Below are 64,684 nucleotides of genomic sequence, written 5' to 3'. Positions count from 1 at the left end.
CTGTGTGGAACATCAGCATCTGTTCTCTGGGAATTCAATTCAGTTTTATTTATACAGCACCAAATCACAACAACAGGTGCCTCAGGGAGCGTGTTATTGTAAGGTAGACCCTACAATAATACATACAGAATCGCTTTTTTAATATAATTTTTTTTGCCCAAAACGCCAGAATCTCAGGTTAAACCTCACAAATTTCCAACAACCACCAAACAGCTAAAACAGTAAACGAGAGCAGGAACACGGATTCTGCACAAAGACGTAAACACAAAGCGCCGACGGATCAGAATCAGTGAGATGTCGCCCTTCTCACCCGACGGCACGGACACGGTCGGGGCTGAAAGGCGACAGCTCGCTGATTCCGGTGTTTCGGCGGGTCGAGCTTTGTGTTTACACCCTTTTTGCGCTGATTCAGAAGCTGCAGGTTTTATTTCTCTCCAAACGGTATTGACTGAACCAGCAGCAAAAGAAGATCCAAACTACAGATAAACATCGTCATGAATTCACTCTGACTGTTGCTGTTTTGTTTCCACCAGGATAAAATCACACTTTGTGAACAGCTCTCTCTCTCTCTCTGTACTTCAAGAACAGTTTCTTAAAAATCTGTTTTCTGCATTATTCGCTTGCTTGTTACGCACAAGTCTACCGTTGTTTACAGGCTGTCGGACGCTGTTTTTTTTTCCTTTTACTTATGTCCGAAAAGAAAGCCTCATTTCTGCTGTTCAATACTGAACAAATTTAAAGTTTTTAAAATTATGCAAAATTGCAAAACTCTCAGCTGTGTCTCTAAAACCTCTGTAACTCTGCTCTTCTTCACCTCAGCAACATCAGGTAATGTTCAGATGTTGATTAATGGTTTTCTTTCGTTTCTTTCCAGGCCAGGAAAGTCACCTTCATGTTTTTCTGTGTTTTATCCTCAGTTACTTTGACACAAAGGCCTCTGCTGTGATGCTCACACCTTTGATAAAGTCTGGAAAGTGTCAGCTTCCTTTTTATAGATATATAAATATGGAAATGTACTGATGCATGATCTGAATTATAATATTTCTGACTGTCTGAGGCAAAATTTCCCCGAATCGAATCGAATCGTGGATCAAATCGATTCGGGACCTTGTGAATCGGAATCGAATCGATTCTAGAAGTCAGTGACGATACCCAGCCCTACTAGAAAAACCATCAAATATTTACAAGAAGCCTACGTGTCAAGATCAGGAAATACTGAACAAAACACGCAAAACAAAACTAGAATTAAATGAAATCATTAATAAAAAAAACAGTTCTTAGTACAAAGACTTCACTTGCAGAATTTTGAACATGGTAATAAATCCGGTTGATTTCTGGCTAACCAGCTAAAAATAAAGAAAGAAAAAACAAGTATATGTGCTGTTAAAGATTTATCTGGGAACACAATATATGACCCTGAAAGAATAAGCAACACACTGTATATCCCTCAAGCTATCGTCCAATATCCCTTATTAATGTAGACCTCAAAATAATCTGCAAAGTTCTCTCAAAGAGATTAAAGAAGATACCTCCTGATGAAACTGGTTTCATAAAAGGCAGACACTCATCAAAAAACAGACGTAGATTACTTAATTTAATAGACTACTCATGCAGTAAAAACCACAATATTGTCTCTAGATGCAGAAAAAGCGTTTGACAGAGTTAACTGAAAATTTGTATTTGCAACTTTACACAAATTTGGTTTTGGATCCTCTTTCATTAATTGGTTAAAAATATAACAACAGCTCGTGTCAGAACAAACGACCAAACATCCTCCAGCTTCTGTCTCCTGAGGGGCTCCAGGCAGGGATGCCCACTCTCCCCTTCACTGTTTGCAGTTTTTATCCAACCACTAGCAGCAGCAGTTAGACAGGCTGCAGTAATGAAAGGCATCAGATGCAAGAATGTAGAACATAAAGTCAGTCTCTGTGCAGATAATGTGTTGCTTTTTCTCCAAAACTCACAAACCAATCTCTCTGAGGTAATTGTATTAATAAATTGTTTTTCAAGAGTTTCAGATTATTCAATAAACTGGTTAAAATCTGCAGTTCTTCTGATTAATTTCTCCTTCCATAATTCTTCTTCTACCCCACTGCAATCTGGAAATATTAAATATTAATTATTTAATGTCTCTCCTAAGCTTGCAGATTTAACTAAATTAAACCACATCCCACTTTTAGAGAAAGAAAAAGACGATCTGGCCACATGGAAATCTCTACCCAAAGGACCAAGGACAAAGGACTAGATCTGCCTAACTTTCAACAACACTTCTTAGCCCGCAGGCTTCATCTCAGGATGGTTTAAACACACCCTCTTAGATGAGCCCTGGGCAGATGTAAAACTTTGCACTAATCCAGAGATTTCAGACCATTTATCAGCTCAAACATCAAACGACATGATGCTTTAAAAGCATCAACATCAGCTCTTCTCTGACAGCATGGTGGGAGTTTGTAACAATGACGGAGTCTTCATGCAAACGCCTATCTGGAACAACCCTGACATACTACAGAACAATGATATGGTTACAGCAGGGCCTTGGGGTGCAGGGGAGGCACCATGCCCTGCTGTGTTTTAAACACACTTTAAAACAGCACACAGCAACAACACATATGAGTGGGCTGAGAGGTCTTCACACCTTACTTATCACACTTTATTAGTTACTGATACTTATACTTATCTCGGTTGTTGCTGTGGTCTCCCTGCTGTGTTGTTCTCTTTTTGTGTGTTTCTTCTTTTTTCTTCCAGCAGCTGATCCAGTGGATAAACTGTTTATGCTGAGTCTGAGTCTGCAGGGGGTCCCAATGACATCATGCCTCGTCCCTGTACCGAAGACGCCACGTCCCGGTGGCCCCCAGGATTACAGACCTGTGCCCCTGACCTCCCACATCATGAAGACCCTGGAAAGACTCATCCTGGACCAGCTCTGACCCATTGGCAGACCACATCAGGATCCCCTTCAATTCGCTTACCCGCCCCACCTCAGAGCTGAGGACGCCATCATCTATTGCTCAATCGTGCCTACACCCACCTGGACCAGCCGACGAGCACTGTGAGGGTCGTGTTTTTTGACTTTTCCAGTGCTTTTAACACCATCAGGCCGATCCTCCTGGGTGATGAGTTAACAGCGATGCAGGTGGATGCTTCTCCCATGTCCTGGATTGTTAATTACCTGACAGGAAGACCACATGTACACATCCTGGACAGGGAGGAATGCTGGTTTGAGCGCGGAGTCAAGGAGGCCATTTACGTGAAAAGGGAAAGACCATCTCTGAATGGAGGAGGGGCCTAAGGGTCCATCTGTCACCATCTTACAATGCTGTGATTGCAGCCATTCCCCAACTCTCTGTGATTGGGACTCATGACCATTGATCAGTGGTTGTTGATCAGTGGTCATGAGAATTTGCGTAATTATGATGAAGGAACTGCCCTCCCAGCCCATTGTTCCTTCACGGCTGGTTTCAGTCAAATGCAAATGTGCTGTTTATAAGATTGAAACCTGCAGTCAGCTGAGACTGAAGACGTCACCTGATGATGACGAAACGTTTCTCCCACAAAACACTACGTCCAGGTGAACCGAATCAACTTTTGGCGACACAGGAAGTTATTTCATCGAAATGCCATTCTTATATATCTCTGTAATATTCTTGATATTTATAATTGAACTATTTGTATGTATTAGAGCTATTTCTTATATTTTGTAACTATGTAATATATTGTATTATTTAATGTTCAGTCTGTTACAGTTACTGTCTGGAGCAACTGTAACCACGTACTTTCCCAGGGATTAATAAAGCATGCTGATTCAGATACAGGCTGCGTCCACACTAATACATTTTTGTTTGAAAACGCATCGTTTTCTCTCCGTTTTGGCCTCCCGTCCACACTGAGACGGTGTTTTCCCCGAAAACGCAGCGTTTGGAAAACGCTCTCGAAAACAAATACATTTGAAGACGGTGCTTTCGCGTTGCAGTGTGGACGGTGAAAACAGAGACTTTCGGAGACGCATGTTAGTCATGTGATGCAGTCATGTGACCAATTAAACAAAGATAGCGGAGGGCATTATACAGCAGTTGTTTTGTCTGACAGCCCTATTAAAGATTAATATCAGTCTGCTCCAGAGAGCTTTTCTTCAAATTCTTTAACTCTCACTCGCTTTTGCAACTTTGTACTTTTGTGTTACTCGCAGCAACAACTCCACCTCATTGTGAGTCCATTTAAAAAACTCAGGAAAGTAAATAAGCGGCAGACAGAAATGAGGCCGGTCGAATCTTCTTGCGTTTCACGCATGCGTAAGACTGGAACTGAAGGAAACTGTTTCCAGGGCCTACTCCGTGGATCGGCTTCCTCCGAGGCGTGGACGTCTATCAGCAGAGAATGTCCCTTAGTCTGTAACACAGTCAAATATATTCTCAAGTAATATTCAAGCATGCCATTCAGCGTGTTAGTACGAGCAGCTCGGGAGCAGCTTGGGAGAACAAGAAAACAGAGACTGCTTCAGGTTGTCTTCCCAAAGTGACTCAACTTTATTCACAAGTACAACAGTTTATATAGAGGGTAAAATTCATGAGACAGCAGATTATCAGTTTAAACCAGTACAGACCAAGATAAGGGAGCGTCTTCCTGCCCTTGGGTGAAGAAGCATCCTTTGTGTAGTTTATTAGTTCAGCTACAATTGTGATTATCTCAGCGACATATTTTCAAGGCACAAAACAAAGAGTTCTTACATTAGTGAAATCTGAAACAAACCATTTGGCCTTCAACAGGCGTCTAAAAGATTAAGAAACTAATGTAGCTGAGGGAGTGATCTCTGTGGTATTTCAACCTTGTACCAGCCTGTGATTCTCACACATCAATTCTTGGGTCAAAGAGAAAAATAACTAAAACAAAGGGGCCTTATTGAATGACAGAGTTTTCCTGCATAATGTCACTATAAAACAATATCCAGTAAATGCTACCATGGTACTAAAATACCTAACAGGAACATAAGCGTTTTCTGGCCGTTTCAATGTGGACGCACAACTCTGTGAAAACAACTGAAAACACTAGTGTGGACGCGGAGCGCTTTCAGACGAAAATGCCGTTTTCGTATGTATCCAGGCCAGTGTGGACGTAGCCACTGTGATGGTACTATTTCCCCCTGTAGGTGTATATCCCAGCAGTTTGGTCTCAGAGCACAGGCTGAGGCTCAGGCTGTGGGAGACTTCCCATGATGCACTGAGCATTTTTCCCCCACTAACCTCATTTCAGTACCATTGCCTTTATATGCCAGTGCTGCACGTCGTGTCTACTTTTGTCTACTCTCTCCCAGTTAAAAAGGAATTCCTCCAACCCGTCATTGTGAAGTGGGATTGTCTGATCCTTGGAGTTCTCTCTCTGCCAAAGTACACCCACCACCAATGCAGGCACATCGAGTACATATGAAACTCCACACAGAAAAACCAACTGGCTTGAACTAAAGGCCTTCTGTGAGGCAACAGTGTGAAGCAGTGCATCTCTGAACACTGAATTTAAATGTTACAGTAAATCACTTCTTTTTAAATTGGCTGCATTTTCAGTGTCCAGGTGTAAGACCAGCAGAGGGGAGTAAAATCACACACTTCTGTGTGTGAGATACTGTTGCTTCAGTACATCAGTGCTATGACAGCATGTGAAAAACACGGGAAAGCAAGCTTTAGTTGTTTTAATCTATTTATCTTAAAGACATTTATGGCCAGACTAATGAAGCAGACCGCTGAGGTCAGGCTGTGTAACTGTGCAATGGATCACTGGCAAAATGTCATCTATATACTGTATTTTGATGCCTTTAACTAATAGTAAATATAACATAAAACATATAAAACAATTAGAATGTGTATCACATGAAATCATTTCAGGAACATCACGTGAGCAATTAGGACTTGGCCACAACTGATTTTCATGTTCATCCTGAAGGTGTTGGATATTCTTGAATCAGTGCTCTGAGTCAGTGCAGTCATGCTTATCAACGCACAGCCGTGGAAATCTAATTGGCCGTTTTCTTGCACAATGCACACAGCACTCAGTACTGCATCTGTATATTTCTGATGTCAGAAATGATCAACAACAAAAAGAGCAGAGGCACAGCTGAGCCTGCAGGTTCAGCAGGATGTCTGCTCAGACTGCCTTCTCAAAATAAACATGAATCCAGACGTAAAAGATGAGATTGCATGTGTGCTGAGCTGAGCCTAATGACCATAATTTCATAATTTTTCTAGGCAGTGGTCTAATTGGTATAATTTGTACAATAAATAAAGATGTGCAGAATTATTCTTTACATTCTGTATAATGCTTTTCACATCATTTTCCATGTAATGATTTTAAATGTTGCAAAATCTGTGGAAAGCATCAGCACTAACGTCAGCAGACTGCAGTCTGAATGCCAGCAAACAAAAGGTGTCTTTAGACAGGGTCAGCGGGCGGGTCATTAGTGACACGTTAATGAGCCATGATAAGTGCAGAGGTTATAAGCTGAAGCTTTTTGGTTTGCTTTGTTTATTCATTCACAGGAGTCGCTCACTCTGTTCGCTTGGATCTCTCTGCTGTTACTACAGGCCGTGAACTCCATCACTGTGCACACACTTGTTCTACCTGTCTACTATTTTATTTACAATTTATCTGTTTCATACGGCTTCACCACTACAATGGAAAATGGCAAATCATTGTGGGGATGGCTGCAGTCATTCTTCAACACAGACTGAACTCTCTCTGGCAGCTTTCTTGTAATTTCTCCAAGTCGTCTCCAGGAATAGTTTTCGAGGCTTCTTGAAGGACGTTCAAAGCTTTTCTGTCAAGATGATCGCACACTGATTCAATGATTTTGAGATCTGGACCAGGCCAGTCTATTACTGATAATGTTCTGTTGTGTGTTTTCTACCTTGATATGCTGTTACTGCATTGATAGCATCTTTGGGATCACTGTCCAATCAGAGGCTTTGAAACCCAGCCCCAAACCACGACTGAGCCTCCACTGTTTTCCACAGATGACTGTAGACCCTCACTGTGGTAGCTCCATCCTGAGCTCCTCTGAACATACTGATGGCGATTTGGATCCAAAAAGGCTAATCTGGATTCACCACTCCATGCGGCCTTCCAGTGATTTTTTAAAATGTGTTTTTATTTGATTAGCATTCAAATAGATCAATGAATACAGAATTAAGATCTACCACAAAGCAAGAAAGCACGAGGCAAGGCTAATCAAAAGATGCTTATTACGCCAAGCCTTTTAACAAAAGCTCATTTAGCGTGCAGCTCATATACACAGGGCTCGAAGCAAAAGAGTAAAACAAACAAAAATCAAAACAAAAACCTTCCACCTTAGATAATAAATCACATTTCATAACAATAATCAAAGCAAAACAAAAAAGAGTTTCAGTATTATTATGGCTCTATTTTTAAACATGTTTTTAAACAAGGAAAATGAACTAGATCTTTTGAAATCACTGTCATAACTCTTCCACACATTAACCCCTCTGACAGAAACACATCTCTGCTTTATGTTTGTCCTTATCTTGTTTTTTCTTGCTCTGGAGTAATTTGGCACACCTCAGCCTTTCCTCCCTGTATCATTAAGAATGGCTTCTTGACAACCACACTTTGACTGGGACCATTTCTGATGAGGCCTCGGTGACGTTAGATGGATCCACTGGAGGGTCGGATGCATCTCTCAGATCTTTGCTGGGTTTCTTCCTGTTTCTCACAGACATGACTTGTAATATGTCGTTTATACTGTTGTTTACGGTGTTTTTGCCAGAGGCTTGTCGGCAGTGTCAGCATGCACTGCTGAGATTAAAATGATTTCTTTGCCAGTTCACTCCCAAGGTTTAAAAAAATAAAGAACTTAGGGCTTCATTTAAATCGTTTGTATACCATCAACATCACAATTTTAATTTTTGGTCACATTTTTCCACCAGTCTTTCGACTTATTTGCTACTAATGCTGAAAATGTCTATACAGAGATCTTGGTTACTGCAGAGTCCATGCACACCTGCAGTTTGATGGCTTGTGTTGTTGTTAATTAAACCCTGTCTAAATAAATGATCTATAGCTGTGTTACAGATGGTTAGAGCTCGATCAACAAAAAGTAAAGAGCGTCATCTGCATTAACTGGAGCGCATTAAGTCACGCTACGTTGAAGTGGCTCATTGTGCGCTCGGGAGCGGTGTAGCTTTAAGAAGGAGGTGGGCAGCGCTCCGATGACGCATGAATAATCCTGAAAAGACGCTTCTAAACTCCAGGCCGGAGCCAGCGTGTATGATGGCTGTTGACTGAGCTGGAAGAATTTCCGAGCCTGGCACGATCAACTGTTGAGAAAATAGTTTGAACAGGTTCAGGAGCTTGGGAAGCGACTCTAAATGCAGAATAAAACACACCCATTCTGGTAGATTGGCTTCTCCAAAAGACAAATACAGTTATTTACTATTAAGGCATTTACTAACGACAGAGGGCTTTCTGTTTGCAGCTCTATGTGCGCTGCCGAGAGCCAACTTGAGGGAAGGAACATTGGAAGAATATTTCTCTAAAAGTCTTTGGCTGTCTGTCTTGAAGAGGAAGTGCTACCATGCCACATTTGAGAACACTATGTGTCTATTTCTTGGTAGCCCTGAGCCCAGTTATGACAAACACCATGACCGAGGACTTAGATGTTTTGGTATTTTTGCCACAAAATAATTCTTATCTTTTTTCATATGAACGAGTCGCACCGGCGATCCGTTACGCACAAAAGAGGCTGAAGGCAGACGGGGGTCAGTACTCCGGGTTCAACTTCAACATCCAGTTTGAAAACTCCGACTGCCTCTATGATGCTTTCTTCACATTGGCGGACAGGTCTTGCGGACAGAAGCCCGACCTGATCCTGGGTCCTGTGTGCGAGTACGAGGCTGCGGCAGTGGTAAGGCTGGCGTCCCACTGGAACATCCCGGTGATCTCGGCAGGTGCCCTGGCCACAGGTTTCGCGAACAAGAACAAAGAATACTCCCACCTGACTCGCATCGCCCCGCCATACGTGAAAATGGCAGAGACTTTCACGGCGATGTTTGAACACTTCTCCTGGAGGAGCGCTCTGCTGGTCTTCGAGGACGACCGGGAGCAGCGGAACTGCTACTTCACGTTAGAAGGAGTATACCATCTGATGAGTAACTATAACATTGAAAGCTATGTGTTAACTGATGACAAACCCCTGGACACTGACGAGCTGCTGCGAAGCATCAGTGACATGGAAGGTAAAGCAGCTTTCCTTACTCTTTAATTAGACGGTGTCTACAGTGTGCTTAATGACAGCTGAAATAAGTCTTGACTTTAGCTCATCGTCACTGGATTTGGCTGACAGCTAACCATCATTCATAGCTCGGTGTAGACTATATATGGTTTGTGTTCTGTATGAAAGCCAGCGAGTTTCAGTTGATGAAACCAATGAGCCCTACACTGACGTGCCCTTCACAAGCCTGCATTTATCTGACATATCAGTTTGTACATGCACTCATAGTCCTCCTCTACAGCAGATTTCAGTGAATGCAACAATCGTAATGGGCTAAATTAGCCACTGCCAGCAAATGTAAGTACAAGTATATACCTGCACTGTCACACTAGTATTCACAGTCTGTACATTAACAACTATCCAAGTTTCACGTTTCAGCCCATTTCAGCTTCAGCAGTCTGAACTCGGTCAGTGTTGTGGCTCTTTTAATCTCCTCCTCCACAGCAGCCTCTCAGTACACGCAATAAATGGCATTATTACCAAAAGCAGCACGATCTGCTCATGCACAGGGATTAACTGACAGCTCACTGAATCAACTAAATGTTTTATCAGACACAATAAGCAACCTGAAGCTGTGAGAGATGTTTTCTCTTATTCACTGTTCTGTCCTGTTCTCTTACTACACTATTCACATAACAAAAGGCAGTGCTTCAGAAATGATACTAGACAATACAATGAAAAGCATTTTCACTTTTTTGCACATTTCTCAAACTTCCATGTTTCAGATCATCAAACAAATTTAATATTAGACAAATTTAAAATGCAGTTTTTAAATGATAATTTAAAAAACCCACCTGGTCCTGTGTATTAAAAAAAGTAATTGCCCCAATAGGGCTGTGCGATATGACCAAAATCTCATATCCCGCTGTAAAACATCTATCGTCCGATAACGATATAAATCACAAAAATGTAACATTTTCTGTAAATTCTGTGAATCTCGGGCAGCTGAAGTGTTTCCAGCTGGGCGTCGTGTATCTGGATCTCGAGTATCTATCATACCGATGCATGAAACGACACATTTTAGACATAAGTTGTAACTGCTGCGTGAGTATTTCTTACACGGCGTGCTGCGGGGAGAAGCCTGTTCTAACGTTTGAGTCTAAGGTTTAGTTTTTAGCACCTGGCGGCTCTTTTTTGCTTCTCATCCGTAAACTCTCTGCATATTCTTTCACGTGATTCAGTTTATTTTGAAAAGTCTCAACAGGATCTTGAGCTTTATTGCGAAAGGTTTATGTGGAAAACAAGCGGACAGGCGATGGTGTTACTGTCGTTGTTGCTAACGACAACGCATAAAAACAGGCGCTTGTCCATCGTAGTGTGGTTATATTAAATATAAGAGAAAGAGAGAACTTTAAGAAACTAATAATAACTACAGCGACATCAGAACCATGAACAAATATTGCCGTAAACAGTTTATTTTGCGACACTACGAAACAAACGATAGGGTAAAATGAAACGATAGACGTTTTTATATCGTCATCCGATATATATCGTTATATCGAACAGCCCTAAGCCCCAATTTGATAAATCATGAGTCATGTGATCAACCACATCATTTTTTAAGACCTGGGTTTAATTTGGGGCGACCGTGGCTCAGGGGGTTGGGAAGCGCATCTGTAACCGGAAGGTCGCAGGTTCGATTTTCGGGCTCTCTGTCCTGGTCGTTGTGTCCGTGGGCAAGACAATTTACCCTACCGCCTACTGGTGTTGGCCAGAGGGGCCGATGGTGCGATATGGCAGCCTCGCTTCTGTCAGTCTGCCCCAGGGCAGCTGTGGCTACAACTGTAGCTGCCTCCACCAGTGTGTGAATGTGAGAGTGAATGAATAGTGGAATTGTAAAGCGCTTTGGGTGCCTTGAAAAGCGCTATATAAATCCAATCCATTATCATTATTAATTTCCTTAGCCACACCCCTTTAATGTCAAAGCCTGTGATTCAACAATAAGAAAGAGACAGCGAAACGGCATCGACGGGCGATTTCCAGGAGAAACGCCGGCTCATCTCACGATGATGTTTGATTATTTTTGGAGGAAATAGTCTGTGGACATCACTGCTGATGTAAAACTAAGACAGCATTTCATAACAGGAACATCACACCAACAGTCCAACATGGTGGTGGTGGTGTGATGGTCGGGGGTTGCTTTCATGCTTCAGGATCTGGATGTAATTAGTGGAACCATGAATTCTAGGACAATGTCAGTTTGCTCACTCATGTCCTGCAGCAGCACACACAGAGTGTCTTCCTCTGAATAGTTTTTAAGAAACAGGGTTTTTAGTGGCCTATTCAAAGTCCATCTGATATGTTTAATCTTACAGTGAAATCATTATTAAAAACCAACAATGTTATCTTATTAAAATTTGTTTCATCTGAATCATGTGTGATAAATATGCAACAAACTAAGGAATCAGAAAGAGGTCGAATACTTTTGCATGGCACTATCTACAGTAAATAATGTAACATCTATAATAATGTATCCAATCATAATCCCAGATTTTTAAAGATCTCTGGTGTTTTTAGAAAATTAAGATGAATACAGAAGGAAGCTGTCCTGTAACTGAGAGAAACCCTGTCAGATATAGCTCTGCTGCTTCTGCAGTGATTCCTCACAGCTCTGAAAACATGTGCGATTTTTCAGCCTGTTCCTTTTCAGATCCAAGCAAACATCCCTCGTGTAGCACAAGCTATCGGTGGTGATAGGCATGTGTGTGTTTGTTTGTCCTCACCCCGCCCACTGCCTCCACTGCTTAGACAGACTTACATAACATCCTGCATGCTGTCTGCATGGTCCATCATCTCGTGTCTAATGGTTTTGTTGCTTCTCACTTGACAATCTGGACTCCTTCTTCTCTCCAGGAACATTTCCAACTCACCTTGAACCACACCAGCCAACTAGCATCGTGTATGCTGTCATTTCTACACGATTGCTCTGTTTGCTGCTGTATCACTGTGTTTCACTGCTCATCACTGTGTCACACAGCTTCTTCTCTGCGAGTGTGTCCAGAGGTGTTTTTGCATGGAGCCATTAAAAACTGCCAATGGAAAGTAAAGTAAGCCAAAACCATTTAAACCAGTGGGATTACTGTTGGTAAATAAAGCATGGTAATGAAGCGCAGCAAATCATAGGGCCACCCAGTAATCAATCCAGGGACTCACTCAACACATTTGAACCCATGTGATATGTGCTTAAAGCGCGAGGCTAAAATACTGATAAGCAGGTTGTTGGCACCGCTGCTGTGGTCATGACAGCCCTGAGGAAGTGGAACCATATCAGAGTAGCTGCGCCGGTGTCATACAGAGTTGCCTGTGATAAACTTTAAATGGTGACGAGAGGCTAAGGGTACTTGATAGCAAGACATGAGTTTGAGATATTTTATGGGATTCAACAGCCGAGCAGTGGGCAGAGCTGAACGCTCCTCCATGTTTCATGTGTGGCTACACAAAAACATCAATAACCAATGTGAACAGCAGGCTTTTCTAAGAAATGTAAATCTTTCCTAACTAGCTTCCAGTGAGAGGCATCGTGTCTGATGATGCTGTGACAGCTCTCAGCTTTTTCCCGTGCTGGCACTCAGTTGCTACTCTCATCTGTTATGATGTCATAGTCATGTTTGTAGGAAATGATCAGTTTTTACACAAAACTCTGTATGGAGAGTTCAGAAGAACAGAAATGCCCACAAACATGGACTGTTGCATATTATACAACTTGTTCAAGATGAACAACTACTTCAGTGTAAAACAACTGCCAACATGATCTTATAAATGGTGTTGTTGGCCTGTCACAGTGCAGCGTTACAGCCTGCAAAGCAACTATTGTACTGCGAAATATCACCAGGGCTCAGGATGGGCCCAAACAAACCAGAGTGGTGTCCTGGCACCAACAGGAATAGGTCAACTTGATAATAATTACATATTATTCGTTATTTTTTGCTGTATGGTGTTGCTTTCACCTGACAGCACAGAGGTGCTTGATCAGCAATAAGAAAATGATGACGTCTGTGGTAAATAGTGAGTTATTACTGCTAAAACACTAATAATGTCCAAATATCTTGTATAAACAGTAGGGATGAGACTCAGTTTTGCAGAGCTGAGTCGCAGTAGTTCAGTTCGGGTTAACAGTTAGTCTGCTTATCAGTGTGACATGCACTCGAGCTACAATCAGCTGGTTTCAGTCTGTTGCAGTCTACAGCATGGATATGGACGTTATTTTACTACATAAAAGGACGAGAACGCGACGGTAAAGTGCAAGCTGCATCTATCTGCACAGACGCCATGCTAATGCTAAGCTAGCCAAGTGATGTTAGAGTGGGCGAATGCTGACCCTACCCCAGCAGCCAGAGCCTGAACTTCAACAGGTGACAAACAGGTGAGCAGTTGGACTGCAGCCTCTGTTTCGACCTGTTCTTCTTTCTAAGTTAGAGTCACTGTGGTGATAAAGTTTGTTCTGATTTTCATCTTTGCTTTGTGTTTGTTCATACCTAAATACTGAGAGAAAAATCATGTGTGTGTCCTCATTAGGGCAGGGCTTGTAACAGCCACTATGGTGTGGTGTCCCTCCGGGATTATGAGGACACGTGCCTTCACGCTTGTGCTTAACGAGGGACAGATTTATGTTTTCTTCTCCAGACCTTTTTTTGTTTTATTTGCAACGCTTGGGTTGTATGAACGCTGGGCGTTATGTTGTTGAGCCGCAGCCGTTCAGCCGGGCTTTTATATGGTTGTTGAAGAAGGCGTATTAAAGAACCACCGTGGATTATCGATACCAGCGTGAGTGTGTGTTCTTCCGATTAGCCTGCTAGGTGTTTTGCCGCCTCCGCTCCACCACGCAACACAACTCAACGTTACAGGCTGTTGTGTAGGACTGTAGCCTTGGATTTAAATGTGTTTCAGGTCATCTTATGGAGAAATGCAACACTATTATAACAAGTAGCATAATGAATTATTTTCTCCTGGTAGTAATTAAGTAACACACTGCGTTACTTTGAAGAACAGTGTTGTGTAATGTGTGTAACACATGACGACCCCAGCACTGATCACAACAGACAGGGGAGATACAACAAACACAGACATTTGACCACATTGTATCCAATTAATGTGCACAAATGTAGCATCATTAATATGCTGCTTAGTAGTGACTCTCAGAGTGAAGCCAATGACAATCGTTAATAGGATCATTCAGTAATAGAAACTCCTTAATAATAATAATGTTGTCATGGTCCGTGGTCCTGTGTCTGTGGAATGCGTGATGCTCGGGTAGCCACACCCCCGGGCTGGGCCATCACTGGCGCACCTGCTCTCCATCACGGTGACTACACGAAGATCTACTTAACCCGGCGCTGACGGATGTTCCACGCCAGTCCGTTAGTCACCCCCACAGTGGTTTCTACTCGGCGTCTGCCACCTGCCTGTCCTCCGGCTCAACTGGATCACTCGGTGCATCATCTGGCCTATTCGCTATCCCCACGGACTTCCTGCTCACGGACTGCCACACTTCCCTCCCACGGTCCCGTTCTATCCCTCCCATGGTCCCGATCCCGGCTTCCTCGTGTCATTGTTTCCCTGGGTTTTTAGTTTCTTGTTTTGCTCCCTAGTTTTCCCGGGTCGCCTTTCATTATTACAATAAAGTGTCTTTTCTGTTAGCGCGGTGTCTGCGTCTGGATCCTTTTTGTGCACGCGCGCCGCGGCGCATGACAAATGTAGTATTGGTTGCCATTTTCTAATAGCAGAGCAGGCAGAATATTAACAGGAACTAAAAAGAGAGCTCATATTTCTCCCATATGAGCTTCTCTTTACTGACTTACTCTCAAATTAAATTTAAAATCCTTCTCCATCCAGTATCAAGTCCTGAATGATCAGGTCAGTTATGTCTTAAAGACCTCATACTGTCCTGCATTTCTCGCAGTTTCCAAAAATAAAATGGGATTCAAAGCCTTTAGGTGTCCAGGAGATAGTCATCTACTTTAAAAATCGAGCTTCAGTCTTTCCTTTTGAGTGATGGTGACTTTGAGCTTAGTTATTCTGATATAAGCTCCGGCTGCTGGGGGACTTCCCATCATTACTGAAAAGCATTTTGTGAAAACACCACGTCCAGTTTTGGGATATCCTTACCTGGATGATCGATGCATTAAGACCTCAGCTAGTACAGACTTTTGTGTGTGCTTTATGCTGTTAGTGGTTAGACTCTCTGTGCTTATCTCTCTGCTTTCTCGTTTGATGCTGCAACTTTTCAAATGTCAAATACCTGCCCTCACTGAGGCTTGTTTTGACAGAGAGCTCCGGTTAAAAGGTGCTCTTTCTCCCAGTGCAAAGTTCTTACTCAAAGGGATTTGCCGAGTCATTAGCTTCTTATCTGTAGTACTGGTAAATGGTAAATGGCTGGTTCTGAGCACTCAAAACACTTTATACAACATATCTCTTTCACACATTCATGAGGTTTTTCTATGGTTAAGGGTTTACTTTCCAACATCCCTCTCTGGATGGACTGGAGAGAAACTTGGGGATAGGATCTTGCTCAAAGACATTGGGTATGCTGACTGTAGCAGCCAGGGATTAAATCACCAATGTTCTAATTCAGCGGTCCCCAACCTTTTTTGCGCCACGGACCAGTTTATGCCCAACAATATTTTCACGGACACGTGAGGTGTCGCGGATAAATATAACAAAATAAAACTAGTACCGGTACTGAAAAAAAGAAGATTTATTCATAGCACACGTGAAAAGACCCAGGAAACCAGAGTAAACGATAAAAACGATAACAAAATAACGCCGAAAACCGATAAAAACCCTGAAAACCAGACATTTCACACCTGAGCCTCAACTCTCACGGCCCGGTACCAAACGACTCACGGACCGGTACCAGTCCGAGGCCCGGGGGTTGGGGACCGCTGTTCTAATTTATAGATGATCTGTTCTACCTCCTAAGCTACAACCACCTCACATCCATGTCTCTACTTGGAAAAGCCACAGAATCAGATTCTTGTGTTGTGGTATTTTGAGTTTTGTGTTCTTTTACTATATTTATAAAGACCCATATTTATAAAGGTCGGTTTATCCTTTAATAACCTTTAATCTGCTTTTGTTGTGAATTTACCTTAACTTTTAATGGAGAACAGCATAAACATACCAACGCTTGATGTGCTTTTCAGAACAGACCGTTCTTATTTTGATAGCATCAGAATACAGTCTGCATATATTCCAACAGTACGGCTCAGCAGTAAGAGTCAAGGTGTAAAGCTGTCTCACAGGTAATCCCATTTTATTATTCATGAAAGCCAATTAGTACATTTTGATGAAATCACTCAAAATAGAGTTAGTGTTATTTTCAGATGTTACCTGTCCCCCATATCAGGTAATAAGATGACAGGTGCTTCCATTAGCTAGAAGACTTCCGTTAGATGACCGAAGAAATATTGTCTGGTCTCAAATTCTGTTGCAACATATGAAAGCATGCATCCATGCTGCCTTGGCTCAGCTGGTGGAGGTAGCTCATGACCTCAGCCCGTTCTCACTCACGACACGTAATATACCGACAATTTGTCACGTCCCGAGGCATTCAATGGGAACGCGAAAGGTGACCTTCCACGTTCCTATGCTACCTGCCGGATTGTGGATGAAATGGATTAGGATGACACTCCCGCGGTAACAAATGTTCCAGCCGTATATTCCACACCTAACCATAACCTCAGGCTCTTGTAGAATGTATGAGATTCAGGCTGTAGATATTGATATTTCACAATATCTTGTGATGTGCTTGCACTAAGGTTGGGTGATTGGGCGAATATATCGACGATAGGCCGCCCTATCGTTGATAGTTTTTACAAGAGCCATTTATTTATTTATTTGTCCATGAGTAAGTTTGTGGTTGAAGCTAACAGAAGCAGTCAACAGAAGTAAATAAACGCACTGTTTTAACAGCCTCCTCCTCAGAGTGTGCCCAAATGCAGAGATTCATTTACTCAGACTCATAACAGAAAGAAAGAACAGCAGCAGCCTATGTTCAGAAAAAAAGCATTATATATAAATAAAAACCACAATAATGGAAACAAAGAGAAACTGTCAGGGTCCCTGTGTCTACCCTGGGGTCGGCACCCCTGGGCACACGTGCCACAGTCGGCACACGAAGGGTTAACAAATGGCACGACCACAGCTGGACTGGCCATCGGGATACCGGGCATTTGCTCGGTGGGCCGATGGTGATTTTTCGATTTTATGGGCTGATGATTTTTTTTTGTAATGGAATAAACAATGAGAGGTGGTGGATTGGCCAGATGCTGGCCGGTGTGTAAAAAAAACTCTTCCACAGAGGCCAGCTGGTGGATGAGAGAAAGGGGAGGCAGGAGGAGGAGAGACGCGAGGCGGCCGCCGGTCCGAGTGTCAGGTGAACTGAACTTCAGGTAAGAAGTTATGACCTGCAGTCTATCTGGGTCAGATATGAACCAAGTTTAGGTGGAGTTTATTTTCGTTGTGCTGACTTTTTCGTACTGCGTGCTAGCTAGCATGATGGAGTTTCTACAGCTGGGTGGTGCTATGAAGTTACTGATAGTGAACTTTATTCATAATGTTAGTTAGTAGAGTTGGTTTACCTTTTAGGTGACATGAAAGAGTTGAAGTTATAAACTGTTTCTGAGAGACAAATAACACCAGGATCCTTTTCTGTGTAGCTGACAGCTGGTAACTGTGCAGGGGCGGATCAAGCAAAGTTTTGCCAGGGGGGCAGGTAGGGCATTAACAGGGAGAGGGGGGCACAAAGATATACTTTCTTATTCTCATTTAAAATGTCTCGCTGTTATTAAATATTTATGTGATGTTTTGTCCCAGTCCAGCCCTGCGCACGACACGCAGTGAGTTAATCTGAGAAGGAGCATTAGAAAATAAATGGCCACGCCAGCGGTGCACATCGCAAATCAGCTCGCATAGACACATTAGTTGTGCTGCTTCTTAATGACGGTATCTTAGCTAACAACCCCAACTACCAGATTCAACTTGTAATTGGGTTAAAATAACTTAGCTACTGGTGAGAGGGACGTTGTTAGCTTTCTACATTCCGACACTTCAAAAGCTTCAGGAGCTTTCCGCTCAGCGCAGCATCAGCACCGCGGAGATACACGGATACAGCCGTAGACTCGAGACAGAATTCACTATGTGTTTTTGGGACTTTCAGGTGTTTGGACCAATGTTTTCTTTTCTGATCAAACCAGAAGCTTTAATGAGCAGCTGGATTTGTCTCGCATTAACTGTCTGAGTTAATATGACATCAAAATGCAGCTGATTGAAATAAAAACCTCGACTCTGTGGTGTCAAAGTTTGCAGAACTACAGATGCAGCTGGAATCCACAGCTGTGCGTGTTCATGGAGCTGCATGTTCACCTGCTGGACGTCACTATCTGACAAGTTTAACTGTCTTCAGAACATTGCAGAGGCCTTATTGACAGTATTTGGCTCTACATGTCTGTGTGAGCAGATTGTCTCTCACACGACTCCTCAGGTAGCCTCTGAATGCTGGACACTGGGAGACCTGTGTCTCTGAGTGGGAGAGGAGAGATCACATGGTCTCCCACTCAGAGATAACAAACATGCCATATTGGCCCAGTTTATTTTTCTTATCATTGTTGTGAGGAGACCATAAATAGCATTTGTATTTTCTGTTGTACAGTTCATTTGTTGTTATGGTTAAAAAGTCTTTTTTGTTTCCAAATAGCTGATAACTATTCGCTGACAGCTGCCAACATCTGCGGACAAATATGATTCTATAAAGTGGTTCTATATAGTGTGTAACTGTTAATATAGAGCATTATTAAATGTATTGCTAATGCAACCATATGGCACACTGACCTCTGAGGAGATTTTAGATGCGCTCGTCATCAGAAAGGTTGCCGACCCCTGGTCTACCTGGTTGGCTCATCGTGGCTACATGTGTGTTTGTTTAGATTTTGTTCCTGCTCTCTCTCTCCCTCCCTCTCTTTCCCTCCGCCTGGGTGGAGCTCACCTGTGGGCTCCTGCCTTTGGCTCACGCACCTGGTCGCAATCACACACCTGTGGCTCATCACCCGACAGTGTTCCAGTCCCTTTATAAGATGGCAGCACCGTGCTTCTCGTCGCTGGACCGTTGCCGACTCTCGTCAGTGTAAACCCAGCTCAGCTTACTCTCGTGTTTTCTTAGCGATCTACCCGTAGTGATCCTTCCGTGTCTCTGTGAATAGACTTCCCTGGACCAACCCCTGTGTTACCTGAGCGAAGTTCAGGTAACACAGTGAAGTGAGTGAAGTTTGGAGTGAGCTTTTGTGTTTTCTGTGGAGTGTGAAGAGGAGCGTGAGGCGTGGAGCGTGGACGGAGTGTGGAGTTAGGAGTGTGTGTGGACTTCCAGCGTCTTGTCCCCCGTTCGTGTGCGGATCCCCGGAGCCCGTCTTTCCCCAGTTTGTAAATAGATCACCTGGTGTTGCTGTAAATAAAGACTCTTGTGTTCTCTATTCAGAGCCTGCGCGTGAGTCTGTTCAGTCCCGCTGTGACAGAAACTGGCTTCTTTTTTCCACTAACGTGTTTACAGGTCGTTCCAGTGTTTGTATGACACACTCGACCAAACAACAAATAAATAAAAAATCAAAATGTCTCTTGCAGCGATCATAAAAAGAAATCTCTGACGTAAAGCTACGTTTTTTGTGCGATTCGGCGTGTCTCAAATAAATAAATAAATACATACATACATAATCCAAAAAGTATCTATATTAATACTGAAACAAACAAGAAAAGAAGGTCAAATATTCCCCCTAAACAAAATTCTGTGACAGGCAAACGAGCATGTTTACTTCATCAGGTTTCAGCAGCGTGCACAGGTGGTTAACAATATTAGCAGCGGTGATGAAGACGTGTTCTGAAGGTGTGTTTGTGGCTGGTGTACACAGCCTGTGCCATGTGTGACATCAACGTTTTTCATGTACTTTCCATCAAACAAGTGGATCGTCTTCTCCGTCTACAACCTCCTCGCTGAGGTAACAGTCCATTTCTATCTGCGCCTTCTCCTCCAGTGTGCAATTTGGCAATTAGTTCGTCCATGTTTGGACTTTTTCTATGTTCTAAACGCAACTGATGATTTTCTGTTGGAACATGTTTACGTATCGCCCAAAGTTAGCTTGCACTTCATGCAACATGAAGTGCAAGCTAACTTTTTTAAACATTTTTAAACTGCAACAGTTTAAAAATGATCCATCCATCCAGGAAGCAATACCTGCTCTACAGGTGTTGCTTCCTATAGCCTTACGTTTGCCTTACCCTATACCTGATGAAGCCTCAATAGACTGAAAATTTGTAAACCAATAAATGTGGCAAGCAAACCTGTCTGCAGGAGTTTCATTTATGTGAAACTGGTTAGGAGAGCACATATTACAGTTTTTTTCAATCGCTAACAAGCGCCTACCCATACTTCAGATACTTTTCTAAACTCTTAACACAGGCTCACACCTACAAAACACAATTGGCCAAATGGATAATTTCCTTCTCAAAAATACATTTTGTTAAATATATACTAACTCTTCATTTCAAAACAGAACACATCTTTCTCTGCACACACTAACTGTACAAAAACACTATGAATCTGACTCAAAATGAAATTAGTCTGTCAAAGAATAACACTTGTTTTCACTTCACAAGGTACATGCAGTCAATCAAAGTACACCAGGTTTCAAAATACTGGCTATTATTGACATTACAAAAACTGCATAGACTTTTATGTTTCAGTTTTACAGGTATTTGCATGCGAAACATGCAATCCACCATTTTGACACCAGAAATGTCTTGGTTGGTAACTGTATGTCCACATGTACAGTAATGTTCACATTCAAAAGCATTCCAGTAAAAAGCAAACAAGTTTTTGTTTCTTTACTGTTTACTACAGGAGGTACAGTAGAAACACGGTATGATAGGACAGAGAAAGTTTTACAGTATTGCTTACAGTGAACAAAATATCCATGAAACACACAAGAGCATTCTGAACAAAAAAAACAACAGCAAAAAGCCAAGATAAAAAGGGGGGGAGGGGGGCTAAAAAAAAGGCAAAAAATTTGCATCTAATCTCTGCGATCTTCAGGGTTAGGCCACATGTTTTCATCAACATCACATCTGATGTTATCCAAGTCGATGCACCTGGGATAAAACCGCCTGGTATGTCGGATCCACCCTTGGCAATCGTCAACTGTGATGTCCCTGGAGCCAGCATCCATGGCTTCGAGGAGGGACATCTGGTCATGTGGCTGATGGTCATAAACCTTCCACCTCCATGCAGAAAAGAACTCCTCTGGGGTTGAGGAAAGGTGAATAGGGTGGAAGGAAGAGACTTACCAGTCTTGGGTGGACTTCAAACCATGTTGTTATTGCTTGCGAGTGATGGAAAGCCACATTGTCCCAGGTAATTACAAAGGTCCTCATGTTTTCACCCTCCTGACCCTGCTCTGGAACCAGGCGCTGGTGGAGATCATTGAGAAAGGCAAGCAAGCGCTCTGTATTATAGGGTCCAACCTGACATTTGTGAAGGAGTAATCCTGCATTTGCAATTGCTGCACACATGGTAATGTTTGCCCCTCTCTGTCCCGGCACATCAACTGTGGCCCTTTTTCCAATTACATTTCGTCCACGTCGACGCCTTTTGGCCAGATTGAATCCTGCCTCATCGATGTCTATGAATTCATGAGGGGCCTGGTTGGCCTCCAATTCCATAACTCTCTGAAACAAAGTTTATGTAAGTCATGTTATTACTGTATACCATACTGTACTGTAACCTAGTATTGTGTAGGTTACCTACTTGCAAAGTGCAAAGCTTATAGAACTGGACATTGGATTGAATATACACTATACCTGGACATATTGTCGTCGTAGCTCCTTGACCCTCTCACTGTTCCTCTCAAAGGGAACAGTGTAGAGCTGCTTCATCCGCACTCTATGTTTGGACAATGTCCGCGAAATGGTTGTGAGGCTGATTCTATCGATATTGTCGAATATCTCATGGTCCGCCACAATTCTAGTTTGAATTTCACGCAGTTTTATTGCATTATTTGCAGTAACCATTTCTACAATGGCAAGCTCCTGATCATTACTGAGGAGCTTTCCTCTTCCCCCAGAGGGTGGAAGACGTTGCATTCTTTAGAAAGACAAAAAATTCAACATATGCATTACTGTATGACCATATTGACATGTCAAGTGAGAATAGAAACAATCCATGTAAAATGCAATACTTACCTGTTGGTTTGTTGAAAGGTGCGTATAATGGAGGCAACCGTTGACCGCCTCAAATTGGGCTGCACTCTTTCACCAGCCTCTCTTAGTGAAAGACCATGGTTGATTACATGGTCAATGATAGTGGCACGGATTTCATCACTGACTACTGTTCTTGCAGCCCTTGGAATGCCACCACCACGCATTCTTACACCTCTACCTTGCCCTCTCCTTGGGCCTGCTCTTCTCTCTGGGCCCCTTGCTCTTACTCCTCCTCGACCAGACATTACAGTGTTTGTCTTTTTTTTGTTTCCAAAAACATCACTCCTCAAGGTCTTGCCTTATAAACCCCACTGAGTCTAAGCCAGAATGGAAGAAGCTGTGGTTGGCCCAATTTACCCAACATAAATCAGCTGTGTGTCAATTATTTAATTGTTTGTTTATTATCAGCTGAGATATGTTTTTGATATTGATATTGTTTTTGTACTGATATCATTGCAGAGGCAGAGGTTTTTATACTGTATCTACGGTTTGGAATATTGTTTTTGCGATTGTGGGATGTTGTGTGTTAACATTCGTAGATACTACAAAAACAGTCCATAATTTTGTTGGGAGGTATAGCTTGTCTGTTAAGAAAATGTAAGCATTGTGGAAATGTGTTCACTGACTGCATATTGGGTGAACACGACATGAAATGTGTGAATGGTATGGCCACAACAGACCGATGCTGTGCTAATTGTGTTTAGAGTTTTGCAAATGTGACAACTGTTTGGACAAACGCTTGTTAGCGACTGAAAAAAACTGTAACCAATAACATTAATTATCAGTGTTAAATTATGTGATTAACATATGCTAATATTATCCTAAATGCTAAACGCTGCCTCCTCTCTGGGTGTCTCCTGTTGTTCTTGTTGCTAATAGGAATTACGCCATGGTTAGATATTTTATCACGTGAGACTGAACAGGTGTTTTCTAAAACAAAGCTTGCAAACGTGGTTCTACATTGTTTCTTGTGTTTTTCTAAAAATGTTAACTATGTATTTTTATCCATCTACACAGTAAGGAAATAATGTTTCTTTACTGTTAGAGTAAAAAGGTTTATACACTGTTACAGCTTAACTACAGTCTCAGCTCATCAGTCCAAGCTCATCAGTTCCTCTAGGAATGGTGGTGAGAAGTACAAAAACTGAAACACTACCATGACATTAATACTCCTCCTGGGCACCATCTGCTCCTCTTTACATGTTCAGGTTACCGTAGGCAACTAATAATATGTCATCAGCCATCAGTTTCTCTCCACCAGGTCTGGAAAAAGCAGTGCCTGTGTGTTTGTAATTGCATTATGGATAGAGCTGTGGCTGTGGTATACAACACTAGATTCAGACCCACTTCAGGTAAACGTTGACATATGCAGTTTCCTTCATACTCTTCCAGCTTTCTCAGATGTGTTGCCATTGAAAAATAAGACAGATGAGATTTTCATCAAATGTAAAAGTTTAAAGATTTGATATGTTTCCTCTGTTTGACTGAGAGCCACATGTTGGGTTATTACTTTAGACCGTGTCCCAAATTCCCAGAGCTGATATTGTACAATAAAACCTTAAGTCAAGCTGGGTGTCATGTTTCTATGTTGAATGAAGCGTGAAGCACAGATTTGAAGAGTAATATTATTTTTCTAAAGGCTTCATTTATGCTTTTAAACCATGAATATTAAAGGCAGTGAATCACATGTTTATCAGCTTCAGTTTCAGGCTGTCGTCAGCTTTGCCCGTTATAATCTGACGATCCAGCTTCTCAGATTTGATTGGTTTTTTGAGGTGATGTCATTTGGAATTTGATCCTTTAGTTTGATTTTCCTGATAACTGAAAAAATTTATTGTTTCATACTCAGTTTGAAATGCAAATAAAATTACAATGTAAGATGTAGGGTTAGGGTTAGGGGTTAGTTTTAGCTTAGTTTTAGTATATAAAGGCAAATGGCTTAGCCCTCTCATGCTCAAATTAAACCTTTTGTTGCTAATGCACAACCAAGTCCTCCAGTGGTACTTCTGAGTAAAAAAAACTCATAAAATATGTATGTGGGGTAATCAGGTTGTTAGTTTTTAACTGTTGTAAATTGGCAACACCTGCCTTGAGAGGGTTAATCAAGAATTGAGCTGCGGTTGTTCGAAGTCCTCGATAGGGACTGGCGGCAGCTCCCGGGCCTGGCAGATCCCCCCGTGTACTAATGAGAGAACACGGGGGGATCAACGCGAACGAACAGCTTGTAGAACTGGGCCGGGGGTGCGGGTCATATATAGAAAATACACGGAAGGGCCGTGTTTGGAGGCGTGATCCGCCCCTGAAATTTTCATAATTTATCTCCAATAATTCAAAACTATGTGCTTCTCCCAACATATGCAAACAAAAAACCCAAACTATTTGTTATAGATGATTTTGTAACATCACATCATAAAGATTCTAACACAAACTGAAAATAAAGCACCTTTCTTGTGATTGGTTCATTTCCACTGTTAGTCCATGTGAGACCTGCACTCTGATCCTGAATCTGTATGAAGGACAGAACTCCTCCAGGGCTCCGGTAGGACTCGAGATCCACTTTGACTCTGCGACCACAAGTGACTTGATAATCAGGCTGCAAGGTTCAGACAGTGATATGTACCCCAGGACTATAATAATAAGGAGAAACAGTTAGTCAGGAAATAAATATTGATTTCTGTATCTTAAGGACTCTGTTTAACTGACCTACATATACATATTTAATTTCCACCCTCCTTTCTTTTCCTTATCCCGTTCACCTGTCTGACAAGCACATCCAACATCACTGCTTGTTGTTTTATGGAAATGGCATTGCAATTTGCCTCTGCCCATTTTCACTATGTTATATTTCGAAAGCTAACAGGCGAAACAGGGCATCTGAAATACAGTGTGGGCACTCAGTAAGTGCTCCATGTGCTGGCCCATTCCTGAGTTCATTTGTAACGAGCATCAGCGCTCCAGCAAAAAGGAAAATCCAGAAGTTTTGAAATATTGCTGGCTGCAAGCGCTGCCCCGTGGAATGGCTTGCAGAGCATATACAGGGCCAGTAGTGTGTAGAGCCCAGTGTAATTAAAGGGTGCTACAGTGCTGGCAGTACTGAGGTGAAGTTTGTCCCACTGACTCAAGGGATATTTCAGGAGGTGTGTTTAAGTGACAGAGTTGTGAGGAATGTTCCAGCGAGACTCTGAATCTTCCTTATTAGACGGGGCGCTGGGGTTACTGTTTTTCAATTGCAAGCCTTGTTTGTGCAGCCATGTGTTTGTTGGTTTATTTATTTTTAATCACTGGGACACCAGAGGGGAAAAAAACCCTTTTATACAACCCAGCAAAATCCTTCGTTACATTTGACTTTTTCCTCCTCGGCTCACTTCACTCATTTTGATCATTAAATATTTAAAGTAAACAGAAAAGGCTCTGCGGTCTACAGAGCAGTGAGGAGTCTCTTTACTAACATGGATTTCTTAAATTCTTCAGATGATTATCTTTAAATTCCTGCAATTAATATGCAAATCAGGGTGCTTTATATGAACTCTATTAATTTGATTAATTTTTTTTCCTAGTTTTCGAGGACTTTGCATTGTTGAATTGAATAATAATAATAAAAATTTTACAATTACAATTTGAAAAGTGGTCAGTTTTTACTTCAAAGGCATTCGAGAAACACCGACTCCCAGCGTGTTGGAGTGTGAAGACCAGTCAAATGTAAAATAATTTAATTTTATATTAAATCAGTATTCCACAAGTGTGAATAAAGTGTGCACACTTGCTCACAAAGTGCTGTTGCTGTTTCACTCATAGTTTAGTGACTTTTTCTGCACTTTAACTTTAACTCCAGAGTTCTTTTTGGAGCTTGAACAAATGCACTGGACAGCGTGGACAGATGAGAAGAAGCTGCATCTGTATTTGTTCATCTATTCGCTGAGATTAAGTTACACATGAAAGTGCATCCAAAGAGAACCAGCATCTCCTGAGCATGTCTCAGTTCAGTTTGTACAGCACCAAATCACAACAGGATCAAGACGTTTTATATTTGAAGTTAAAGATGCTACAATAATGTCTCCACACTGTATGTGTGTAAAGCTTTCTTCTTTTGAGAAAAATACAAATCCAGCACTGATCCTGACTTGCAGTGAATCAAACTGTAAAAAACGTAGCGTGGTCCATTTCTAGCACTGACATATACGACTCCTCCTGGTGGATAATACAATGCATAATACCAATATCAGTTCTGGGTTTATTTTAGTCATTTTATCTTGGCTCTGCATCAAATCTCCAACAATTTTTCCTGTCACATTTGGACAGCCATCAGTAGGAACACCTGCCGTTTGACCCATTTCAGCACCAGTCTACCAAAGCATGTGCTTACCCGTGCCACGGACATCACAGCTTTTCCAAAGAGCAAAAGGGAAAAAGACACAGTTGTGTTGTGTTTAAACTTAAACGTCCTCTAATCAGCTTGTTATGGTTTACTGCTTACACACATGTCTCTTTTTTCTCAGGGCATATTAGTGTGTCAGGCCACCAAGCAGCTGGTACTTCTTATAACAAGTGAAACAATGTAGGACTCATATAAACTCTGCATTGTAATGGTCTGCACAATGCAACTACTTTGGTTGTGAAAGAAGGATCGCTGGCTCCTCCGAGACAAGATGCTGAAGTTGCCTTCAAGAGATAAGTTGCCTCCAGTGCAGCTGTTTTAGTTTTAGACTAAAGTCCTGGTATGAAAGCATGTGAGACTGGACGAATAAGACTTTTACTAGAAAGTGCTTTGGAGAAAAGCACCAGTACCAGTTTCAATTTTATAGAAGTCCACTACTCAACAGAACTTGAAACATCCAATAATAATTATAATAATAATCCAATAATGTTGATCAAATGACAATGAGTGGCAGTGGATACAGTTACATACAGTAAAAGCAAGTGAGGTGTGTCCCTAAGTGCAGGAGTCTTGGAGTGTTGTTCCTGAGAAAGACACAGTGAACAGTGAACCTGCACCTAGCTTTGACTGTGTTTCATCGGTACACAGCTTCTTAATGCTCCGAGTGCTCAGCAAGAGTAGAAAAGCACTATTTAAATGTGTAGTTGATGTGTTGCGTGTTTTCCTGGTTGTTCTACAGTCCAAGCCCCTGGCAGTGATTGAGGTGGTAAACCAACACATTATATTAAGTATATAAAGGTTACGAAATATAGGTTTCATCTATGTAGTGTATTAACTCCATCTTAGAAACAGGAGCTTGTACATCTGGAGACAACTTGGTTGTTTGTGTTGATATGAGTCAGCTGTGCAGTTCAGTATCTGATCAACATACCTCTTGAGCACCTTCCTCTTTAGGATGTGTTCTCAGGCATGCTCAGCTGGTACCATGCTGGCCCCTGTCCACATCTCCATATGAACACCAAATACTGAGAAATGGAAGAATCTGGGCTGCTGTAATGAATCTTTTCCTTACAGTTCATTAGTGTGTACCTAAATGCTTAGTCTGTTGTGCAGCGACATCAAGCAGCCCAGCAGGATCAGTAAGTTCTTAATCTTGAAGATCGAATCACATTTTGAAATGAAATATGAGTCATGATGCACTCTGTACAGACAGCTTGATTAAGTTAAAAGCTTATCTGCTCCATCAGATGTGAGGACGGTGTCTGACTAACATGACTGATTAAACTGAAAATATACAGTTTAAGTAACAGCACTGATTGTGCCAATGTGGCCCAAAAGCAGCACACTGCATGGAGTCCATCAGCTGATTAGCTTTAGCCAGCTGTCTCTGACGGCAGCTGGTCCAGTATCTGCTCCATCTGCAGGCTCTAATCAGAGTGACGTGCATCCAGGATTACACACCACACATCCACTGGTTACATTTTGTGTTGGAAATAGTCCACAGAGCGCTCTGTGTATACGTGCACATCAGGCCTGATGCTTACAGTAATAATTATCAGCAGCTGTGCTGGAGATAGGCTTGTAGTAAATTTCTTACTGTTTTCACTTTGATGGTTCTTTTCATCATTTGAAGCTATGTGAGGTATGTGTGTTAGAATTTGATTAACATGATATGCTCCTCAAAAAAGAATTACATCTGGGACATGTGGGGTTCGATGCTATTGTGGAGCACTAACCTGCACATCGAGAAAGATTGTAACTGGCTACACAGTAAATTACATGCATTAAATATCTGATGTGCTTGGAATGAAAATCTGTCAGGAACTACGATTATTTGATGACTGTGTGAAAAATGTATACAAGTGTGGCAAAACCACACCACCCACCCGACTGTGAATCCGACTGAATTGTTATTATTTTCACTATTATTTGTGGAGCTTGGGTTATCTTTTAACGTAAATTACACTAAAGCTTACCTAAATTAATTTTCCCTTTTCATAACTTATTGTGTCCAAATAAACTGATGAGCCTATTAAATGACTTTTTGTCTCTGTCTGATTTTCTCTGCAGTGGTGATTATGTGCATGGGAGCAGAAAAAATAAGAGAGATCATGCTGGCTGCACACAAACGACAGATGACAACTGGCAAATGCATATTCTTTAATGTTGAACTCTTTAATGCCTCTTCTTATGGTAAGTTAACATCCATTACCTTAAATGTGTCTAACATACATATTTAAGGTAAATAATTATTAGAAAGCACTGGCATTGTCTGTCAAGGTTTGTTAAAGTGTGTACCAGTTAAGTAAGGTGGTTGGTGCCTGCGTGGTGGTAATCGCCAAACCAGGTGGACAAAGGTGAAGGGAGCCATTGGGCCGAAGGAGGAGTCCTATCGGGCTTGGTTAGCCTGTGGGACTTCAGAGGCAGGTACTGACAGGCCAAGAGGAACACAGTTCGGGCAATGACTGAACCAAAAACTCAGGTGTGGGAAGAGTTTGGAGAGGCAATGGAAAAAGACTTGTGGACTGCCTTGAAGAGTTTCTGGCAAACTCAGGCGACTCAGGAGGGGTACAAGTGCTGGTGGAGCACTGCTGACTTCAACTGGACGTTGTAAAGCTGTCTTGGTTGACACACCTCTACGATGGCGATCAGGAGTGGTACCTTTGGACTGGCAGACCAGGGTGGTGGTTCCCATCTTTTAGAAGACGGACTGGAGGGTGTGCTGAAACTATACGTTGATCACACTCTTCAGCCTCTCCGGGAAAGTCTATGTCACGGTGCTGGAAAGGAGATTACGTCTGTTAGTCGAACCTCGGATACAGGAGAAACAATGCAGTTTTCTTTCCCGTCAGAGAATACTGGTCCAGCTCTTTATCCTCTCGTGGATATGTGAGGGAATGAGAATCAGCACCTCCAATCTGAGGCCATGGTCCTCAGACGGAAAATGATGGGGTGCCCACTCAAGTCAAGTCAAGTGGCTTTATTGTCAGTAAAACCATGTGTACACAGTGAAGCGTTCCTCCGAAGCCATGGTGCTACATACAACAGACAATCAACACAGGACTACATAAAGACGGAGCATTGTGCAAAAAGTAACTTGATGTGTAAATGTGTGTGTGATAAAAAGCACAAAAACAACATCATTTAGTCCGAAGTGGTCGTTGCGTTCATGAGGCTCCGGGTCAGGGACGAGTTACCTCTCCCTTAGAGATAGGGTGAGGAGCCGCTGCTACTCCACATCAAAAAGAACTAGTTGAGGTGGTTTGGAAATTTGACAAGGATGCCTCCTGGGTGCCTTCTGTTTGAGGTGGTCCAGGCATGTCTCACAGGAGGAAGCCCTGTGGGGGATCCAAGACAGGCTGGAGAGATTGTATCTCTTGGCTGGCCTGGGAATGCCTTGTTGTTCCCTCGGACGAGCTGGAGGTGGCCAGGAAGAGGGAGGTCTGGGCTTCTCTGCTTAGGCCGCTGACCAAGCGACCCAGCCTTGGATTAGTGGAAGAAAATGGATAGATGGATGGATATTAGTGACATTACCCATTTAATTCATTCAAATTAGAATAATTGCAGACTACTTTAGTTCACTTTAATTCAATTTTATTGATCTAGCACAAGTTCTCTTCTTTGTGAGGCATCAGTAGATGTGAAACGATTAAAGAAAGACTCAGTAGTTCTTAGTTCTACTTCACAGGTTTAATTTGATGGGGTTTGTGTGTAAATGTATGCTCTATGTAACAAGCAAAGCATTACATTTGTAAATTATTTGGTAAATGTAGTTTTTTTTTGTCCCTGGAAACTTAAATTCTAGGCAATGGCTCATGGAAGAGAGGTGATGAATACGACAACGATGCAAGGCAAGCCTACGCTGCTCTGAACACTGTGACTCTTCTGAGAACTGTCAAGCCTGAGTTTGAGAACTTCTCCATAGAAATGAAAATGCCTTTTGAAAAAGTAGGGCTTCATGACTGCAACGACTGTGAAAATGTAAGTATGTCTATCAATATCAGACTAAAATAAAGAAGTGTACGGCATAAGAAAACTGAGCGTAAATGCTGATATGTTTGCCTCATGGTTTAGGTAGTGATTTTGGAGGGTCAAGTGAACAGAACTAAAAAAATATGTGTGATAACTGGAACCTTACAGGACTTTTCCAGGGTTAGAATAATATATGACTAGTGTTAAAAATAGCAGTTTAGCATATTAGCTCACACTAAAACTGCTGTTAAGATTATTCCAATTCAGTTTGATTTATATAGTGTCAAACCACAACAAAAAACCCGTCTAGGTAAAGATCCTACAATAATACAGATAACCCCAACAATTAGACGACCCCCTCAGAGCAAGTACAACGTCAAACTGGTGAGTAAAACCCCAAGCATTATTTCCATATATGTCAGAGGTTTTAGGGAAGTTCAAATTGGGAAAAAGTAAAAAAAAACAACAAATTGTGCCAAAAATGACAACAACAAAAAAAAGCCACATGAAGAATATACAACATGAACAGTACAGACAGGCTGCAGTGGACTCTCACTTCAACCTTTGTATGTTATAACTTTGTTCTTTTCTGCAGCTGATTGTCGGGCCATCAGCAACACTGGAGACTGGAACACAGAGATGAGACAGACTGGACACAAAAGAGGAACTAAAATAAAGCAGCAAAAATCAAGAACTATAAATAACAAACACATGCAGTAAAAATAACATATTTAGGAATTAGAACCTTCATTATCTAATAACTTTCTAAGACATAAGTCCAGAATAAAACTAAAGATACTTGGACAAAGACCAAGGACCATGATATCATGGGAGTCTGTGGGAATTAACTCACTTATGGAGCCTGTCAGAATCCCAGTTTTAGCCCCAGGGGCAGCAAGATTTCATACAATGGTGTGTACCACTTCTTTCAGAGACTAGCAGAAGCAAATGTGTTTTACATCGCAGTGCTATTTAAACTACAGAAAATTCCTAAAATGGGATACTTTGTAGAGGTTCTAAAAGTAGATTAAGACTACATAATAAAACCACCAAGAGAAATAATTGGATGTTTTCAGTGGGAAAAACGTTTCAACACTCATGCAGGTGACTTCTTTAGTCTCAGCTGACTGCAGGTTTCCAACCTTATAAACAGGACATTTGCACAACGAATGAAACTAGTCCACTGTTCATTCAGTGGGCTGGTTTCAGTCACTGGAGAAGTCACTTGGATGAGTGATGGAACGTTTTTCCCACTGAAAACAGATGCAGATGAACAGAATCAACTTTTTGGGATGTACTTACCTGGATGATTGTGCACGCATCAAGAAACTTACACTTAGTCTCTTTGTCTGGCTGTATCTCAGAAGGTAGATTCTGATCAGAGGGTTCGTGGTTCGATCCCTGGCTCCCCCTAGTCTGCATGTCAACTATCCTTGGGCAAGACATTAAGTTTCTCTCCGATGTGTCCATCGGAGTATGAATGTTAGTTTAGTAAGCACTTAAAATCAAAGAAGAAAGTGCTGTGTGAATGTTGTGTGTTGTATTAAGCTTTGAGTACTGTGGGAGAGAAGCTCTATATAAGAATCAGTCCATTTACCATTTGCATATTGAGTAAATTGATAATATATTCTGTCAGTTCTTCAAAAGATAAATGTATGCAAAGCATCGTGACATCTGTCCTAAAAAGCCATCGTGATTATGTGAACAGCACAGTCACTTCATGAATTTGTTTCATGTCAGGTCAACATGTTTGTGGAGGGGTTCCATGATGCCCTGTTACTGTATACCATCGCCTTGCATGAAGCCATGAAAAATGGGTACAGCAAGAAGAATGGAACAGAGATCACCTCACGTATGTGGAACAGAACGTTCGAAGGTAAACACACGAGATGGTGTTATGTGACCATCATTTAGTCTGATGTTATTTTGTATATGATCAAATATAAACTTGCAGACTTCATATTTGCTTAACTCTAAAGCAACATCTGCACATCGACAAAACAAGAGCAATGAAGAATGAACTTTTAAATGCCACTGATGCAAAGGAGTAAAAAAACATCAGGCTGACGTGGAATTAACACTGACATTAATATACCATTGTACAGAAAATACAGTGACTGATGACTCTGCAGGTACTGTGCAAAATGATAATGATCGCTCTGAAATCATTTGCTCTCTAGAAAACTAACAAATCTGAGAAGCAGTTTTTGAACCAACTTTATGTTAGACTACTTTTAATTAACTGCTTTAGCCCACTTACAAAAAAAATCTTGTTCATGACCTGCAGCATGTTAACACTATTGGACGTAAAAATAACTTGAACTCCAATTTTGAAAACACAACCTTCTTTTTTATTTTTTTTGCTCTGACTTGTATTATGAGTCTGTGGTCTGGGAGAGAGTCTGTAACTCTGTCTGCAAAATACAGTAAATAATGACCAATGTTGGGCAATTAATTATATAGTTACTTCTTCAAAAAAGTAACTGAGTTTTGCAAACAGAGTTTTTTGCAGCTTTTACCTAAAAATGCAGCCAAGGCGTTTTTTAAACAAACATTTCAAACTATTTACAGAACAATCAGCTGTTCTGCATCAAATCTGATGCCACACAAATTATTTGTGCCGCTCCAAAAAATAATTTTTGTCCACTATGAGATGAAGGAGAACAACAGCCTGATACCTGCAGGCCTGACAACAGCAGATGTGTCACTGCTGTAACACCTGTAACACTCAGCAGTCGCCTCATTGTTCTGACACACAGGCTGGGGGAGGGGTTTGGTGTTGTCTTTGCTCACAGGCTTTCGAGCGTTTTCCTTATAAAACGCCGTTTTTACCGTTTCTTCCTGCAGTAAATATAAACAACGACAGTATTCAGGAAGAAAAACAAACATTGCAGATATTTTTATCATAACTCTGGTTTTACGTGGCCGATCAACACAGTTTAAAAACTGGTATAAAGTCCACACTTTGTCCGTCAGTTGTTCGTCTGTCCTGCTCACATCTCCAATGGTTGTCCACGTTGTCATTAACGTGGCTTCACTCCACATCAGCCGCTTTGCTAAAACACCGGTGTCGGCACATAAGGACGCTGTCACAGCCTGTCAACGACGTTGATTAGAATGTGAATCGCATCATTGGCTGGACTGTGGGATAAGGTGGCATCGTTCTGATCCCATACGGGAGCAGCCAGTCACTGACTAACACTGCAGAACAGAATTGTTAAAGTTTTAATCTTAATTTCAGTTCAGGTTAGATTTTTTTTTGTGTGCAACACAGAGACGTGCCAGCAGAGGGAACATTGGTTGTCAGTCCACATAGTATTTTCCCAAACGTGTTGGGGATCATCAGGATACTTGTTGGTGAGATGAGCCTTTGTGTTGTTTTTGGTTTCTCCTTGGAACTCTCCCATGGATGCCATTTTTGCTCTGCGTCTTGTTGAATAATGAACTCTGACCTTAAGTGAGGCAATGAAGGCCTGCAGTTCCTTAGATGTTGTTCTAGGTTCTTTTGTGACCTCCTGGAGGAGATGTCGATGCACTTTTGGAATAATTTTGGTAGGTTAGTCACTCCTGGGAAGATTATTTAAAATCTTTGTTTAGTACTACAATTTATTTTGTGATCTGAAAGATGTAAACGTGACAAATATGCCAAAAAGGAAAACAAAACAAAAACCTTTTCATGCACTATGAGGTAGTGAGGTATCTTTCCCTCTACATTTCTGGGATTGTAGTCAAATAATGCTGCTTCATAATGGGTTGCAGGAATTGCTGGCCAAGTGTCTATAGATGCCAATGGTGATAGAAATGGAGATTTCTCTTTGATGACCATGATAAATGTTGAAGCAGGAACCTATGAGGTAAGAAGAAGCTCTAAGATCTCTAACAGGCTTCGTATTGGGAATGTGTTGTGCAGCTTAATAACAACAACAATCTGACTCATTTACAGGTGGTGGCCAATTACTTTGGTGTAAATGGGACTTTTCAGCTGTTGCCAGCATTCAACACTGAGCATTTCACTCTGAAAGGAGGGGATAAAGACCACCCTGAGAAAACCGATAAATCAGACACACCCTGTAAATGTATGTTAATGACACGTGTGACATTGATGAACAATATTTTGGTGCAGTGTTTGTTTTCACTAATGAGTGCTCGTCCAAACAGGTGGACTAGGAGTGTCAGCTTTGACTGGAGTCATAGTCGGAGCTGTTCTGGGGGCTGTGATCCTCGTAGCGTTCTACTTTTTCAGGTAAAAAACTATGTAGTCAGCTCTTCTGGACAGTGGCATGTTCTGGTGTAATTTTGCCTTGGATAAAAACTATGTACACTTCAGGAATTATATCTCAAATGAAACCTTACTGACTCAAAACTGGTTTACTTACTGAAATTAAGAAGAAATGAAAACTTCAGAGTTAATCAGCAGTCACATCATCAAACACTCAAGTGAAGGACTTTCATATTAGATTTTCCTGATTTATTTTGCATGTTATAGCGTTTTAACTTTAGCCCCTGCTTTCAGAGGTCTCCATGACTTTGCTGAGTATGATTTAATGGTGAAAGAGAGGAATTAAAGTAAAAATTGTAGAGGAAAAACAAACATATTGAAAGACATCGTTTTCTACTTTATTTTGAATCCTTCTTGTGCAGAAAAAACTACAGAATTACCATTGAGCGTCGCACACACGGCGAAGAATGTGACTCTGGGAAGCATCGTCAGCTACGAGAAGACTCCATTAGGTCAAACTTCTCAGCAGCATAATGAGAGGCTGACACAGTCCATGGAGAATCGCACATGTGACCAAAGACTTTGCAGTGGCTGTCAGTAGACCCACAGTGTTAATCATGAGACACTCGTTTTTGTGTCCTTTGATGTTTTGACTTATAACTCAGGACAGCTGTAACAGTCACAAAGCACCACTCACTTGGATTTTCCCCCACACAAAGGTAAATGATTGTATTGGTGTTTCATGATATCTGGCCACAATGTTCTTTGAGGTTTTTCTAGGCATCTGTTATTATTATTATTATTATTATTATTATTATTATTATTATTATTATTATTATTATTATTATTCACACCATTCTAACTAATAACTGTGAATAATTCAAAACAGACGGCATATTTAACACTATATTGGCATGCACTACTAGCAGAGTTGTTGAGATCTATTTTTACCTTGCAGTTTTAAAAACAGTGTATACATGTAGTAAACCTAAATGTCATCTTAACACTTTAAGGATATAACAGAGCTACAGGGGTATAGACTCGATCTATATCAATAGGTGATAAGCTACTGATCTTGAGCTACAGATACTGTAAGGTTTTCAGTCCATTACAACATTGCTGCAGTCTGGTAGCCTCCATACAAATCATGCTCCATCAGTTTTCTAATCATGCTGATTTCTAATGATTGTTTTCTTTTAAATAATTTTATTTGAAAAATTCCTCATATAATTAATTCACCACCTGAAAAGATACTAAAGATATTTTTACTGATAATGTGTACTTTACGTTGCATTTTTATTACTGGTTCTTTATGAAACTTTAATATAGCAGTAAACAATATTTTCTGTGTAAAGATGTGTATAAAAGCATAATTGCAGAGAATCACTTCACACTTCCTGTCTGTGTCTTGCAATACAAGCGTCTCATACATGACATTTCACGAGTCCTTACCTTTGAAACACTGTTCTGGTTCATAAAGAGACACGTGAAAGTGAAAGTGAGATGACAGAGTACACTCAGCCCCAAAACCCAAAGTAGTAAAAACAATACTTTATTCATATTTACTTACTTTCAGCATCCCTGCTGTTCTCCTCTGTGCTCTCTTTCATTCTGTGTGTCTACATCGCCTTTGAGGCTGTAAATAAATTGCAAAGAGAAGAGAAAGGCGACCTGATATTTTTGACACTTGTCTCACTTTCAATGAACTGATGTCCGTAAACACAAATCTGGACAGGAGCCCAACAGCACATGATCACCAAGGCCAAGTTTTTTGCCAAACAAGAATAAGTTATTAGAAGTAAGTTATTGTTATTAAGGGCGTATTGTTGAGACATTCATTAATTAGTTAGTGGTTTATTTATATTAGTACAGTCGTGGTTTTTAGTAACATAAATAAGCTCTTTTCTACAGGCTGTTTAATAAAGAGATCTATAGATAAGGTTGCTAGCTTACTTGTTGAGGTTGTACGCAGGGGAAAATCATTTCAGCAAGAACTGATTTATTGTTTATCATTTCGTTAAAAAAGCAAACAAAAACAATTTTATTCTTAAGCACTGGGTTATTTTTTTTAATCTGTGTGTAATATTATTATAATGACTCCTGGCATGTGGTTGTTTAGGATGACTGAACATTGAACGCGGTGTGTTTAATTTATTTCTTGTAAATTATAACATCTATTATGTTACATATTTCTCTCAATTTTGAATTTATAATAAGTTTGTATTTTCTTGTTATGATTATTTCTAAAGCATACTTTTACTACAATAATAGTTCAGTTGTACCCTACAAATACTTCTCACGTATCACTTATAATACAAATATAGGGAATTCTTTATAAGCCAGTGTTAATGTTGATATTATTTTAATTAGAGTATACGTTGTGATAGGAATACAGTTTATCCTACGTCATTAAACTTTTGGTTTGTCTGAAATGTCATCAACATTGTTTTGTTTAATAACATGCAAATAATGAATAATGAGAATAAAAAGTGATATTGAATTCTTTATGAGCATTCAAAGGCCAAATAATACAAGACAATGATGGAGCAGGTTTATCACATTTCATAGTAAATTTAAAGTTATAAAACTATTTGATATCATACCGACTGACAATATGTTTCTTTGACAAAGAAGAGGACAAGAAGTGACTTACTGTTGTTTAGTGAAACGAGATAAGCAGCAAACGGAAGTAAATTCCAGTGATGTAACAGAACTTATCATTAGGCAGGTTTTATGGCAAATGCATATGAACACATGGGAAATAATATTCTATGGGACCTACAACATACAATGCAAAAAGAAAGAAATTGAACGTTTTCTGCTAAAAGGTGATTAAAAAAACAAGTTGAGTGCTTTGTGTTTAATGATATTTTTAAGAGATCTTATTTCTTTTCCTTTTCTTTCCCTCTACTTTTTGATTCAGTTTAGACCAGTGTTTCCCAACCTTTTGGAGACACGACACATATTTCACATTAGGAAAATCACACAGCACACCAGCAAACAAAAATGTCACAAAAAGCATGTTGATAATTTTTCCCCGCACACCAGGTTCAGCAGAGTTGGCTCAGTTTGTCCGCAGTATATCTTTTTTGCCTTCTTTTGACCACTACTCATGCTAGGGCCTTCATCCTGTTTGGAATAGTGATGCGTTGGTCGCGAACGAAACGGCTCTTAGAGCCAACTTTTTGAAGTGAACGACGTGAGCCGTGGGTTTTTTTTCCTTTCTCTCACCCTCTCTCTCACACTTTTTTTGCACTCCACTCCGCACGTCAGCCTTGTGCTTAGCACTGGGAAAGCACAAGGCTCGCAGTAGCACAGGAACAGAGCGGGAGACAGAGAGAGAGAAAGAGAGCCGGGGACAACAACGTCACATTAGAAAGGTATAGTAATCATCCACAACTATTTTCAGATGCGGATGATAAAGGATTCAGAAAGTTTATTCATGCAGGTCCATATGACAGAGAATGTGCATCTTCTTTTTGTTTTATATTTTTTCATATTTATATTTAATTGTGTTGTGGTTTGCAGTGTTTTGTGTTGTTTCACTTTAAATTTGTTTTCAAAGGAAAAAGCTGAAAATGTAAATAGTTAAAAGTTGAAATGTAAATAGTTGGTTTTTGTATTATATGATTTATTTATTACATTTTATGTGGAGTGAATAAATAAAAGTATATTTACGGTGGCCCCTACAGACAAAACACGTCCAAACTCCAAAACACGTAAAAACTTCAAAACACGTAAAAACTCAGAAGCACATAAAAACTCAAAACACATACAAAACACAACAGAAGTGCTCCAGGATGCTAGGGGCAGTGTTGAGCTTTTGTTACCTAGTGGCTACACAAGCCAGAAAGTACCAACGACCGGATTTGGTGTGTGGTAGTAACAGGTAAACATTTTTTTTAATTATTTGAATATATATGAGTGCCTGTGTATAAATACACAAACAATACACGCATGCTTTCGATTGTGTAATTTAATGATCTAGGTAGCTCTGTTGTGGAAGTTCAGTTAACGCTAGAAATGTGTTTTGGAGTTTGTACGTGCTTTGTCTCTAGGGGCCACCGCATATTTTTATATATAAACATATATAAATACATTAGTAATTCCTTTCATGCATAATGTTATATTATTGTTAATAATTAATTAATTAAAGCAACAAAATAACTTGAAGAGCCGGTTCGGAGCCGAAAGAGCCAGCTCTTTTTAATGAGCCGAACCAAAAGAGCCGGTTCTCCAAAAAGAGCCGGAAATCCCATCACTAGTTTGGAATTTTCTCCAGGACCCAGGTCAGATTGACTACTTTTTCTTTTCAAATATCTACTGCTAATAAGCACTGCGTTGTCTCACTCACAGGATGACTTTTATGCAATTTCTTCTTTGACTTCTGTTTTACTGGCAGTTGGCAACCTATTTAATTGGAGCAAGAAGTTGTACTTCCCTCTAGTGGAAGAGAATGTAATTGTTCTGCCTGTTCGCTTGGAGCAGGGTTGTCCAACTCCAGGCCTCGCGGGACGGTGTCCTGCAGGTTTTAGATGTGTTCTTGATCCAACACAGCTAATTTAAATGGCTAAGTGACCTCCTCAACATTTCCTGAAGTTCTCCAGAGACCTGGTAATGAACTAATCATTTGATTCAGGGGTGTTTTACATCACTGTAAAAGAGCAACTCTGCAGCAGAGACATTGAGCTGTTAGCCGTTAGCATGCGTCCGTACTACCTGCCCCGGGAGTTCTCGCATGTTATCGCGATAACAGCGTATGTCCCCCCCTCGGCCAACGCGGATGCAGCCTGTGACTCTCTCCACTCTGTGGTCAGCAGACTGCAAACACAATCACCGAGAGCCCTTCTCATAATATCAGGGGACTTCAATCATGCCTCACTGGACTCCACACTGCCCACCTTCACCCAGTATGTGACCTGCCCAACCAGAGTCAATAAAACACTGGACTTACTGTATGCCAATGCAGAAGAGGCATACAGTTCATCACCTCTCCCTCCCCTGGGCAGATCTGATCACAACCTGGTGCACCTTGTCCCTGTGTATGAGCCCGTAGTGCGCAGAGAGCCACCAGCCACCCGCACAGTACAGAGATGGTCAGAGGAGAGCGAGGAGGCTCTTAAGGATTGTTTTGAGTCGACTGTGTGGGAGGTGATTTGTGATGACCACGGTGAGGACATCGACAGCCTTACTACATGCATTACTGACTATATAAACTTCTGTGTGGATAACACCGTACCTACCAGGACTGTACGGTGTTTCTCCAACAACAAACCTTGGATTACCCCAGAAATTAAAACCGTCCTCAAGCAGAAGAGGAGGGCCTTCAAATCCAGAGACAAAGAGGAGTTGAAAAGGGTGCAGAGAGAGCTGAGGGGACTGATAAGGAAAGGGAAGGACAGCTACAGGCAGAAGATGGAGAACCAGCTTCAACAAAACAACGTTGGTGAAGTCTGGAGAGGCCTCAGAACCATCTCGGGCCACAAACAGCAGAACTCTCTGCCTGGGAGGGATGTGAGGTGGGCAAATGAACTGAATCATTTCTTCAACAGATTTGACTCAGCCATGAGGCAGTCTGCAACATCGGCTGCAGACTCACCCACCCCCACTGCTGCTGTTCCACCTCAGACACTTCACACCTCCTCTATTCACCCTGCTCACTCCCCCCCACCCCCAACAACAGCATCCAATACACACTCAACACAAGGCTCCAGCCTGTCTCTCTCAACCACCCAGGTTAGGAGGGAACTGAGGAGGATTAATGGCAAGAAGGCAGCGGGTCCAGATGGCATCAGCTCGAGGGTCGTCAGGTCCTGCGCGGACCAACTGTGTGGGGTGATGGAGCACCTCTTCAACCTGAGCCTGAGGTTGGGAAGAGTCCCACAGCTCTGGAAAACCTCCTGTGTTGTACCAGTGCCAAAGACCTCACGCCCCAAGGACCTCAACAGCTACAGGCCGGTGGCTCTGACATCCCACCTGATGAAGACCCTGGAGCGGTTGGTCCTGGCTCAGCTTCGGCGCCTAATAAGCTCATCACTGGACCCACTTCAGTTTGCCTACCAGCCCGGCATTGGAGCGGATGATGCCGTCATTCACCTCCTACATCGTTCCCTCGCTCACCTGGAGACCGCTGGAAGCACTGTGAGAATCATGTTCTTTGATTTCTCCAGTGCCTTCAACACCATTCTTCCCTCGGTTCTGAAGGACAAGCTGGTGAACTCTGGAGTGGACCATCACCTCACTACCTGGATCCTGGACTACCTCACCGACCGACCACAGTATGTGAGGACTCAGGGCTGTGTGTCGGACAGGGTCGTCTGCAGTACGGGGGCCCCACAGGGAACGGTTCTGGCTCCGTTCCTCTTCACCATCTACACTGCAGACTTCTCCCACAACTCCACCCAGTGCTTCCTGCAGAAGTTCTCTGATGACTCTGCAATAGTCGGCCTCATCACTGATGGGGACGACAAGGAGTACAGAGGTCTGACCCAAGACTTTGTGGACTGGTGCCAGCTGAACTACCTCCAGATCAACGCCAGTGAAACCAAGGAGCTGGTGGTAGACTTCCGCAGGCACAAGCATTCTCCACTGCAACCACTGAACATCCAAGGTATGGACATTGAGGCTGTGGACAGCTACAGGTACCTTGGTGTTCATCTGAACAATAGACTGGACTGGACTCATAACTCAGACGCCCTCTACAGGAAAGGGCAGAGCAGGCTGTACCTGCTGCGGAGACTCAGGTCGTTTGGAGTGGAGGGCCCACTCCTGAAGAAATTCTATGACTCTGTTGTGGCTTCTGCTTTCTTTTATGGCGTGGTCTGCTGGGGCGGCAGCATCTCTGCTGGGGACAGGAAGAGACTGAACAGGGTGATCCGAAGGGCCAGCTCTGTTCTAGGATGCCCTCTGGACCCAGTGGAGGTGGTGAGTGACAGGAGAACGGCGGCTAAGCTGTCATCCCTGTTGGACAACATCTCCCACCCCATGCAGCAGACTGTGACAGCACTGAGCAGCTCCTTCAGTGGGAGACTGCGGCACCCACGGTGTGGGACGGAGAGATTTCGCAGGTCTTTCCTCCCCACTGCTGTCAGACTCCATAATAAAGACTTTAACTGATCAAGCACACACATCCATACATATGCAATAATACTAAGTGCAATAATCCTTTCTGTCATCGTTGTATTTTTACTCAGTTGTATATAGTATTTGTATTTGTATTCTATTTTTATCTTATTGTATATTTATTTTATTTTATTCTACTGTATATAGTATTTTATTTTATTCTATTCTGTACAGTTGTGTACTGTATTTATTCTTATTGTATTCTAATTTTTGCCTCATAACTTTTGCACTGTCCACTTCCTGCTGTGACAAAACAAATTTCCCACGTGTGGGACTAATAAAGGTTATCTTATCTTATCTTATCTTATCTTGACCCAGGGTGAGATCTAAAATATGGTAGAGTACCAATCAGGTGAAACCAGATAATCTTTCTCACGGCACACATATGTGCCATGGCACAGTGGATGGAAAACACTGGTCTAGACAACAAACACTTATTTGGGTTTCAGAAAAGATGGTAGTTTAGGTCTTAGACAATTTGAAAACCTCCGTCTCTCTTCCACAGCATGTCTTTATCCTGTCTTCCTTCTCTCACCCCAACCGGTCGCAGCAGATGGCCCCGCCCCTCCCTGAGCCTGGTTCTGCCGGAGGTTTCTTCCTGTTAAAAGGGAGTTTTTCCTTCCCACTGTTGCCAAAGTGCTGCTCATAGGGGTCATATGATTGTTGGGTTTTTCTCTGTATCTATGAAGCGCCTTGAGGCGACTTTTGTTGTGATTTGGCGCTATATAAATAAAATTGAATTGAATTGAATTGTTCCGTCGCCCCTAGCTGAGCCTGCTATTCAGCCCGCAGCTCTGCCACCCATTCGGCCACCATCCTCACCCATTGATTCTATACAGGGAGAAAGTCTCACTCCAACCACAGGTGTTTCTCGTGAACTGGCAGTTTTTTAAACAGTTATTCCCTCCAGGGCCTCCCCAGAGGCTGGGTTTCAGCCCTTAGGTGATTCTGGATCCCTGGGCAGGGCCAGTGCCCTGCTGGTTTTGTGTCTGCCTCTGCTGGAAGGTACCAGGGACCACGCAGGAGGATCCGAGGGGCCCGTTCAGCAGCCTGTCTCCGTTGGAGGGACCAAAGGGCCTCCTGCAGCTTTCATCTGTCTCCGCTGGAGGGTCTGAGGGACTGCTTCAGCCTTCTGCCTCCGCTGGAGGGTCTGAGGGAGTGCAACCACCTGCGATTTCTGCACCGTTGCCTGATGCGCCCTTGTCTACCTTGTCGGTCCTGCCTTGTCCGGTCCTTCCTTGTCTGGTCCTGCCTCGTGTGGTCCTGCCATGTCTGATTCTGTGGCTGCCACACGACTGCCTCATTCCGACTCAGCCTGCATAACCTCATGCACGTCTGGTTTGGTGTTCAGATAGCTGCTCTGCTCTGTGTTGGTACAGGGCATTGGAGATGATAACAGTGGGTGGACTATATTCTTAAACTTAGTTACAGCACTTTCAGAAAGACATCTACTTTGATAAAGTCTACTCTCCACTGCTGTGTAATCAATTATTGTAAATGTAAATGTTATCAGGAAATGATCAGACAGGAGAGGGTTTTCAGGAAACACTGTTAAATGTTCAGTTTCTATGCCATATGTTAAAACAAGATCTAAAGTGTGATAAAAGTGGTGGATGGGTTCTTTTACATTTTGAGAGAAGCCAATTGAGTCTAATAACAGATTAAATGCCATGTTGAGGCTGTCATTTTTAGCATCTACATGGATGTTAAAATCACCCACAATAATTATTTTATCTGAGCTCAGAACTAAATCAGATAAAAAGTCTGAGAAATCAGACAGAAACTCTGTGTAAGGCCCAGGTGGACGATAGATGATAACAAGTAAGACTGGTTTCTGAGTTTCACAGCTCTCCTAACAAAAAAATGGTCTGTATTTGTATAGCCCTTTACTAGTCCCTAAGGACCCCAAAGCGCTTTACACACCCACACATTCACACACTGGTGATGGCAGCTACATTGTAGCCACAGCCACCCTGGGGCGCACTTACAGAGGCGCCGGACACTGGCGCCACCGAGCCCTCTGACCACCACCAGTAGGCAACGGGTGAAGTGTCTTGCCCAAGGACACAACGACGGAGCCGGGGCTCGAACCAGCAACCTTCCGATTACAAGGCGAACGCCCAACTCTTGAGCCACAATCGTCCCAACTAGACCAGGTTTCCTCCAGAAGGTTTGCCAATTAGCAAAAATTAGACAGCCAGCAATTTATGGAGAACATGCGGCTAAACATGTCACTCCTGGTCTGATTGGGGAGGGGACCAGAGAAAACTACAGAGTCCCACATTGTTTTGGCAAAGGTACACACCGATTCAATATTGATTTTAGTGACCTCCGATTAGCGTAACCGGGTGTCATTACTGCCAGCGTAAAATTATAATTTTACTGAATTCACATTTGGTGGGGATAGGTTAATTGTGAGTGCGAATAGTTGTCTGTGTCTCTATGTGTTAGCCCTACGACAAACAGTCTCCAATTCAGTAATCCTCCAGAGCTGCAAATATGCTAATTTTGTTACAAGTATCATTACTGCTAAAGGAGGCCGAGGAGTAACTAAACATCTGACACAATGAGCAGGAAAGTGCAGAAGGGACAGGTGAAGAGGCCATGCTGCTAGCGAGTCAGCTATGAGCTAAGCTAGGCTAGCGAAACAGTAAAGACACAATGAGTGAATACACAGAAAAGCACATGAAGATTACTCTATGACACAAGAAGTTATCTATAAGTTTTTAATAAATTGCTACGTAGATAAGCTACACAAAAACACCACTGTGTGTTGTAACAGGAAGTGATACTTTACGGCAGAAAGAGCGACCACCAAGTGACAGCGCCACCCAATGACGGAGGTCAGAAGATAATTCTTTGAGTTGAGATTAAGGCAACAGTAACTCAAATATCCACTTATTACAACCAAGCAGAAGGACCATCTCCGTACGCACAATAACCATGAAACCTTTAAACAGATGGGCTACGGCAGCAGAAGACACCTTTGGGTGCCACCATTATTAGCTAAGAATTGAAAACTGAGGCTATAATTTAGATGTTTGGACAAAGATATTGCATGGTCTGATAAGTCTTAAAATTTGCTGCAGCTTCAGATGGTAGATGGTCAGAATTTGGCACAAATTGTACTTTTCTCCTTTAATTGAGCACTTGGTTTTGACAAGAGAAGATCCATCCACAGAAGATCCATGGCTGCATGGATCTTCTGCAGCCAAAGAATGTATTTCTTTACATTCTTCTGCAAGAATGTAAAGAAATAAAAAAGAAATGTGTCTCCAGCCGGTCTGTGTCTGAATAAGAGGAATGGTATTAAGTGTTAAGATTGGTGCACCCAGAACCATAATTAATATGCAATTTTGCTGATAGTTAATTATGCTTAATTGGTTAATGCTGAACAGAATGTAATCTGGTGTAAATTCAATCAATATACTGAATAATATAATAGTGTAGACTTCTCACTTGGTGTGTGTGTGTGTGTGTGTGTGTGTGTGTGTGTGTGTGTGTGTGTGTGTGTGTGTGTGTGTGTGTGTGTGTGTGTGTGTGTGTGTGTGTGTGTGAGAGAGAGAGAGAGACATGATCTCAAAGAATGTCAGATTTTTTAAACATGATTTAATTAAATAAATTGTATTGTGTATGTTGTGACTGACAAACAGAGCCAGGAAGAGAAAATGTGAGAGAGAGTATTCCGCTGTATTTGAATTAAAAATGGATCATGTTAAAATCTCCTTGTGAGAATGACCTACACATAGATTCATTTCAAGTAAAGTTGCATAAACTAAATGAAACATGTATGACAAATCATATAGAACATATAAAGAAAGAAAATGTGATAAACTGATTTTAAAGTATAAACTGTGTTTTAAATCATGTATGTGGAGAAGCCAGATAGCTAGAGAGAGGATGGTAAGGCTTGATTGGATGTCAAAATAGGTGAGACCAGATGTCATCACAGAAGATGTGACGTCCAGAAGAAGAGGAGGTAGAAAGAATGACCAGGTGTAAAATATAAATCAGTTTTCCCTTTGTCTTCTGCGAGATGAGCAGATTGGATCTAAGGAGTTCACAGGTGCAACGACAGAGGAATCAACCGCTGCCCAAACTGTGAACTTGCTAACTGGTTTTGTATTTTTTGGCTTTTTCTCCGCTCACATGTGCCGTCGTGGATTATAGATTTCCAAAGTTTTCCGTGTTGGATTCTTATCTTCAGCATGGCTCATGGGGATAGATGCATCTTCAGCTGTGGGTCTGCCTGTTCTCTCTCCAACCTTTCTCTTCCCAAAGATCAGGACAAAATCAGAATTAAATTAATTAAGTTAAGTAACTGACCCTTGGGGCCGACTGTCCAGGCCACTGAACTAAATAATGTCATATTCCAAGACCACTGATCTAGAGGAGAGCTGCTGTTAACGGATATGGCTGATGGAGACTGAGCCTGCAAGGCTACTCAGGGCTTCCTGTTTCTTATCAGCTCCATCTGAGCTCTGCACTGCCTACTGGGTAAGACCCATAGGATCAGAGAATAGGGTTAGTTAAACAGAGAGACTTCCTGTACAGCTGGTCCCACAGATAAACACTTTATCCACATTTGTCTCATTCACCCATTCAAACACACACTCTTGTCTACATCTAAGTGCTTTCTATCTAATCGTCAGACACACACACACACACACACACACACACACACACACACACACACACACACACACACACACACACACACTAATGAATCTTGCTCAGGGATGCTTTGGCATGCAGACAGAAACAGCCGAGCATGCAACCACCAACAGCCACCGTCAGACTTGAACAGTGCATAAAAGCGTGCATCCCCTGTGCCTTATACATCTGGTTCAGGCTTCTGGTGGTGTAATAGTGTGTGGAATATTTTCTTGGCTTTCTTTGGGCCCTTGGTACTATTAGAGTATCATCAGCCAACTTGAGTGTTATTGCCGACCATGTCCATCTTTTATGGCCACACATCTTTTAGTAAGTAAAATTTATTTATATAGCACTTTTTTAAGCCAGGAATCTATTACATAATGCTTTACAGGGAGTTTAAAAATACATCAGACAGAAACAACATATTACACAAGAACATTACCCAAATGCCTGTCTGAATAGATGAGCTTTCAGCTGTTTTTCAAAAGAAGCCACAGAGTCAATGGTGCATAGAGGGGGAGGTAAACTGTTCTCAGACAGGTCCGTGGAATTGCAGACGATCAGTGGATCTAAGCATCTGGTATGGCCTCTCCTCCTCAGGCCATAAAAGTAAGAGTGAGGATTTCAAACTGATATCTGTACCTAACGGACGGAGTGATATGTGGGAATTCATGACTGTGAGTTAAGAGTCTTGCCACATTTTCGACAGCTTGAAGGTGATTTAAAGAAGCCTTTGAGGAGGAGGAGATGAAGGCATTCGATTGTTCAGATTGGCTGGATGGCCAGCTCTAGCAAGAGTCCTGGTGATTTTTGCACATGATGGAAGCCACTGTGATTATTGGGACCTTCTGTACCCTTATTCCCCAGGTAAATCAATATAACTGTTTTCTACAAAAAGGGTTTCCTTCATATCAAAGCTTGTAATATTCTGTGTAAACATCCATCACACAGCAAGTGTTCAAATGCAGGTGTAACCCAGAGTAATTTCCTGCACTTATTTCCTGCCATTGAACGCATCACAAATGCATGACTCCAACCACATGACTTTGCTCAGCCAATCGGATGGCATGTAGGTCATAGTAAGCCTGTCCCGGCTTCCTCCCGTGAGATGCGTGGAGGCAAGCCAGGTGACAGAGCTGTTGCAGATGCTGATTACTGTGAGCCAGAGCCATAATGTTGTGCACTGAACAGAACGGAATTGGCCAGGTGAACCTTGTTGGGGTATGAAAAAGGATGGCGAGCCAATGAACGGCTAGGAGCAGGACACATTCTGCAATTGACGCTTCCACCGGTTGGGTAGGAAGCTATCAAAGACAACGCTCTGTCCCCATTTTCCAAATACACTGATTTCCGCAATCATACACACCATTCCCTTCATTTATGGACAATAGCGCTTGGACATCTCTCATGGACATTCAGATTAAACTCATGGACTTCAGTGTGGATCAGTGGATTTGATATTAACATGTGGTGTTTATGGGGGAACTGTTTTTTTGAGAACCTGTGTTGCTTGGTATAAGCCAGACAAATCTGTTTAGTTGTCTTTGTGTACCCTCACTGGGTTTTTGATTAATTGGATAGCTGCAGCAGGAGTGATTATTTAAGTTTTTCTTTTCTTGTTATTCTTTTTTGGGGTTTGGTTAAATACATGGTACCTGCAAAACCATTTTTTGTGTTTTGTGTATTTATTAATTACTGCCCATCAGCTCCAGTGGCGTCCCTAAATCTTCTGATTAATAATAACCATAAAATTACACTCAATCCCTAGCCTGTATTAATTCATTAGCGCTACATCAGTGTTACACAGAGGTCGTCACAGTCTCACAGACTTGGCTAGATGAGTGTATTTCCACTAGTGAAGTATACATCCCTGACTACGGCCTCAATATAAGGAGGAACATTTAGAACTGCTTACAACAGCAGAAAATTACATTTCAGTGATCATAATATGTGCTGTACAAATTAGATCAATATGAAATTAGGATATTAATATGTTCACCGACCTGATGAGAGCTCAAGACTTGCATGAAGCGATTAATAAAAAGGATGTAAATTTAGCATGGCAGAACTTCTTTGAAAATCTGTTGAAAGTCTTGGATGTTGTTGCAGAAAAGACTCAAACAAGGTGCAGAATCATGTTTTTCTAGTGATTTGTTAAAACTCATCAGTAAAAGACACCGTGCTTGGGTAAGGTTTTGTCACAATACGGCTGTGTGCAGGCAAGAGTAGGACCCAAACGCAAACTCACAGAGTCAAAAGGTAAACTCAAAAAACACAGCTTTATTGCTGGCGTGAAGTGGGACACGAAAAACAATACAAAATAAACTAAACTGGGAAAACTAAAGCACAAGGAGCCACAGGGAAAAATCACACAGCTATGAGGGAGGACGCAACACTGACAAAGAGAAACATGGGGCTTAAATACACTGAGGGATAACGAGGGGGAATGAGCCACAGGAGGAGAGCACAGCTGAGAGTAAGCAGGACGAGGCAAGGGAAGCAAAACTAGAAACATTAACATAGAACAGACTGTGAAAGTAAAACAGGAAACACACTGACGGAACTCAAGTCATGTGAACTTACAGTTTTTTACAGCCGCTAGGACACATGTCTCAATACTTAGGTCACTTTTGCAAAACTCTTCACACAACCCTCCTAACTGACCGTCAGCTTGGCAAAGCAGTTCATTTCACATTCAAAATGCACTACAACTACCAAAACACTTTATTCAGGTCTCAAATAAACTCATTCTTCCAGAACACTAGCAAAGGTTGACAGCCGACAAACACACTTTGTCACCCACAAAACAATGACCTAAAAAACACTAACAACATGTAGCATTACAGTGTTTTCTTGTGTAAAACAAGGACACATCTCTGTTTATAATTTCAATATATGTTACTGGAATGAATCAGACATCATGCAGAATTCGTTAATATTTGTTTATGTATTTTTATTTTTTTGCACTAAGTAATCCCAAAATACAAGAATTTGTATACACACCATCCACTGATACACATACAATAGTAATGCTAATCTACTCGGTCTCCTCCATTTGGCCACAGGTTCTCATCCACATCACATCTTATGTCATCTAGGGCAACACACCTAGGAAAGAATCTTCTGGCTGCCAGAATTGAAGGAGTTGAAAAATTGAAGGAGTAACACCTGTGCAGATGTTCATCTACAATGAGAATCAGCTGTGGCTGGTTAAACTGCATTTTTAGATTTAAAATATGTTTCAATAAAATATTGCTGTTGGATTTTGCTGTCTTTTCAAGTTTTGCATTGTGTTATTGTTTTGGCCATAAGTTTAACAGTTTTGAAAACAGTATGTAAGCACATGCAAAATGTCCTGTACGTACAAAGATTTTTGGCAGTTGTTGTGTCTGAGTGAGAAGATAATTCATGAAATTTGAGAGATGTAGTCATTGAATGCATTTTGTGCCAAAACAATGATAACTGGTCCTCAGTTTAGCCCACATAGACTTCTGTTGTGCTCACTGTGTGAGGAGTTTTGCAAACGTGACCTAAGTATTGAGAAATGTGTCCTAGCGTCTGTAAAAAACTGTAAATTAAAGTGCTGCTGTTCATGGATTTTTCTGTGTAGAGTTAGTTATTTATTTATCTAGAGCACGTGGTGCTTGGACTTTACAGTGAAAGATAAAACCCTCAGTTGACATTATGCAGTTGCATGTGAGGCTGAAAAACATTGGCACTGAGGCGGGATGTTTGGCTTGATAACTGACGTGTGATTAGTATCAGTGTTGTAAACATCCCCAAAGAAGCAATTCAGCATTGGCCTCAACAAAGAAGACTAATTTTGCCCATTTCCTTATCATCCTATTATGATGTTGATTCAGACATTTTCCATCTAGCCATCATCTGCCCACTTGGATGACGTCAAAAACCTTTAATCAGATAAAATTCTCACACTCTACATGGCCAAGTTGATGATTTGCAGCGGAATGCGTTCCCTCTCAGCTCTGGAAGAAATAGTTTCCTTCCTTCTTTACTTTATGCTTCCTTTCCCATTAGTCCTGTACAAACCCTCATGCTTGTTTGAGTTTTTTCCGTTTTGTGTGTGTGTGTGTGTGTGTGTGTGTTGAGACCACCGTGTTTCTGAGTTTAAAAAAAACAAAACACCCATACTTCTATGAGGTTTCACAGATTTGTTTTGAATGGATTATAATGAATATTTTTGTGAATCAGTAAAAACAAAACTTTATATTTGTATATATTATATTTATTTGTATATAAAATGTTGCTCCCTTTGCAACAGCAAAGAGAAGCCTCCAGTAAGCGTCTCTAGGCTTATACTCCCAGTGCAGAGACCAACATTCCCAGTGAACACAGAGCACCTGGTAGTGGTCTAACATTCACAGCTCCAAACTCAGCTGGAACTTCAATAAACTGCATAAAAATGCTGAGCTCACTGCTGCAGTATTGGTCAGTGTTAAGGAATTAGATGACCACCAACCACCTCTAAGAGTGGAACAACATGGAAGCTCCACTCAGGAATTATAGCAGCTAAGTATAGATGTAAGCCGATTCTTGTTTTTAGTCGTTTGTAAACAGAGATGTCTGCCCAACACGGTCACTTTCGGTAAAAACACAGTCAATATAATTTGGTTTTGTATCTTCCAGCCCTAGACAAGTTGCACTATAATGCAGTTCTGCAGTGTATTGCTGACCGGTCCAGGATGTGCAATGTCTTTTGCCCTGGGACAACTACAATAGGTTCCAGCTTCCCTTAATATCCCTGAACTGAATAAGCTGTTAGCCTGTTAGCCCAAACCCTAAGCCATCGCAAAGTTAAATTTTTAGGAGAAAATTAATGCAATATATAGCAGCAATTCACAGCAACAGTTGGCTCATGGCACTTTATATTGTGAGACTCACCAATATTAAAATCAGACAAGCCCTTATGAGCAATCATTTGGCAACAGTGGGAAGCAAAACCTCTCTTTTAACAGGAAGACCTCTCTGACAAAATCAGACTCAGGGAGGAGCAGCAACTGACTGTGAGGGCAAAGACAAGAGAGCACAGGGAGAGAGGAAACGAGGCAAACTGTGGGACAATGAGACAGAGTGCTAAAATGACTGCGAGTCAAACACAGCAGTGGTGTATAAACACATGAAAAACAGATGAAGGAAAAACACACTGCATCATGGGAAGCCCACTAAGAAAGTAACCTTGTATTTACTCAGTGTTCACACTGAACGACCCGTCCTGGTCAAAAATGACTCCCGGGTTAATCAGTGTTATCGCTGAAACCAAGGTAACGACATCAAACGTAAGAATCCAATTGGACACTATGTTTCCAATATTTTAGGTTAGAGGACAATAACCTCAGTTTTGTCTGAATTTAGAATGAAATTAGATGTCAAGATTCAGCGAGCTGATCAGTATTATCTGGCTTCATTGATTAATAAATCAATCAATCTGAGTATCATCTACATAGCAATGAAATTGTTATGATACTGCATAAGGGAAGCATGTATAATGTAAACAGTACTACTGTCATGGTCCTGGGCCATGTTGGCCCAGTATTCTTAGTTTTCTTGTATTTTTGTATTTTGTTCCTTATTTAGGCCATGCTTCCTGGGTTGATCTGTTACGTTGTTCCTTATGTGTTTTCCCCTTGTGACTTTTATCCCCTGTGTGCCCCTCTATGTATCTGTGAGCCCTCGTCTCCCCTCCTTGTGTTTCATTCCATGTTTCCCCAGCCTACTATGCCCGTGCTCTCTCTCTCCTCCTGTCTGAACCTCTGTACTTCCTGTTTTACTTTGCCCGTCTCCCATCAGTGTTGCGTTCACTCCTGCCGTGTCTTGTTATGATTATCAGTGTCACCTGTGTTCCCTGTGTGCTCCCACTTCCCTCGTTAACCCTCTGTGTATTTATGTCTGCGTCTCCCTCAGTTCTGTGTCGCGTTCTCCCTCATGCTGCGTGGATTTCCCTGTGTCTCTCTCCGGGTGTTAATTTACTTTTCCCAGTTTAGTTTTGTATTTCCTACGTTCTGCCTCTCCAGCATTAAAGCTGTGATTTTTGAGTTCATCCCCGTGTCTGTGAGTTTTTGCATTTTGGGTCCTCCTCCTGCCTGCCACACAGCGATCCATGACAACTACACACTGTGGAAAAAGACTCCCCATTTACTGTACACGTAACCACACTGGACTCTATCAGATATGTTACAAACCACTGCAGCACAGTTCCTTTAATACCAAAAGTGTGTTCTAATCTCTGTAGTAAAATATTGTGGTAAACCTACGCATACGGATCAGTATTTAAGGTTTGACTCTCATCATCCACTGGAGCATAAACTGGGTGTCATCAGGACGCTACAACACAGAGCGAACACCATCCCCACAGACACAGCAGCCAGGGAAACAGAAGAACATCACATCAAGAAGTGTCACGGCTGGGCAGCAGTCGTGTGGTTGAATGAATGCGGATCCAGGATGCAGATGGCAGTGGAGATGCGAGTGGAGCTTTATTTACAGTGAAAAACAACAAAGGTGAGGGCAGAACTGAACATAAACCTAAACTGGGCAAAACTAAAGAGCAAACCTGAAATCAGGAACAGCATACCAAGAAACACAGGGTAACACAGAGGATGAACACAGACGACATGACGAGGAACAGAGGCAAACACACACTATATCCAGACCAGGACCAAAATGGAGGCCCCAGAGTCCCAAACAAAATGTTCACAAACCACAGAGGGGAGCAGATCCGAAACATAGTTCAGGGCCAATAGCACAGAAGGCCAAGATGAGACAGTTCAAGGGGGCCGGCCATGAAGAAGGCAGTGGCGGCGTGCAAACAGTTCAGGAGGCCGTCCACGCGGAAGGTGGTGGCGGCAACAGAAGTCCGGAGACCGTCCACGCGGAAGGTGGTGGCGGCGACAATCCCGTTCAGGAGGGTGGCGATGATGATCAGCCAGCGGCCTAGAAAATGGCCGGTGATGTTGAGGCGCCAAACGCAGGCTGGATGGCGGCATGCCAGCAGCAGTACCAGGCGAGGAGGAGGATGAGGCTGAAGCTGCATCTGAGGCCGAAGCCACTGCTGAAGCTAGTGAAAGAAAGGATGACTGAGCTTGTGGCTGGTGGGCAGCTAACTGAGCTTGTGGCTGGTGGGCAGCTAACTGAGCTGGTGGCTGCTGGGCAGCTAACAGAGCTGGTGGCCGCTGGGCAGCTAACAGAGCTGGTGGCCGGTGGGCAGCTAACAGAGCTGGTGGCCGGTGGGCAGCTAACTGAGCTTGTGGCTGCTGGGAAGCTAACTGAGATTGTGGCTGCTGGGCAGCTAACTGAGCTGGTGGCTGCTGGGCAGCTAACTGAGCTTGTGGCTGCTGGGCAGCTAACTGAGCTTGTGGCTGCTGGGCAGCTAACAGAGCTGGTGGCTGCTATGCAGCTAACTGAGCTTGTGGCTGCTGGGCAGATAACAGAGCTTGTGGCTGCTGGGCAGATAACAGAGCTGGTGGCTGCTGGGCAGCTAACAGAGCTGGTGGCTGCTGGGCAGCTAACAGAGCTGGTGGCTGCTGGGCAGATAACTGAGCTTGTGGCTGCTGGGCAGCTAACAGAGCTGGTGGCTGCTGGGCAGCTAACTGAGGTAAAGACAGCTGAGCAGGAGAATGAACAGGCAATAAACTATTCTCCTTGTTATCTGCTCACAAAACAAAGCCCCTGAATAAAATGTTCCACAGTCCAACACAGAAAAAGAGTCCTTCTCACTCACCACAGCCGGCAGTTCTGAAGTCCCAACATCCGGCTGTGGGGTGACGCGACGGCGGCGTGATCGTTGCTTCCTCCCTGCAGACGGCTCCGGCAGGCCGGGCAAAACCACATCCGGTGGGGCGGGCAAAACCTCCTGCAGGGGAAGCTGACGCCATTGTCCCCAGTGTTTCATACATGTCTCACACTCTAAATTCACTAAAAATGTCATCTTTTCCATCTTATAAATCTCTAGAGTTACTTCAGTCCAGCTGTTTAATGTTGGTGGATCCTGCATTCACTCGCCTTTTTACTTGCAGCCAGCAGCACACCAAGTATATATCTATACCCTTTATGTCTGAGGGTGTGTATCCTATCCTATCCTAACTATGCGTTTTGCATCACTTTATGAACATCTCTCCAGTAATTTTTAATATCGTTACAGTCCCAAAACATATGGCAGTGGTGTGCTGCTTCATAGCCATTCAGAGCCTCCATCATCAGAGTGCGCCTTTAGAGCTGGGCAATAAAAACACAGGTAAGACTTTTACAGCAGAGCTCCACTAAAGCACTAAATGTGATTCAGTGCTTTTCCAATGACATGAACAAATGTCTTGCCATTCTTCTTCTGTAAAAAGGGTGTATCTATTGCAGTATACAGTGTGTTAAGTGGAGGAGTTGTACAGGGAGATGGCCACAGGCAGGAATGATTTCCTGTGTCGTTCAGTGGTGCACTTTTGGTAATCTCAGTGTCTCACTGAACGTGCGCCTGTTACCGACCAGCATGTCATGCAGTGGTTGGGAGGTATTATTCAACATTGTCTTTATCTTGGACAACATCCACCTCTCCAACACCACCTTAACCGAGTCCAGCCCCATCCGTACAACATTACTGGTCTTACGGATTAGTTTATTGAGTCTGTTGGCATCTGCAAACCTCAGCCCGGTCCCCCAGCATGCAACAGCATAGAGGATCGCACTGGATTCCTTATTTTAACCATGAAGTCCTGTAGATCTGTATCTGCCAGATAGAGCTTATGCTCAAACATGGGATGTGAGTCCATCTTTGACTCTTTGATATAAATGGTTGTAGTTTTTATCAAATAGTCTTATTAGTATTTTTATATCTTTAATAAGTGTTACCCCCAGGTATTTAATTATTTCAGTGGGTATGCTTGTTTGAGTTTTTTGGATAGTCTATAATTATAGGGAAGGGTTTCAGTTTTGCTTAGGTTCAGTTTGTATCCTGTTATCGGGCCAACGTTTTTAAGTTTATTACCTCTGGCAAGGACAAGCAGGAGTATAAAAGTACATCATCAGCATAACATGCTTGTTTGTGTTCTACATCGCTAATTGTAATACTTGTGATTTTTCTGTTTTGCCTCATGCGTTGAACTAGCAGCTCCAGGAATATTAAGGAGAGGAAACCAACCACTGCCTTGTCTCACTCCTCTCTCCAGTCTTAGATGTTGAGTTACAGTGGGGCAAAAAAGTATTTAGTCAGCCACCGATTGTGCAAGTTCCCCCACTTAAAATGATGACAGAGGTCAGTAATTTGCACCAGAGGTACACTTCAACTGTGAGAGACAGAATGTGAAAAAAAAAATCCATGAATCCACATGGTAGGATTTGTAAAGAATTTATTCGTAAATTAGGGTGGAAAATAAGTATTTGGTCAATAACAAAAATACAACTCAATACTTTGTAACATAACCTTTGTTGGCACTAACAGAGGTCAAACGTTTACTATAGGTCTTTACCAGGTTTGCACACACAGTAGCTGGTATTTTGGCCCATTCCTCCATGCAGATCTTCTCGAGAGCAGTGATGTTTTGGGGCTGTCGCCGAGTAACACGGACTTTCAACTCCCGCCACAGATTTTCTATGGGGTTGAGGTCTGGAGACTGGCTAGGCCACTCCAGGACTTTCAAATGCTTCTTACGGAGCCACTCCTTTGTTGCCCGGGCGGTGTGTTTTGGATCATTGTCATGTTGGAAGACCCAGCCTCGTTTCATCTTCAAAGTTCTCACTGATGGAAGGAGGTTTTGGCTCAAAATCTCACGATACATGGCCCCATTCATTCTGTCCTTAACACAGATCAGTCGTCCTGTCCCCTTGGCAGAAAAACAGCCCCATAGCATGATGTTTCCACCCCCATGCTTCACAGTAGGTATGGTGTTCTTGGGATGCAACTCAGTATTCTTCTTCCTCCAAACACGACGAGTTGAGTTTATACCAAAAAGTTCTACTTTGGTTTCATCTGACCACATGACATTCTCCCAATCCTCTGCTGTATCATCCATGTGCTCTCTGGCAAACTTCAGACGGGCCTGGACATGCACTGGCTTCAGCAGCGGAACACGTCTGGCACTGCGGGATTTGATTCCCTGCCGTTGTAGTGTGTTACTGATGGTGACCTTTGTTATTTTGGTCCCAGCTCTCTGCAGGTCATTCACCAGGTCCCCCCGTGTGGTTCTGGGATCTTTGCTCACCGTTCTCATGATCATTTTGACCCCACGGGATGAGATCTTGCGTGGAGCCCCAGATCGAGGGAGATTATCAGTGGTCTTGTATGTCTTCCATTTTCTGATGATTGCTCCCACAGTTGATTTTTTCACACCAAGCTGCTTGCCTATTGTAGATTCACTCTTCCCAGTCTGGTGCAGGTCTACAATACTTTTCCTGGTGTCCTTCGAAAGCTCTTTGGTCTTGGCCATGGCGGAGTTTGGAGTCTGACTGTTTGAGGCTGTGGACAGGTGTCTTTTATACAGATGATGAGTTCAAACAGGTGCCATTCATACAGGTAACGAGTGGGGGACAGAAAAGCTTCTTACAGAAGACGTTACAGGTCTGTGAGAGCCAGAGATTTTCCTTGTTTGAGGTGACCAAATACTTATTTTCCACCCTGATTTACGAATAAATTCTTTACAAATCCTACCATGTGAATTCATGGATTTTTTTTTTCACATTCTGTCTCTCACAGTTGAAGTGTACCTCTGGTGCAAATTACTGACCTCTGTCATCATTTTAAGTGGGGGAACTTGCACAATCGGTGGCTGACTAAATACTTTTTTGCCCCACTGTATGTAACCATTATTTTCAGCCTTGCAGTTGGATTGCCATATAATGCCTTTACACTGTTTATCACCAGATCATTAAAACCAAATTTATGCAGTACTCTGTATAGGTACTGCCAACTAACTGAGTCAAATGCCTTTCTGGCGTCAAGACTCAGGATCACAGCCTGCTCTGTATGGTGTTGCATGTTCTTTACGAATAACATTTTTACCATTACAGAAAAAATTACCAATAATCATCTCACAGATGTAATATTATCTACAGCTACTCTTAGTACCATTGATGTTAAGTTAGAGTCTTTTTCTCCAATTGATCTTTCTGAGTTAACTTCAATAATTACTTCCTCCAAACCATCAACGTGTCTTTTAGACCCCATTCCTACAAAACTGCTCAAAGAAGTCCTGCCATTAATTAATGCTTCAATCTTAAATATGATCAGCCTATCTCTAATAATCAGCTATGTACCACAGGCCTTCAAGCTGGCTGTAGTTAAACCTTTACTCAAAAGGCATCTCTAGACCCAGCAGTCTTAGCTAATTATAGGCCAATCTCCAACCTTCCTTTCATATCAAACATCCTTGAAAGAGTAGTTGTCAAACAGCTAACAGATCATCTGCAGAGGAATGACTTTTTTGAACTCCAGCCATAACTATATGCTTTATTAAAAAAAAGTTTTAAGCCTAATCTTAAAAGTGGAAGAGGGTGTGTGTCTCCTGAAGATGTGTGTGAAGTTGCCCCCCATGCTGCCGGTGGTAATCTTAGCACCGCCGTCTGCACCTCATCAGACCAAAGGGTAGCAGCTGGAATGGCCACTCAGTTTCTGGCCACTTGCTTGCCACCACTGTGGCCTCAAACGTATCCAAAAAGGAATGTAGGTGGTCAGGCTCTCCCATCTGATGAGTGTGTGATGGTAGGGGGACGTGACGGCGGCTGAAACGTGGAACCACACAGAGCCAGCAGGTTTTCCAGCACTTCTTGACTTTGGCCTGAAAGACCTGAAGCTGTTTTCTCTGCGCTGCCTCCTGCTCCTGATGCATGGAGGCCAATTCTGCCACCACCTACCCCAATGTCTGTGCTGGATAAATGGGTTGGCCGCCTTTGTTGGGCACTAATGCTGAGGATAACTCTTCATTGCTAATTTGACACAATGTTTGTACTTCTGCCTGCACAACTCCAGCTGTCATCTTCTCTCCTGCTGACACACACACAGACACACACACTCACTCACTCACACACACACACACACACACACACACACACACACACACACACACACACACACACACACACACACACACACACACACACACACACACACTACTGCATAAAATATAGAGTCATAATTAGTGTCTAACCCTAACCCAGGTGTCTACCAGCTGTGCCAAACAGCATCCCTGCCACTGCCTTGTGAACTGGCTGCCCCCCCCCCCGGTGCAATAACTGCATACATCAGCCTTTATAATGTTTTGAATTATGAGTAAAACAAAGACGACATGGACAGCAGAGTTTTAAGATCGCTGACAATGCACATGAAGTGAACATGACATGTAGATCTGCAGTCCCTAGAACAGAAGAGATTTTTGAAAACATCTTAAATCTGCCATGGCAACACAAATGGCTATAATGAAATTGATTATGTTTAATCGAAATCTATCGAGATGTCTTGGTGAGCTGCCTCCCTCTTCCCGCTCCACCACAATCACCCACACATACAGGCCCTCGGGGTAAAGGTGTGTCACCAGGGTGCTCTCTTTTTGCTTGTTTTCTCTTTTTTCTTTCTCAACAGGTGACCCAGGTGATTGATAGATGTATTTGTTGTCTGTTTGTTTTGTTAGTTTTTGTTTTTTGCCCTTTATCACCATCCCTCTTCCCCGCTGTTTTTCTTTCCCTCTTTCTTTTCCCCAGTCAAGTCTGTCCCGTGTTTAGCAAGTGAAAATAAAATAAAATAAACAATAAAAGCAAAGGTGAATCAAATAGACCAATACGACAAGGCTGGGATGGTCCATTTGGTAAAGTAAATCCATTGGGCATCTTTCTTTGCCTTTATACAATAATTCTGATGGCAAAAGAACCAAACAGGAAAGGAGGGGGGGAAAAAGACATCTAGGTGAATATATAGCCTTCGATGGAACTTCATCTAATTTCTTGAACATAATAAACGGTGTTTATTATGCATAATTTGCTATTTTATGAAAGGATATGTAGATTTTTTTCAGATGAATCCAGATCCATGTAACCAACTTAAATGTAACTATCAATAGAAAGTTTTTGTCATTGTGACTTTACTGTATTAAAATGCTGTTAAATGTATCTGAGAATTTTCCTTTCAAATATAAGCTGAACCCATGAGCGCTCAGTTTCCATAGTAACCACAGAGCCATGCGGAGTGGCAGCTTGTTGCAGCAGCATTTGTGTTTTTATGTTTTTCTCTTTGTTTTTCACTGACTCCACGATTCTTACAGACAAATTAGTCGCTTTGTTACTTTACGCAGCTTTTCTTTCCAGCCTGTGGTGTGTTTTGCTTGATTTTTGTGTTTTGCTTTGGTTTTGGTGTATAAATCTTGTTTTCTTGATACAAACAAACTGTTATCTCGTATGGATGGACAGGCAACAGAGCCCCTTCTCTAACAGACTAATTCAGTTCCACTGCAGCAGCGGCAGATACGAGAAATTTTCTGCATCACATGCTATCACACTATGGATTAATATTATATCTGTCTGGCATCCAGTATATTCCCAAAATGACAAAATTCACGCGTTCCAATTAGTTAACCGATTGTGAAATTTCCTGTTAGGGGTTTTATAACAAAGTTGAAGTGATTGGGAATGACAGCAACTCAGCCACAAAGTGCTGAGTATGACAGTTGGGGTTATTATGGTGTAGCATTGTTTTTCAGGAGTTGTTGTATATCTTGTTATAATAAGAAACAGGCCTTATTCTGTCCTTTTTGAAACTTAGAATATGTGGAGGACACAGGTAAGGCTTGAAGTTAAAACTATTTTGAATATCTTGAATATCTGATTTATCAATACATTTTAACTACATAATTTAACTACATGTATACATATACTACATGTATATGTGTATCCATGCATTCCAGTTGCCCTCTGAGCACTGGGAAGTACTTAAAGTCTACAATGAACTGCACAATGACCCCAAATTCTGACCCTCCACTAACTTCCTGACTCACTTGTTCTCCTTTTTGGCAGAGAGCAAAATACATGGTTCCATTAACCACAGCAAGTTGTCCAGATGCTGAAACAGCAGAACAGTCCTAACGCTTCACACCACCATGTTTGACTGTTGATATGATGTTCTTCTTATTAACAGCTATTAGTTTCAGGCGAGGTGACTCCAACGGACAGAGTGATGGAGTCCAACTTTGGGATCTTGTTGTCAATGAATTCATCATTTAAAACCTGGGTTTTCTATTTTCTTAGGTTAGCTGTGTCTACTATTAAAATTAGTTTGAAACTCTGAGCTATCAGCATGCTGGTGCGGTGGCTAGCACTGTTGCCTCAAAGCCAGAAGGACCTGAGTTCAAATCCACCACGTGGCTGGAGGCTCTCTGTGTGTCTCTGTGTTTTCTGCTGATTTGCAGTAACAAACAACACCCTTGCAATAAAAGCCAGTCTTTAGCCTGCACCTAATCTGACTGAGCTTTACTGGCCAAAATGCTCCACAGAGGACACAATTTCCTCTGCTCTTCACCTGAGCTTGGCATTTCTGGAGGAGCTCACTTACACACAAATGTATTTTTTGGACTTGAGTACTATCCCACAGTAGCTGGTGAGAAATCTGAATCTCCTGGGTTTCAGCGTCACCATTTCTAACTGGCTGCTAGGCTTCCTCACCAACAGACCTCATCTGCTTTCAATGACATCATCAGGGATGGGGACGGGACATTAGAGACAACAGTTATCCTATAGACAGGTGGTTAATGATGGGAGGAATGATAAAAATCTCATTCTGAAAATCAAGAAGATCAAACAGATGATAATCAACTTCAGACATAGTCCTGAAGTGTTTCAGCCCTCGTTAGCTGACAGCAGAGCTGTGGAGGTAGTCAGCAGCCTTTTCATGGGGGTGCAGATAACTGATTGTCTGTACGGGTCAGTAAACACATCGTCACTGGTTAAATGGGCTCAGCAGCATCTGTACTTCCTGCACACCTTCTCCTCAGACCCTCACCACTCTCTCCTGTGGCAACATAGAGATGATCTGCTGAATATCTGTCTGGTTTGGAAGTTCCAGTCTTCCGAGATATCACTGCAGAGAGTGGTGAGGACCTAACGTTGTCTCAGCAGAGCCCACAACATCAGAGAGTCCGCCCAGCCCCACCACACACTGTTCTCCCTGTGCCTAGAAAGAAGCATCAGGAACAGAAAAGCCAGCTTACCCTCTCATCCAACTATACTGAGTGCACATTTACTGCTCCCGGACTGTTCAAATGACTGAACGTTTAGGCAGTGCAATATTTTTGGAATGATGATGTACGCTTTTTTTTTGTTGTTGCTATATTTGTGTATTTATTTCCTGTACAGTTAGTATATATTTGATTTTTTGTATTTTATACTTTTAGATTTGGGTTTGTTTATACATATCGTATTAATGCACTAACTGGTGTATATTGTAAATGACAAAAAAGCCGGTATTTTTTATCTATTGCAGAGGGAAATGGCTGGATGTGGCTTGTTGCAGTGTAGTACAGTGCATGTGGAGGCAGCTTCACTTGTTCCACTTTGTCATGTTACAGCTTTATTTTAAAATAGATTTAATTCTCTTTTAACCTCAAAATTTCACAATGACAAATAAAATAAAACATGTACACATATATTCACAGCCTTTGCTCAATACTTTGTTGCAATTAGAGCCTCAAGTCTTCTTGAGTATGGTCCTTTAAGCTCAGCACACCTATTTTGGGGGAGTTTGTGCCATTCTTCTTTGCAGGACCTCTCAAGCTCCCATTGCAGATTTGCTGTGTCGGTGCACACCATGTTCAGATCTCTGAGAAATGTTCAGTCGGACTGGGCTTTGGTTCGGCCATTTGACAACATTGTCTTTGTAATGTTGGCTGTGTTCTTCACCTTCACCCCAGTCCCAAGTCCAGAGCACTGAAGCAGGTTGTCATCAAGGATGTCCTTCTAGAAGGTTCTGCTGTCTCTACAGAGCAATGTTGAAGCTCTGTCTGAGTAACCATTGGGTTCTAGGTGACTTTGATGATTACAGTCCTTCCAAAGTGCAGACTGACCAGTCGGCCAGCTCTAGGAAGAGTCCTGGTGGTTCCTAACGTATTCCATTTACAGATGATGGGGGACGCTGTGCTCACTGGGACCTTCAGTGCTGCTGTACAATGTTTCTGTACAATCCTGTCTCAGAGGTCTACAGACTGGGACTGGTTTATGCTCTAACATGCAGTGGCAACTATGGGAACTTATATATATGGAGATGTATGCATTTCACCACATCATTTGGTAGAATTGACCAGAGATGAACTCCAATCAAGTTAAAGAAACATGACTAATGGTCGGTGGAAACAGGATGCACCAATTTTCAGTGTCATGGCAAAAGGGGTGAATTCTTGTATATACGTTTTTGTGTTTTATTTTTAATGATTGAATGAAACTTAGTTCGGTCTGTAATGATGGAGTGTCGTGTGTAGAATTTAGAGGTGAAAAATGAATTTAATTTATGCTGGAATAAGACAGCAACATGACAGGAGGCAGCAGAAGTGAAGTGCTGTGAATACTTTCCAGATGCACCGAATAGTTCTGATAATATGAAAGCAGCACCGATTATTGCAGAAGTTCCACAAGTTAAATTGTTTTGCATGTATGTTTCCACCAGGATTTGTCTACTTAGACATGTTTCATTAATACATCAAAGTCTGATGTTTGCCATGTTAATCTCTGAGTGCATCAAGGATAAAGTGCTCCCATTTGTTCCCCAAATCTTAGAACATCAAATACAGCTCTGGCTGCTCATTTCCCTGCATTTAGCATCTCAGGGGACGAGCGAGGAAAGGGAAAACAAGCAGTGCTCCACAGTCTTATCAGTGATCACCTACCTAAAGCAGGCAGTAAATAGGGAGGCTGTGACAGTCCTTAGAGCAAAGACCTGGGTTGTATTTATAAGTCATGCAGTAACTTTCTTTTCATTCGTGTATACCTTTTTTGTCATGTTTGCTTTTCTTGTACTTTTGATCATTTAGCTTCTGTTAGGTTGTAGCTCTGTGTTTCATTGTCAGTCACTGTGTCAAACTCACGTTCATTCATCTGTCGTGTCTCTTGTTTCCTGTTTTATTTTGATAGTCCTTGTCCTGCGCTCAGTGTAATCAGTTTTCCTTCCCCTCCGTCTCGTTATGTCAGATTAGTCCCAGCTGTGTTCCCACCTGTTCCCCATCCATCCATCTGTCAGTCAGTCAGGTTTTCCATCTGAGAGTCCTGAATTTGGGTCCTATACTGGCCTGCCACACAGCTTATAATGACATTTTAAAATTAAGTATAAATAAGTAAAACGTAGGAACCGTACTATTTAACCTTACTGTCAACAAATAAATGCCATGTCGAATGGGCTGCTGGTTGAATGCATACTCTGTGCACACTGATACCTCGTACAAACAGACTCAATCCATTTATGCTGCATTAATTTCTTCACTCCTCTTTCAATTTCCAATTTTACTGTATCACCAGCATCACATTTTTATGGCCTTTAAAATCATGTAGATGCAAATTAAACTTCTGGCACAGATGCATGAGAGCATTAATGCCTTCTTTGTGTATGTGCTGGTATTGGGGACCACAGAGTAAATCAGAGCTGTATTGTTTTGTGCTGTTAGGCCTTAGGCTACTGCCACAGCAGATCTGATAATGTCCATTTATTTTCTTTGGAATTAAGAATCACCAGAATACACACAATCCAAGTGGCAAGTGTAATACGTTTGTTTGGTTTTATGAAAAATACTTGAGGCACATTTGCAGTTGTAGCATCAGATGCAGTCTGAAAGAGATCAAACATGACCCTAACATGATGTGATTT

The 64,684-nt window shown here is 42.1% G+C and overlaps 1 protein-coding gene across 1 annotated transcript; it reads left to right on the top strand.

The window, feature by feature from the left end:
• The first annotated feature begins 7,617 nt into the window (after window positions 1-7,617).
• npr3 (natriuretic peptide receptor 3) lies at window positions 7,618-36,741 on the top strand. The gene is made up of 9 exons (XM_085424260.1): window positions 7,618-8,395; window positions 8,477-9,236; window positions 28,956-29,078; window positions 30,691-30,866; window positions 32,598-32,733; window positions 34,617-34,711; window positions 34,801-34,933; window positions 35,016-35,100; window positions 35,499-36,741. Exons 2-9 carry the CDS (start codon window positions 8,576-8,578, stop codon window positions 35,608-35,610), a joined length of 1,521 nt encoding a protein of 506 aa, XP_085280386.1. The 5' UTR covers window positions 7,618-8,395; window positions 8,477-8,575; the 3' UTR covers window positions 35,611-36,741.
• Window positions 36,742-64,684: the final 27,943 nt, after the last annotated feature.

Source organism: Rhamphochromis longiceps, linkage group LG12, assembly GCF_057381845.1.
Source record: "Rhamphochromis longiceps isolate RC_006_pf linkage group LG12, R_longiceps_female_GT1.1, whole genome shotgun sequence".
NCBI classification, from domain to species: domain Eukaryota; kingdom Metazoa; phylum Chordata; class Actinopteri; order Cichliformes; family Cichlidae; genus Rhamphochromis; species Rhamphochromis longiceps.
This window is presented reverse-complemented; position numbering and strand designations above follow the sequence as displayed.

Excerpts from the sequence above, each read along its gene's own strand:
- npr3 (XM_085424260.1), top strand. The coding sequence starts at position 8,576 with ATGCCACATTTGAGAACACTATGTGTCTATTTCTTGGTAGCCCTGAGC. Across the intron at positions 30,867-32,597 it reads ACTGCAACGACTGTGAAAAT|GTCAACATGTTTGTGGAGGG; the intron begins GTAAGTATGTCT and ends GTTTCATGTCAG. Across the intron at positions 35,101-35,498 it reads GTAGCGTTCTACTTTTTCAG|AAAAAACTACAGAATTACCA; the intron begins GTAAAAAACTAT and ends CTTCTTGTGCAG.